Below are 62,953 nucleotides of genomic sequence, written 5' to 3'. Positions count from 1 at the left end.
TTTTAACAAGTGTGCACCACACCTAACTCACTAGACTCATCTAGGTCAAGCTACCCGTCCATACCCCCCTTAATAGTACGGCCAAAGGAAAAACAAAGTCCTAAGCTACTCTAAGTGTCTCTCCAACTCGAATCGACACTTAGAACTAGTCCATCCTTAACCTTGTCGTCCATCCTTTGAAAACCGAAACGATTTCCATCGTAGGAGCATGACCACCTCGATTGCCCAATCGATCTCCATTACCATGACCTAACTTAATTGCCTCTGCAAAACACACGTTAGTCATAGCAATCTTGTATTGTCATTAATCACCAAAACCCAACTAGGGGCCTAGATGCTTTCAATCTCCCCCTTTTTAGTGATTGATGACAATACCACCTCGAGTATGTGAAAGAGTTGAGGTTTTTAACATGCTTGGATCATATAAGCTTTTGTCAATAAGAACAAAAGAATTTGGCAAGCTTATATGAACCAAGCCAACATGATGTACTCAAAAGATATGAATTAAACATGAGTAAAAGTAATAAAGCTCATTTGTATCGGAGTAAAACGCGGAAGCAAAGGCAAATAAGCATTGCACAAGTGATATGACATATAAATAATTCAAAGTAGAGAGCGCACATGTCATATATCACGATCATGTAGATAACACTATCACATATATATAGTTCAATGCATAAAGGTAAACACACGATGAATGCATAATAGTGTATCACATATAAAAACTCCAAATGTAATATATAAGCTAATATAATAACTAAGCTCCCCCTAAATAGTCGCTCCCCCTAAGACTATCATACTCAAACCCTCTCCCCCTTTGGCGCCAAACACCAAAACCTAAGGGTCGGTCGGCGGGGCTACAGCGGATGAGCCGGGCGCTGAGGTACGAGGAGCTAGGTGGAACTGGGTGCCATCATCGTCTGATCCTGAACTCTGAGCTGTCTAACCCTCTATAGCTGGTAGTGATGCTGAAGCAGTCTGGCTCAGATCAGGAACTGGTGCTGCTGTCGGCTGAGCTGGTATAACTAAAGCAGTCGGCTCTGATGATGCCACTGAGGAGGGGAGCATCTCTGTCGTCGCTGTGATAGGTGCATCCATAGAAGGACCTGGAACATGCAGGTATGGAGGAGTGGGCTGCCCTGTCAACTCACTAAAGGAAGCACCAAGGCTCCTAGACACTATGGTCTCTGGCTCTAGCAGCGATGACGTCTCAGCCGGTGTGAAGCCCGTACGAAATGGTGTGAACTACGGGGCTAGCACTGACGTAGCAAACCACTGGGACACCTGCTCTGTAGGAGAAGCAAACTATGCTAGTGGCTGTCCTTGACTCTGAAGCCCACTAGGCTATAACGATGGAGTCGTGGAAGTGGTGGTAGGCTGGCCAAGCTAGGGCGTAGGCTATGGCAGTGGAGCCCCAATAGCTATCACTACATGCTGCATAAATCCAAGAAGCTGCTGCTATATGAGGAGCTGCTGCTGATGCATGGCCTGCTGGTGCTGCTGTAGAGCCTGTGTCTGCTGCTGAATGACTAGCTGCTGGCGTTGGAACTCGTCCTGCCGAGTCTAGAACTGAGCAAAGGTAGCAGCTGTCTCCTGAGCCTATCGTGCCTGGTCCTGCCTCATCCACTCAAGTATAGCCAGAAGAGCGGGGTCTATCTATAGGGCAGGTGGTGCTGAACTGGAGCTACCGGCCTCAGCATCGGGTCATCGTGGAGGCATCTGAGGAACGAGCTGGTAGTCATCATCAGAACTGTCACTGGGCTCGCTAGTGACCAACCCCTCCTGCTGAGCAAGCTACTCCTCCTCTGTAGCTACAATGCCACTGATAATATCATTCTGCTGGGCTACAGTCTCTGGCACCTCAGGACATCAACGAGGCTGACTGGGTACTGTAGGTGTATTATGCCTGATCATCTGTGTCATGTTATAAGCAGGGAACTCTATGGTGGCACCACTATACTCAGCAAGCATCTCTGGCAGCCTCACTATGACTGCTCTATGGATATGGAATGTGATCCAATGAGCATAAGGTAGCTGCCTATGACCTCTGAAGCCCTCAGCTATAGTGTCCTCCATCTCTGACAGAAGAAGATCCCAAATATCAAAAATTGTCTGCTGCATCAGAGAGTTGATTAGCCATAGCTGAATCCGAGTCAATCCCTCTCTGTATCCTATCCTTGGGAGTAAAGTCCTCATAATAGCCTCAAGCACGCGAGTAGTGGGCGTGAGATCACTGGGGTTCCTCCTTTAACCCTTGCCAAAGGGCTCTGTAAAGCAGTGACGTACCAAGTCTGTAGGGGGTACCATGCCACCATGAGGGCATCTGGGGGGTGTAGTCTGTCCATAGCACACCTCATGGAGCCTAACTGGCTGCTCCTGAAGCCTGAGAATCTCCCTGACCCTGGTGCTCGTCAGCCGGTAATCTCTACCTCTGAATGCAAAGTGAATAAAGTTATGGTGTGGGTCAATAAAGAGAGAAGCATAGAACTGCCGAACCCAAGATGGAACATATAATCTGGTCCGTCCAATCAAATCTGATAGCCCCGACAGATATGTAAGGTAGGGGCGAATGTGCTCTCCAGCTACTGCAACTATAGAGTCAATGTGGCACACCCTCTGAGATCTAAAAACTGCCCCACTGTTGAGATAGGCATTGTAGAAGTCCTCCTGCAGGGGTGTATAGAATCCCTCAGATGCTCTCTCATCTCTCCTAGGTGGAAACCACACCTCAAAGTCCACGAACCTCAGCTGCTGCACCTGTTTGGCCGTGGCGGCCCTTAGGTCAAGATGGGTCACTGGAGGAGGACCCTGTGGTCTGGGTGGTGGATGAGAACCCCTCTGCTGTGTATCTGCTCTCGGCGTGACTAGACCATGGGTACGACCAGAGCGGCGTAACTGTGGGTGAGGTGCCGGCTTTGTCTCCTCTGCCTGTTGTCCCTCCTAACCCTCCTGAGTTTGCTCTGCTGGTGGTGCCTGCTGCTGTGACTCCCCCTGAGGCTGAACCTCATCAATAGTATGATGCCATCCTACAACCATGACAGTCCCAGGTGGACCACCATGAAGGCGCTCAACACGCTCGATTCCCTCCATCGCTCCTGGTGGAAGCGGATCTGCAATAACAACTCCACTACGTGCACCTCCTCTCTTGGCACACTCTGTGGCCTCTACAACTGCTGCTGCTCTAGCTGTCTCTGTATCTGGGTACTTGCGCTTCTTTGTTGTAGTCTTCTTTGTTGTCTTGCCTTTTGGATCTACAGGCAAGCAAGGCGGATGCCTTGGATCCTCATCCCTTGGACCACCTCCGACATTCTTCACACGAGCCATCTGAAAATCTGAAGAAAAACTACCACTGACAAAGATCAACTACCACTGACACTTCTGAGGCTTGGCCTCGATCCGTACTCGCGAGCTTGGCCCCGAGTTAACTGACAACTGCCACACGATCTCAATGGCACTGACTCGCTATATGATGGAATAGATAGGATATACAAATAAATACAATATACCTAATAGGTGTGAAACCCTAGGAAGCAAGCAATTTAGATACGAAATTGAAACGACTGGCTTGCTACCTGACGAACCGACGATCCGATGAAAAGATAAGCGACACGCGGGGAACCACCGAATCTAGGGTTAGGGTTTGCGGTGAGCAGTGAATCGATGGCCCTGAATGTAATTGAAATCAGTGCTGTGATGAATAGCAAGGCCATGGCGAAGTTGCGATATGGATGCTAGGGCACGACTGCAGGGTCTTATCGACGCTGTGCAGAAGCTGGGGCTAGATCAAGGCAGAGCTAGGGCACGGCGTAAATGTTGGCGCTGGAGTGGGGCTCGATGGCGTGCTAGGTGGCTCTAGTGTAGCGCGGACGAGGCGTGGTGGCTCAGGCTGTGGAGACATGGGGCGAGCAGCGGTGATGCTCAGGAGCAGTACTGGCGCGGGCGGAGCTTGCACGGGGGGGGGGGTGCAGTGCGGGCGCGGTGAGCTCTGGAGTGTGGCTTGGTAGGGAGGCACGCGGGAGAGGCGGCGGTGGAGCTGGGCAGCACGACGTGGGACTGCGGCGGTGGAGGCAAAATCGGCGGCGCTCAGGTTAGGGCACAGGCATACGGCGATGTCGGTGGTGGATTAGGTCAAAACACCAGCACTTAGATTAAATAAGGTGCCCCCCGAGTCAGAATAGGAAACAAGAAAAGAGCCCTGAAATCGCACGCTGTCTACTGACCGAACGCTCCGGTGGTAGCGACTAGACGCTGCCACTCAGCGTCCGATCGATTCCAGTAAGGTTCAAAACCCCTGGAATCGCGACTGGACACGTCCGGTGGACACCGACTGGACGTAGCCAGAGTCTGGTCACCTAGCCTTGATGTCTTCATGAACGACTGGACGATGAAGCTCCTTCTGACCGGACGCTGGGAAAACGTTGTTTCAGCGTCCGATCACTCTTGCTCAGTAGCTGTTCACCTCATGTGAACTGACCGGACGCTGGACATCAGAGTCTGGTGCAGCGTCCGGTCACTCCTTCTTCAGCGAATCTTCAAATTCCTCTGTGCTGCCTGTTCCCAATCAAGTCCCAACTCTAATAAGATCCAAATAAACACCAATTGGGACTGATGTGAGTGACCTCTCTCAAACCCTCATATTTTTCAAAAATATTTTGCCTTAGGCTATAAATCTTTTTAAGAAAATAGGCAATAAGAGGGCGATTTAAGATAAACGACAAAACAACATTCATGCATATGCAATACTTGAATGTAAATCTAGTTGCTTGTCATGTTTGATCCAAGGTTAAGCTTCTTCACACGCTTTTTGGCGGTTATCTTAACCATGTTAGACAAGCCCTATATGCATTACAAAACATTAAACATGTTGTATATTACAATGCAATGCAAAGGACAACACAAGCTCAATTTTTAGTGAAGTTGCTAAAATCAAGCACATTTAGTTCATTCCGCAATCTACAAAAAGTTGCCTCATCTAGCGGTTTAGTGAAGATATCCGCCAATTGATCCTCGGTCTTTACACCTTCTAGTGAAATATCATTCTTTGCAACATGATCTCTAAGAAAATGATGGCGGATATCTATGTGCTTGGTGCGGGAGTGTTGAACTGGATTATTTGCAAGTTTTACTGCACTTTCATTGTCGCACAAAAGAGGTACTTTATCTAGAACTACACCATAGTCTAGCAAAGTTTGTTTCATGTAAAGTATTTGTGCACAACAAGCACCCGTGGCAATGTATTCCGCTTTGGCGGTGGACAAAGCCACACTATTTTGTTTCTTGGAGGACCAAGACACAAGTGATCTACCAAGCAAATGGCACCCTCTGGATGTGCTCTTTCTATCAACTTTGCAACCGGCATAATCCGAATCGAAATAGGTAACTAACTCAAATATAGCTCCTTTGGGATACCAAAGGCCAATGCTTGGTGTGTGCTTAAGATACCTAAGGATTCTTTTTACGGCAATTAAATGAGTTTCCTTAGGATTAGCTTGAAACCTAGCACATATACACACACTAAACATGATGTCGGGCCTAGATGCGGTCAAATACAACAAGCTACCAATCATAGAGCGGTAGAGAGTTTGATCAACCGGGTTACCTTCCTCATCTAGGTCAAGATGTCCATTGGTTGGCATTGGAGTCTTGATTGGCTTACATTCATCCATCTTGAATCTCTTGAGAAGATCATTAGTATATTTCTCTTGAGAGATGAAAATCCCTTCTCTCATTTGCTTGACTTGAAAACCAAGAAAGAATGTAAGCTCTCCAATCATTGACATCTCCAACTCCTTCGACATCAATTCACCAAATTCTTTGCATGAATCTTCATTTGATGATCCAAAGATGATATCATCAACATACACTTGACAAATGAAGATATGCCCATCAAGCTTCTTGGTGAATAGTGTGGTGTCGACCTTCCCAATGGTGAAGCCCTTCTCAATAAGGAAGTCCCGAAGGCGCTCATACCAAGCTCTTGGGGCTTGCTTAAGCCCATATAATGCCTTGGACAACCTATAAACATGATTAGGATATCTAGGGTCTTCAAACCTAGGAGGTTGATCAACATAGACTAGTTCATTAATAAAGCCATTTAAAAATGCACTTTTCACATCCATTTGATAAAGTTTTATTTCATGATGTGATGCATATGCAAGGAGGATACGGATGGCTTCTAATCTTGCAACCGGGGCAAAGGTCTCTCCAAAATCCAAACCTTCAACTTGAGAGAACCCTTTTGCAACTAGTCTTGCCTTGTTCCTCACAACAACACCTTGATCATCTTGCTTGTTTCGGAACACCCACTTTGTTCCAATGACTCTTGCACCTTTTGGCCGCTCTTCAAGAGTCCAAACTTCATTGCGAGTGAAGTTGTTCAACTCTTCATGCATGGCATTTGTCCAATCCAGATGTTGAAGAGCTTCTTCTACCTTAGTAGGCTCAAAGCAAGAGACAAAAGAGTGATGAGCAATAAATGAAGCAAGTTTTTGAGAGCGAGTCATTACACCCTTTGATGGACTCCCTATGATAAGATCTTGTGGATGATCTTGTAGTAGTGGTGTATTTCTTCTATTGACCACTTGAGGAGGAGGTTGTGGAGCATCAACATCTTGTGCTTGTACCACCATTTGCTCATGGGAGATATGAGTGTCTTCATTTTCTACTCTCCCATCTTTTTCATCATCTTGTGGCACACTTGATGAAGAAGGTGGATCAATCACTTGTACATCATCTTCATCATCTTTAGGCTTGATGTCTCCAACCAGAATGTTCTTCATAGCCTCCCTCAATGGTTCATCACCTACATCATCAAGATTCTCATGTGCTCCTTGGGAGCCGTTAGATTCATCAAATTCCACATCATATGTTTCTTCAACCAAGCCGGTGGCATGATTAAATACTCTATATGCTTTGGACTTTGATGAGTAACCAACAAGAAAACTAATATCACAACGTCTTTGAAACTTCCCTAGGTGTTGCCGCTTCTTGTAGATGTAGTATTTGCAACCAAACACCCTAAAGAAGGAGACGTCCGGCTTCTTCCCATTGAGCAACTCATAAGGTGTCTTGCCAAGGAACTTTTGAAGGAATAGGCGGTTGGATGCATAGCATGCGATGTTGATTGCTTCCACCCATAAAGCTTCGGGGGTGTTGTACTCATCAAGCATTGTTCTTGCAAGAGTGATCAATGTCTGGTTCTTTCTCTCAACTACACCATTTTATTGAGGAGTATACGTTGCAGAGACTTCATGTTTGATTCTAACTTCATCACAATAAGCTTCTATGTTTGTGTTGTCAAATTCTTTCCCATTGTCACTTCTTATCTTCTTGAGGTTCACTTCAAATTCATTTTGTGCTCTCTTGGCAAACTTCTTGAAGCAAGATGCAACTTCAGATTTGTCATGAAGGAAGAATACCCATGTATACCTTGAATAATCATCAACAATCACAAGACAATAAAGATTTCCTCCCAAACTCTTGTATGTTGTTGGTCCAAATAAATCCATGTGAAGGAGTTCTAGCACTCTTGCGGGTTGACATGAAAGCTTTTGTTGGATGGATATTTGCAACTTGCTTGCCGGCTTGACATGCACTACAAAGCTTGTCCTTCTCAAACTTCACATCCTTCAACCCTCTCACCAAGTCATTCTTCATAAGCTTCTTGAGTGAGCTCATCCCAACATGAGCAAGTCTTCTATGCCATAGCCACCCAAGTGTTGTTTTGGTGAATAGGCATGTCTTTAAGTTTGCATCTTCGGAGGTGAAGTCCACTAGATATAGGTTGTTGTATCTAAATCCTTTGAATATCACATGATCATCATCCTTCTTTGATACAACAACCTCCTTCTTGGTAAACAAGCATTGGAAGCCAAGATCACACAATTGTCCAACGGATAGCAAGTTAAAACTCAATGAAGCAACATAAAGCACATTGGAGATGGAATGATCATTTGATATTACCACTTTGCCCAATCCTTTGACCTTGCCCTTTGAGTTATCTCCAAATGTGATTCTTTCTTGCCCATCTACTTCTTCATCTAGTGAGGTGAACATACGAGGATCACTGGTCATATGTTGTGTGCAACCACTATCAATAACCCAATGACTTCCACCGGTCTTGTAGTTCACCTACACACAAGAGATCAAGCTTTAGGAACCCAAACTTGTTGAGGGCCCTTCACCTTCTCAACAAGTGACTTTGCAACCCAAATTTTCTTAGGCCTATTCTTATTTGGAGGTCCTAAGAACATCACTTTCATCTTTCCACTAGAATCCTTTCTAAGCATGTAGTGAGCATTGAAGGCAAAGGGTCTAGCATGCTTGGGCAAGGGTTGTGGTGGTAGAGTTTGGCACTCATGAGCAAAGTGGCCTTCTTGTCCACACTCAAAGCATCTCTTTGGCTTTGATTGTTGTTGTTGAGCTTGAGCCTTCTTCTCTTTGTTTGCCATGTACCCAATGCCACTTCTATCCATCTTCATGACGGTGTTCATTAGAAGCTCACTTTGAAGATACTTGCCTCTAGTGAACTTGCTCAATCCAATCTTGAGATGCTCTTTTTCCAACTTGAGCTTCTTGTTCTCTTCCTTGAGTGCATCACTACTTTTATCTTCCTTGAGTGCAACATTGTTTCTCTCTTCCTTGAGCTTCTTGTTTTCTTCTTTTAGCTTCTCATTCTCAAGAGTCAAGTCACCATCATGATCAAGAGTTTCTAGCACAATGGTGTTGTGGATTTTGAGCTCTTCAAACTCTTTCTTTAGCCTTTTATTGTCATGCTTGAGCTTGACATACTCATCATAGTCATTGCACTCAACCACTTGCTTGCCTTTGCCACTAGATCCTTGCTCAATGCTCTCATCAATTAAATCATCACATGATGTAGCTATATCAATCTTAACAACATCGTTAGTAGCATTATGTGGCTCATTAGGTAAAAATTCTTGAGCAATAACAAGATTGTCATGATTAATCTTGAGAGTAGTATATTCATCTTTTAGCTTGTTATGGCTAGTGATGAGCTCTTTGTGCACCCACTCAAGTTTATCATGTTTATCTTTAAGCTCTTTCTTAGAAGATTTGAGCTCCTTGAGTTTGGATGACATAGCATCATTAGCTTCTCTAAGCTTAACACTAGCCTTTTCGGCTATCTCATATTTTGCTAAAAGAGATTCATTCTTAATCTCAAGCTTTTCATTTTTAGCTCTAGTTTTTATAATGATCTTAGTGTATTGTTTTAGCAATCTAGCAAGATCATCATAAGTAGGTGATTCATATTCATCATCATCACTATCGCTATCATTATCACTAGCATGCTCATCATCACTACTATCATCATTGTTCGATACCTTGTGGTCACCCTTGGCCATAAGGCATAGGTGTGTAGAGGATGATGGCGGTGGTGGCGGTGAAGATGATGAGTCAATAGCAATGGTGGCCACCTTCTCATTGTTACTATCATCATCGGATGATTCACTAGATGAATCAATGTCCGTGAGCCAATCACCGATGATGTAAGCCTTTCCACTCTTCTTCTTGTGGAAATCCTTCCTCTTGCCATCTCTCTTCTTGTATGGCTTGTTCTTTTTCTTCTCATCTTCATCTTCATTGCTTGAGTCATCTTTCTTGCCCTTATTCTTGTTCTTGAACTTGTCTTTCTTGGGCTTTGTGCATTGGTGAGCTAGATGACCAAGCTCTCCACAATTGTAGCAATCCATCTTGGAGATTGGCTTCCTTCTAGAGCTAGTGAAGAAATTCTTCTTCTTGCCATCAAACTTGATGCCACTCTTGTTGAGCTTCTTTAGCATCTTGGCGGTCTTCTTCACCATGAGAGCAAGACTTTCATCATCAACATCATCATCACTTGAGCTTTCATACTCAAGTCTTGCTTTGCCCTTCTCTTGACTAGCTTTGAATGCTAAGTCCTTATCTTTCTTCTTGGTAGAGGATGAGCCATCTTGTGGCGTGATGTGCATGTACATCTCATGAGCATTGATCTTCCCCAAGATTTGTGTCGGTGTAGCGGTGGAAAGATTACCTTAATGTAGCACGGTCACAATATGCCCATATTTGTCAATGGGATGGTCACTCAAGATCTTTCTTATAACATCGGATGGTTGCATTTGAGTGAGTCCAAGCCCATTGACTTCCTCTACAAGAACATTCAAACATGAATACATTTCATTAGCACATTCCTTAGGAAGCATTTCAAAAGAGTTGAGCTTTTTCATGACAAGATGATAGCGTTCCTCATGCTCACTCTTAGTTCCCTCATGGAGCGCACAAATGTTCGACCATAGTGCATGGGCGTCTTTGTGGTTCCTCACCCAATTGAACACATCTTTGCAAAGGCCTCTAAAGATGGTGTTTCGAGCCTTTGCATTCTACTTCTCGTAATTCACCTCATCGCCTTGTAGGTTAGTAGAATCCCAAGGTTTTGGGAAGCCTTGTGAGGCGGCTCTAAGTATACCAACATCTAGAGCCTCTAGATACGCCTCCATGCGAATTTTCCAATAAGGAAAGTCATCTCCCTCAAAGATAGGAGGAGGTCTATCCCCGTGAGACATCTTGCTCTAGGCGGTTAAGCCTAAATACGTGAGCATGAGGCTCTGATACCAATTGAAAGGATCAAGATGCCCAAGAGGGGGGGTGAATTAGGCTAATTCTAAATTTCTTTGCAATAATTAAATCCTATGGTTAGCCCAATTAACCCTTTGTGCATAGAAAGTGTTCCTAATTGTTCTACCGTACAAAAGACTTACAACCTAAGTTCCAATCCTACTCTAGCATGGCAGTTTTAAGAATGTAAAGACATGAAATGAATTGCTCAAAGTAAATGCTCAAAGTAAATGCTTAAAGTAAATAGAGAGGAAGGAACGCGACGTTGTTTGGCCAAGGTACCAGAGAGTCGCCACTCCCCACTAGTCCTCATTGGAGCACCCGCGTAAGGGTGTAGCTCCCCCTTGATCCGTGCAAGGATCAAGTGCTCTCTACGGGTTGATTCTTCGACACTCCGTCGTGGTGAATCACCCACAACCGCTCACAACTTGAGTTGGGTCACCCACAAGCTCCGCCGGGTGATCACCGAACTCCCAATCACCACCAAGCCATCTAGGTGATGGCGATCACCAAGAGTAACAAGCACCAACTCTCACTTGACCACGACAAGCCTAATAAGAAGGTGGATGCACACTTTGCTACTCTTGATCTTCACTAATGAGGGCTCTCTTTGGGATTCTCGAATCTCAATCACCTCACTAGGACCTTGCTCTTCTTGGCACTCTCTAAGGTGTTTCTCAGCTGTTGGAATAAGCAAAAGTACCCCCACACACGAGTGGAGGCTCTATTTATAATATGGGCTGAAAAACGAACCGTTATGTGCTTCTACGGGGTGATCGAACGCTCCGGTCATGTTGACCGGACGCTCCGGTCAGTATACCCTGAACTCCAGTGTTTACAGTGTGACCGGACGCTGGCAGCGTCCGGTCAGCACTGACCGGACATGTCCGATCGTGATTTTCCCTCTCTGGAACCTTACTGGAGTCGACCGGATGCTGGCTCTCAGCGTCCGGTCACTTGACCTCTCAGTGTCCGGTCAAACCAGACGCAATCAGCTTGGTCAAATGAACTGACCGGACCCTGAGCCAGCGTCCGGTCGCACCGGAGCCAGCGTCCGGTCAGTATTTGACCCTTCATTCACTTCCAACTCTCGATCATATGTGAATGAAGTTTGCTCCATTGGATCTAAGGGCTATTTTGGAGCTACCTAGTGCTAGTTTTAACAAGTGCGCACCACACCTAACTCACTAGACTCATCTAGGTCAAGCTACCCGTCCATACCCCCCTTAATAGTACGGCCAAAGGAAAAACAAAGTCCTAAGCTACTCTAAGTGTCTCTTCAACTCCAATCAACACTTAGAACTAGTCCATCCTTAACCTTGTCGTCCATCCTTTGAAAACCAAAATGATTTCCATCGTAGGGGCATGACCACCTCGATTGCCCAATCGATCTCCATTACCATGACCTAACTTAATTGCCTCTGTAAAATACACGTTAGTCATAGTAATCTTGTATTGTCATTAATCACCGAAACCCAACTAGGGGCCTAGATGCTTTCAGCGTGCTCGCCGGAGGTGCCGCCACTGCGCGTGCTCGCTCTGCTGGCCGCGCCGCATGCTCGCTGGCCGCCACCATGCGCTCGCTCGCGGCGCTAGCCCCGCGCTCTTCGGCCGCCACCGCTGCACTCGCTTGCGCCGCTGTCCCCGTGTGCGCTCGCTCCGCTGGCCCTACGCACGCTCACCGGCCGCCATCGCTGCACTCGCTTGCACCACTGGCCCCACGCTCGCTGGCCGCCGCCGCCACGTGCGCTCGCTCGGCTGGCCGCGCCGGTACTACGCGCGCTGCCCGTGTTCTGCATCTTTGTGGTTGGGAGAGAAGTACAGAACGAGTTGCTGTGGCCATCCATGGCTCGCTGTGCCCTGCCAAGGCTAGTTGTCGCCGGCTACTGATGATGTGCTTGTCCATCAGACGATGGTACAGACCGGCACGATTGCCTGTTGGTGGCTGTTGTGCTTGTCTGTTGCTACTGGTCGGCTGTTGTGCTTGTTTGCTGCTACTGACGGGGCAGCGGCGGATGGGAGTTGGCGGCGACGGCAGGGAGGTTGCGACGTGAGGGGTTCGACGTGCCCTGTGACGTCTGGCGACAGAAAAAAAGCCGCAAAAAATAGATATGAGACCCAAATTTGATTTTTTAAAGCAATTTATTAGAAACTCTTGATATGACTTTCTTTCTTTCCTCTCCCAATATATTTTTAGGAGTTGTAAAACTACAAGTTTTAGGAGAAAAAATTAGGAAACTGAGCATCTCCAAGAGTTCCCTACTTACCTTCCTAATACTTGGTTTTTAGGAAAATCAGAAAAAATCTCTCTCCAACCGTTTCTAATCCATCCTCCTAATATTTAGGCACTTAGAAAATCTGAGCCAGTTCCGCGTAACTTTACGCGGCTCTTGAGTCGCGCCAATGCGGGTGCGTTGCCCGTGCGCCTCGGTGCTAGCCCGCACCGCCGTGGGAGCCCTGCTCGTGCGCATCCGCGCTGGCCCGCGCCGTCGCAGGAGCTCGCCCGACCCGTCGCGCTGGCCTGTGCCACCGCGCCTCCACTAGGGCCACGCTCGCCTTCCACGTGCCGCAGTGCAGGCCGCGTGTCCGCCAAAGCCGCGCTCGCCCACCGCGTCGTGCTCGCCGTTCGCAGGATGCGCAGGACGCGTTGCCATCCGCCCAGGACGTGTCGGTCGCGCCGCGCGTGCTCGCCGGAGGCGCCGCCACTGTGCGTGCTCGCTCTACTGGCCGCGCCGTGCGCTCGCTGGCCGCGACCGTGCACTCGCTCGCGGCGCTAGCCCCACGCTCGCCGGCCGCCACCGCTGCACTCGCTTGCGCCGCTGTCCTCGCGTGCGCTCGCTCCGCTGGCCCTCCGCGCGCTCGCCGACCGCCACCGCTGCGCTCGCTTGCGCCGCTGGCCCCGCGCTCGCTGGCCGCCACCGCCACGTGCGCCCGCTCGGCTGGCCGCGCCGGTACTATGCGCGTTGCCCGCGTTCTGCATCTTTGTGGTTGGGAGAGAAGTATAGAACGAGTTGCTGTGGCCCTCCATGGCTCGCTGTGCCCTGCCAAGGCTGGTTGTGGCTGGCTAGTGATGATGTGCTTGTCCATCAGATGATGGTATAGACCAGCACGATTGCCTGTTGGTGGCTGTTGTGCTTGTCTGCTGGTACTGGCCAGCTGCTGTGCTTGTCTACTGCTATTGACGGTGATGGCGGCGGATGGGAGTTGGCGGCGGCGACAGGGAGATCACGACGTGAGGGGTTCGACGCGCCCCGTGACGTTTGGTGACAGAAAAAAAAGCCACAAAAAATAGATGGAAGACCCAAATTTGATTTTTTAAAAGTAAATTATTAGAAACTCTTAGGGACGACTTTCTTTTTTCTCTTTCAATATCTTTTTAAGAGTAGTAAAACTACACGTTTTTTAAAGAAAAAAATAGAAAAGTCTCGGAGATGCTCTAAAGCCACCGAGCCTATGTATACTCGTGTCCTTTCTTCTGGTTTCTCCTTTCAAGCGCCGCTGGATCCGCGCCACGCACTCCGCCGCGCCGCCACCCCCACCGTGCGCCCGACTGGCCCAGTCCCTGCCCCTCTCGGTCTAATCCCGCGCGCAACCCCTCGCCGCCAGCTCCCCTGCTCCCCACGCGGCGGCGCGCGCAAGGCCACCAACCGGCCGGGACGTGGCGGCGCGGCTCCCCTGCTCGGCTGCTCCCCACGCGGTGGTGCGGCGAGGCCACCAACCACCTCCACGCGGCGGCCGGCAAGGCCACCGACCGGCCGGGACGCGGCGGCGTGGTTCCCCTGCTCGGCTGCTCCCCATGCGGCGGCGCGGCGAGGCCACCAACCCCCTCCACGCAGCAGAGAGGCAAGGCCACCGACCGGCCGGCGGGTGCTGCCTCTTCTTCTCCTCCGCTGAGCGCGCTCCCCCGCCCACTGGATCCCAGCGCGGCGCCCAGTCCCAGCGCCAGCGCCAGCGCCTCCTCGCGTCGATCCGCTGGTGCTGGGTCGGTGTTGAGCGGAGCGGGAATTGGACTGGACTCAGATCGAATTCGTGCTCATCTTCTCGTTTTTGCTGGTAAGGATCTCCAAAACGTTGCAAGTAGAACCATATGAATTTAGCTGTGTCGCAGCATTGACTTTAGGCTGCATCAGTTATCTAAATTCGTGAACTGGTATTGGAAATCTGAGTTTTTGCATACCTGAGTTAGCTGCCCTAGATGTTAGTTGTGCATCTGAACTTTATAAGTCCCATGGTTAACTCCTAGATGAAAAACACTGCAACTGAAACCGCGTCCTATGTTGTTATAAGGTGAGATTATAGTGCAGGATGGATTCTTGATTTTCAATACATGAACTTCTGACGCTTACTATCAGACTGCTTGCGTTTTTCTTATCGCACTCATTGCCTTATCCTCTATTTCCATTTGTGCGGGGTTTAAAGATGTGGACTACCACTTACACTTCCTCACATCTCATTATGTGGGGAAAAATCACACTTGCAAACACACACACACACACTTGCAAACCTGTGCTAACACACATATAAATACTGCAAGTCAAGCAAAAAGATAGATGCGTGTGATTTGTAAAGCCCACATGGTTTGGTAGTTGTTACTTTCACTCCATTAAATTATATTAAAAATGTGTAATCAGCTGTCTTTCCTTGGTGAATTTTGTAAGTCTGACTGTATCATCCCATGGCACTATCATTTTTGCATTCACTAAAAATACATATATGAATTTTAATATATTGACATGTTTTGTGTTTTGATATATTGACTTTAGTTATATGAATTTTGATATATAAGGTTTATTGATGCGAATTTTGATATATATTGACTTTAGTGTTATGCATTTTGAGATATTGACTTTAGTGATATGCATTTTCGTGTATAAAAAATATTGTCTCTAGTGATATGATTTTTGATATATTGACTTTAGTGAGAAGAGATGGCTGGATGTAGTCGTCTCCCTCCGCCGGAAGTCATAGGTTTCAGCGGCTATGTAACGTGGATGGGATTCGATCCAGTGTTGCCGTATGTACCGTTTAATCATCCAAGCATAGTAAGCAACTCTATATGTTTCTAATAAATTAATGTGTCAAATACACTTGTATAAATATATTTTCTAATATGTATATATATATGTGATTCTTAAATGTACCGTAGGTAATTGACCCAATCATTTGGCTTAAAGAGACATTCTCAAATTTCGAGGCTCATGAAGTGGTTGTTTAGACCTTTCATGTAGATAATGGTCCATTAATCCAATGTCGAATTGGCTTTTTCAGCGCCGCTAGGATGGGTAGAGGTGTTGTACAAATCTCAGAGATGAGAATAAAAGCACCCCAATAGACTGTTGCACAAAAATATGTTGTCATTGCATGTGTAACTAAGCTTGCGAATATTGGGTACACCTTGCCTACACTATCCTCCGTGCTGATACAAGCTATAAATGCGGACATGCGTCATGATGTTGAGGGCTTTTGTGCAAGCATTGCTCGGAACAACCGAAATGATGTGGTAAAGTCGAAGTCGAACTCATAGCTTATATCTGGATTTGTTTTTATATGTTGCAAAGTTTGGTTCTCATAACCTTTTTTCTGTCAACACTTACAGGTTAAGGACTATGACTTAACCTACAAAGGGTGCAGTTTTGAAGCCATTCTAGACCATACAATGTATTAATTGGGTTATGATTGAAAATATGCTCATGAGTGGCCAACACTCACTACGGAAGGATTTTAGGCAAAGCTGCTTGCAACTAAGAGGGGAGATCCACCGACTTCTCGAGCATCGTTAAACGTCGTTAGTAGACCATGTGCTCGTAGTTGTGAAGCTACATCGAGAGTGCACTAGTTAATGTGTTAGTCTTCATCAATGATATTTTTGGCCACATCGGTGACCTACACTTCACCGAATTAAAAATACGAGAAAGTCAACTTCATTAGGTAGTAGTGGTGACATACTCTGTTTGCATGAACTTTGAGGAGTACTTAGACATGTAGTGTGTAATGACTTGGTTTAAATTTATTATGGTTTGTATGAAATTTGATTGTGAGATGGATGATCATTGTAATATACAACATCTTACTTAATTAGTTTCACTCTTAATATGTGTGTACAATATTCAATGCAAAGAAACTGTAAAAGAAAAGAAAAGAAAAGAAAAAGACATTCAGTCCCGGTTGGTTGGGACTGGAGGTATAATACGTGGTAGCGCTTGGGGCCCAGGGTGGAGCCTCCTTTACTCTCGATTAGTATTACCAACCGGGATTAGAAGTCCCAAATCAATCCTGGCTAAAGGGACTTTACCAACCCAAACTGAAACTCACTCCTGCACTGGTGGAGGCTGCACCAGGCCGATTACTTCAACTCAATAGTCCAAATGTTCGGTACATGCAAGTTCTGCTGTTTGCAATTGTATTCAGCAGTTTAACAGCAATAAGTATTTACCTTGTGTGTTGTACCATGTCTTTTTCAAGCAACAGTGAACTATTCCAGCAATCATTAGCACATCATTGAGTACTTAATTTATTCTTGATCAATGTGGGTAGTATTGCAACTGCTTCCTCGTACTCGCTCATTTGCTTGTTATAAGCGTAGCACGTGTGAAAAGTTCTAATATGACTAGAGGGGGGTGAATAGCCTATTTAAAAATCTACAAACCTAGATGTCGGGTACCTTAGAACGGGGTACCCCGAGCGAACATCAAAGGGGTCGCTTAAGTCCCATCAAAAAACAAAGCTAGAAGGTAAGCCGTGGGCCCCTCACCCGCCACGACCGGGCCCACCAAGCCCAACGCCTCGCGCGAGGCTCTCCACGGGAGGCCTCGGCAGGGAACACGATCTCCACCTCGCGCGAGGCTCCCCACAGAAGGCCTCGGCAGGGGGTGCATTCTCCGTGTCGCGCGAGGCCTCTCGCGGAAGGCCTCGGCAAGGAGTCCGATCTCCGTCTCGCGCGAGGCCTCATTCTCCGTGTCGCTCGAGGCCGGTTCGTCCGCGGCCCGTCGCCCCCCGCCTCGGCCGACCCTCCCGACAGCGCGTCGTGTCTCATTAATACTTCAACCACTCCCGCAATCTCCGTCGGACGAGGGCTCGACGCCATAGAATGGCCGACGGGACCTGAGGTCGCATCAGCGCCATACCGGCTGGGACAGGGCACGGCAGGGATTACCGGCCACTGTGTTCTGACGCTGTGCCCACGATCAGCGCCCACACTACACTGTGTCCCGCGATCCCCGCCTCAAAAAAAACATCGCACGGACAACTTGTCCCGGGTCATCACCGCCTCCAAGCCGACGCACCAGATCAGCCGCCCACTCGGGGCCTCGGCACTGTGCACCAAGGTCTCGGCTATCTTGGGGTTCGTGCCCGCCGAGACCCCCCATCGCGGTGCAGCCTCGGCACCGACCAAGCCTCGGCCTCGCGCACAGTCCGTCCACAGCGGTTTGCACGTCCACCGCCGCACCCACTCCGAGGCAGTCCCAGGGCTCTCACGACACACAGGATCAGATGGGACTAGCACGCCGCCCCAGTGCTCAAAGGACGGACCACTCCGACGACCACGCCGCCACAGGAATAGGCCACAGGGCTCGGACATGCCGCCCCTATTGGCACGACGCCGCATAGTTAACACATGTACTGTCCTTATCCTCCCTTCAACTATAAAAGGAGAGGACTTGGGCCACTTAGAGGAAGGAGAGAAAAAGAGGAACACCTTGTAACACACACACACGCACACATCCCAGCCGCCTGAGAGCAACGTCTCAAACGGCCCACACGACACCTTGCCGAGACCTGGGACTAGCTCTCTCTCTCCCCTAGCTTGTAACCCCCTACTACAAGCACTTCGGTGCAAGGAATACAAGATCGATCTCTCAAACTGGACGTATGGCATCGATTGCCTGAACTAGTATAAACCTTGTCTCTTTGCATCACCATCCGGGATTAGGGGCACGCAGTTCAAATTCACTGGTTGGTTGAGGACCCCCCGGTCCGAAACACCGACAGTTGGCGCGCCAGGTAGGGGCCTCTGCGTGTCAGTTTCGTCACCCCAGCAGGTTCCGGATGGCAGACCCCGTACAACCATTGCGTCTCGGCACGGTGGTTTGGTTCGGGAGCCTAGAGTTCATGTCTCTAGGGCATGAGTACGACATGGTACTCCTCACTCCTCGAGCCCCACCAACCGACGATGAAGCCACGCACCGGCAGCCCAGGCGCAGGCGGCGCCCGGGCGGCCGCTCCCGCCGCGCTCGCCAGGCACGACGCGAGCAAGACCACCCCGACGCTACGCGAATCCAGGACGGCACGCCGCTCCCTGCCGATATCCTACGACCAGCTGTTGGCACAGGGACCCTGGCTGGGGACCTGTCTAGCCTGAGCTTGGACAAAGGAAAATCGCCGGTGGCACACGGCGATGCCCAATCATCAAGCTCCGCTCCGCCACTCCCTGAGGAGCCGATCTCGGCGGAGCAGAGTCTGGCGATGGCACCATCCCCATACCCCTTTGGGTTGAGAAATGCCGCCACCTCTTACACCTACGCTTACACTGCCGCTCACGAGGATCCCTCAGAATGCCGCCAGCGCTTCGCTCTCGACCTGAGCACCCACACCGACTCCTCGGAGGAGGACGAGGTATGGCCCGAAGTGGATTTCTCCGGACTCCATGACCCTGGGGCTATGCGCCAGTTCTTGGCCGCAAGCGACTACTGCTTTGGCTACTCTGACTCCGACGATGAGGGTACCTATGACCCCACTCGCGAGTGTTTTCACGTCGGGCTCGGGATGCCAAGGGCGGGCGAAGAGGACGAGGGGGCAGGTAGCTGTTCCCCGCTTCGCCCGGGTACAGGCGTCGCCACACCTCCGCGCATTGTCCTGCTGGCAGCACGGAACGAGAACCTCGTTCCTACGCGACCCCAACACCCGGACCTGGAACAACTCTGTGAGCTCCAGGCCAAGGTCGAACAAGACCAACTTCTCCTGCAGTAGCTTCGAGACACTCTCGAATAGGAATAGCGAGGTCGCGGCGAAGGCGGGGGAGCCCGACAGAGGGCCCGCGATGTGCATCACCGCATCCATGACGACGAAGGGAGTGAGCAACCCCCAGTCTTCAATCGCGCTAGCCAGAACGTCGCGGCTGCGGCAATGCTAGTCCGCGTAATGCCTGAGCCTTCTACCACGGAGGGGCGGTGGGTCCATGGTGAGCTCCGGGATCTCCTAGAGACCGCCGCGGTTCAGCAGGCCGAGAGTTCCGCCTCCCGACGACACGGGGGCGCCTCGAACCTATCCGCGGCACCACCTCGGCAGGACAGGGAAGCCCCGGCTCGTCCTGAGCCCGCTCGAGCGCTGATAGCCCACAGGGTCTTCAGCAGGGCCATCTGCGCCGCCCTTTTCCCAGCCCGGTTTCGGCAACCAGCCAATCTCGCGAAATATAGCGGTGAGACCAACCCTGAACTCTGGCTTGCCGATTACCGCCTGGCCTGCCAGCTAGGTGGCGCGGACGATGACCTGCTCATCATCCGCAACCTCCCCTTGCTCTTGTCAGACTCAGCGCGAGCCTGGCTCGAGCACCTTCCTCCCTCACAAATCTATGACTAGCGCGACTTGGTTAGGATCTTCATCGGGAACTTCCAAGGCACGTACGTGTGCCCTGGGAACTCTTGGGACCTTAAAAGCTATCACCAGAAGCCAGACGAGTCTCTCCGAGACTTCATCCGGCGCTTCTCCAAACAATGCACCGAGTTGCCCAGCGTCGGCGACTCAGAGATCATCCAGGCTTTCCTCTCCGGCACCACCTACCGAGACCTGGTTCAAGAGTTAGGTCAGAACGTACCACGCTCCGCTGCTGCACTCCTCGACATCGCCACCAACTTCACCTCGGGTGAGGAGGCTGTCAGAGCCATCTTCCCTGACAGCGACACCAAGGGAAAGCGGAGGGATGAGGCCCCCGAGGCCTCGGCCTCCCACCTCCCCAAGAGAAAGAAAAAGGGGCACCTGGGGAAGTAGGAGGTCCTGGAGGCTGATCTGGTCACGGCCGCAGAGCGCAAGAATCCCCGAGGCCCCAGAGGCCCTAGGCCTTTTGACGACATGCTCAAGAAACCATGCCCTTATCACCAAGGCCTGGTCAAGCACGCCCTCGAGGATTGCTCCATGCTGCGACGTTACTACACCAGGCTTGGGCTCCCCGACGACGACGCCAAGCAGAAGGGCGCCGGTGACCAGGACGAAGACAAGGACGATGGGTTCCCCGAGGTACGCAACGCCTTCATGATCTTCGGTGGGCCCTCGGCGTGCCTTATGGCACGGCAGCGCAAGAGGGAACGCCGAGAAGTCTTCTCGATCAAGGTGGCCACCCCCCAGTACCTCGACTGGTCTCGAGAGGTGATCACCTTCGATCGAGATGACCACCCTGACCATGTTCCGAATCCCGGGCAGTACCCACTGGTTGTTGACCCGATCATCGGCAACACCCGACTCTCCAAGGTGCTGATGGACGGAGGCAGCGGCCTCAACATCCTCTACATCAATACCCTGGAGCTCTTGGAGATCGACCGGTCGAGGCTCCAAGGCGACGTCGCCCCCTTCCATGGCATCGTGCCAGGGAAGCGCACGCGACCCATCGGGCGCATCGACCTTCCCGTCTGTTTCAGCACTCCCTCCAACTACTGCAAGGAAGTCCTTACCTTCGAGGTAGTCAGGTTCGGGGGAGCCTACCACGCCATCCTAGGGCGGCTGTGCTACGCCAAGTTCATGGCAGTCCCCAACTATACCTACCTCAAGCTCAAGATGCCAGGCCCCAGCGGTATCATCACGATTGAGTCCATGTACGAACATGCATACGACTGCGACGTTGAGTGCATCGAGTACGCCAAGGCCCTTGCGGAGGCCGAGACCCTCATCGCCCACCTCGACCAACTTAGTGGCGAGGCGCCTGACTCCAAGCATCGCGCGGGGGCGTTCGAGCCCGTGGAAGCCATCAAACTCGTCCCGGTCGACCCCGCCTGCCCCGATGACCGAGCGCTGAGGATCAGCGCCACCCTCGACATCAAATAGGAAGCCGTGCTCATCGACTTTCTCCATGCAAACGCCGACATATTTGCATGGAGTCCCTCGGACATGCCGGGCATACCAAGGGAGGTCGCCGAGCACGCCCTGGACATCCGGGCCAGATCTAGGCCGGCGAGGCAACGCCTGCGCCGCTTCGACGAGGAAAAGCGTAGGGCCATCGGTGAGGAGATACAGAAACTCTTGCCGGCCGGATTCATCAAAGAAGTGTCCCACCCAGAGTGGTTGGCTAACCCCGTGTTAGTCAAGAAGAAAAATGGGAAATGGAGGATGTGCGTGGACTACACCGGTTTGAACAAAGCCTGTCCAAAAGTCCCCTTTCCATTACCCCGAATCGATCAAATCAAGATTCCATTGTAGGGTGTGAGACCCTGTCTTTCCTTGATGCGTATTCTGGTTACCATCAAATCAAGATGAAAGAGTCAGACCAGCTTGCGACTTCTTTCATCACACCATTCGGCATGTACTGCTACGTGACTATGCCTTTCGGCCTCAGAAACGCAGGTGCCACGTACCAGCAGTGCATGACCTAGGTCTTTGGTGACAACATTGGGCGGACCGTCGAGGCCTACATAGATGACATCGTGGTCAAGACCAGAAAGGCTGAGGATCTCGTCGACGACTTGAGGATAACCTTCAAATGCCTTAGAGAGAAGGGCATCAAGCTCAATCCCGAGAAGTGTGTGTTCGGGGTCCCCTGAGGCATGCTCTTGGGATTCATAGTCTCGGAACGCGGCATTGAAGCCAACCCAGAGAAGGTCTCGGCCATAACCAGCATGGGACCAATCGGAGACCTCAAGGGAGTACAGAGGGTCATGGGATGCCTTGCGGCCCTGAGCCGCTTCATCTCGCGCCTCGGTGAAAAAGGTTTGCCTCTATACCGACTCTTGAGAAAATCCGAGCATTTTTCCTGGACCCCCGAGGCCGAAGAAGCCCTCGATAGACTCAAGAGGCTGCTCACAAATCCTCCCGTCCTGGTACCCCCGGCCAGGGACAAGGCCCTCTTACTCTACGTCGCCGCAACGACCCAAGTGGTCAGCGCTGCCGTAGTGGTAGAGAGGCAGGAAGAGGGGCATACTCTGCCCACCCAATGACCTGTTTATTTCATCAGTGAGGTGCTCTCCGAGACCAAAGCACGCTGCCCCCACATCCAGAAGCTGGTCTACACCGTGGTCCTGGCCCAGCGCAAACTACGTCACTACTTCGAGTCTCACCCAATGACTGTGGTATCATCTTTTCCCCTGGGGGAGATAGTTCATAACCGGGAGGCCTCGGGCAGGATAGCCAAGTGGGCCGTCGAGCTTATGGGGGAAACCTTGACTTTTGCACCTCAGAAAGCGATCAAGTCTCAGGTCTTGGCCGATTTCGTGGCTGAGTGGACAGACACCCAACTGCCACCGGCTCAAACTCAGACGGAGTGCTGGACCCTGTACTTCGATGGATCCTTGATGAAAACCGGGGTAGGCACGGGCCTGCTGTTCATCTCGCCCCTTGGAGTACACATGCGCTACATGGTGCAGCTCCACTTCGCCGCCTCCAACAACGTGGCAGAGTACGAGGCCCTCATCAACGGCTTACAAGTCGCCATCGAACTTGGGGCACGGCGCCTCGACGTCCGAGGCGACTCGCGGCTCATCATAGATCAAGTGATGAAGGAGTCAAATTGCCTCGACCCCAAAATGGAGGCTTACTGCAAGTTGGTACGACACCTAGAAGACAAGTTCGACGGTCTCGAACTAAATCACGTCGCGCGGAAGTACAACGAGGCCACCGATGAGCTGGCAAAGATAGCCTCGGCACGGGCCCCAGTCCCCCCAAACGTCTTCGCCAGAGACCTCCACAAACCTTCCATTGGCTACACCTCGAAAAAACAGGGGAGGGCCCACCTGTGGAACCCACGGCAAATCTCGACGCCCCCTCTGCTGCCGAGACCCCCTCAACCGAGCCCGAGGTCATGGAACTCAACACCGAGCCTCGATAGACTGATCAGGACGCGGATTGGCGAGTCCCGTTCCTCGATTGGCTTGATCGAGGGGAGCTTCCTGGCGATAGAACCGAAGCACGACGGCTTGCGCACCGAGCCAAGACCTACGCCCTCTACAATGACGAATTATACAGGCGGAGTCCCTTAGGTGTCCTCCAACGATATATCACTGCGGGGACGGGCCAAGCCCTGCTTTGGGACTTGCACGCAGGCGCCTGCGGGCACCATGCGGCGTCTCGGACGCTCGTAGGGAACGTTTTCCGCCAAGGGTTCTACTGGCCGATGACGGTCGCCGACGCTACCAAGCTAGTACGCTCCTGCGAAGGATGCCAGTACTATGCTCGACAGACACATCTCCTGGCCCTAGCCCTGCAAACCATCCCCATCACATGGCCGTTCGCCGTGTGGGGGCTCGACATGGTCGGGCCTCTGCAAAAGGCCCCCGGGGGCTACACCCATCTACTGGTATCAATCGACAAGTTCTCCAAATGGATCGAGGCTCATCCGATCAATCGAATCAAATCCGAGCAGGCGGTGCTGTTCTTCACTGACATTATCCACAGGTTTGGGGTCCCCAACACCATCATCACCGACAACGAGACGTAGTTCACCGGCAAAAAGTTCCTGACGTTTTGCGACGACCACCACATCCCTGTGGCCTGGTCGGCCGTAGGACACCCAAGGACCAACGGCCAAGTAGAGCGTGCCAACGGCATGATCCTACAAGGCCTCAAGCCAAGGATTCACAACCGGTTGAAAAAGTTTGGCAAGAAATGGCTCGCCGAACTCCCGTCGGTCATCTGGAGCCTGAGGAACACTCCAAGCCGAGCCACGGGGTTCATGCCTTTCTTCCTGGTCTATGGGGCCGAGGCCATCCTCCCCACCGACTTGGAATATGGTTCCCCGAGGCTACAAGCCTATAACGAACAAAGTAACCGCACCACCCGAGAGGACGCCCTCGATCAACTAGAGGAAGCCCGAGACGTCGCGCTACTACACTCGACCAAATACCAACAGAGCCTATGGCGCTATCAGGCCCGACGCGTCCGAGGCCGAGACTTGAAGGTAGGTGACCTGGTGTTGAGGCTAGCACAGAGCAACAAGGGCCGCCACAAGCTGACCCCGCCATGGGAAGGACCGTACATCATCGCCCAAGTACTGAAGCCCAGGACCTACAAGCTGGCCAACGAGAAGGGCGAAGTCTTCACCAACGCTTGGAACATAGAACAACTACGTCGCTTTTATCCCTAAATTTCCAAGCATTGTATATGTCGTTTCTCGAAATACAATTAAAAAGCGTTCTTTAGTTGGTCTAATTTTTTGAGAAACCCCCCGAGCCCATCGTAGGTCTCGGCAATTTGGTAACACGGCAAGGGAGACTCGGCTCTACCTCGGCAGAACCAAGCCTCCCTCGGGGGCTAGATGGGGGACTCCCCCCTAGGTCCCACGCATCATTCTTCAGTTGTTTTTCACAAAAATTCCTATGCCAAGACTCTAGCAGGCTCTGATGAATCAGTTGCAAAAACTCCTCGGACCAAGGTCTGTTTCCTAAGCAAGAGGCCGGTAGAGCCACGAGACGGCCTACGCCTCCGGGCTACGGCACTCCCTCACTACCTCTCGCCCAAGGGACGGCTTAGGCCCCAAAGGGGTGTTTTGCAAACGAAATCTGATCAGGAGCAACAGAGGGCAGAGGCTCGAAAACATAAGAAAAACAACTAAGAAACACAAATACTTCAGAAATAAAGGCCTCGACGGCCGCAAGCGTTACGATACAAAAATAACTCCTACTCTATTTTTACATAAGCCCCTGGGGCCCAGATCAAGGCTCAGGGCCTTCAACACCGGTGGGTGGTAGGGGAGGAACCACCTCCTCTTCAAAGAGCGTTGCCAGCGCCGTGCCAGGGCCTTCCACCGCCTCCATCAGCTTCGTGACCACCGCGTCAGCCTCCTCGTCATCATCAGGCAGGACATACCCATCACTGATGGCTGGGAGGTCGACGCCGACGTAGTGAGAAGAGATGACGGCCAACACGCGCTTGACACCCGTGTGCAGCGCTCCTCGGAGTCGCTCACGCATCTGGTTGCTCAGCGCGATCAAACGGCTCCCTAGGGAGCTGCCTGACTGAACCCCTTCAACCTCCAGGGCCTCGCAGGTGGAAAGGGCAGCACGCTTTAGCGCCTCGTGCTCCCCGATCTCGGTCTCGAGCACCGTCTGCACCACGCTGGAAGCCTCGGCGGCCCGAGTAACCTCTGCCTCTGACTCTGCACCGCAGAAAATGGAATGAGGTCGAGCGAGGGAAAAAAACAACCTAAGTTAGGGGTGGAAGCCCATGGAACTCACCCTTGGCCTTCTGCTCCCAGCGTCGGGTCTCGACCTGACAGGCCTCGGCTTTCTCCTTCTAGCGCAGGGCCTCGGCCCGGGAAGCCTCGGCCTCCTCCTTCAAGCGCTGGGCCTCGACCCGAGAAGCCTCGGTCGCCCTAGAAGCTTCACTCCCTAGCTCTGTGTCGCATAAGGGAGTTAGGGAGCGAACATAAGGAAAAGAAAACAAAAGGAGGGGAGAAAAACTCACCCTCAACCGTCCCCCTCCAAACCACAGCCTCGGTTCGCGAGGCCTCAGCTGCAGCAAGGGCCTCATCCAAGGCACCTTTCGTCAACTGGTGCGACCCCTGTTCCGCCCCTAGCTGCCCCGCGAGAGCCGCGGCCGAGGCCGTAGCTTCAACGGCTCGGCCCCTGAAGGCATCCCGATCGCGGGCTACGCGGGTGAGCTCCTCCTCCAACTCCTTCACCCGCGCCGCCAGAGGGGTGAGCTACGTTCGGGCTGTGGCCGCCTCGACCTTTGCGTTGGCACAACGAAGGCGGAGGTCCTCTACCTCCGCGCTCTGCGCCGACAGGAGCTCGTTGGCGCCGGCAAGAAGGCCCTTCTGCCGCTAAAGCTGGTCCCAGATGCCCCTCTCCCACTGGAGAAAGACCGACTTCCCAAGGGACCAGGTCTCGAGCTCCTGGGGAAGCAGAACAGGGGTCATTAATTGCAACAAAACTAGAAAAGGACAACGTCGCGCGAGAAAGGAAAACGCGAACCTGGGCGACTCTGGGCAGTTCATCGGCCACCACGGACAGGGCCGTCCGTAGCGACCGCTCCGCCAGCTGGTGGTATTGCTCGAAGGTGCCCCAGCGCCTGCCCTTGGCTGCGTCCTCAAGGGCGAACAGAGGCTCCCCCTCAGGGTTGTCCTGGCTCCGCCACAGTACCTGCGGGTGATCCCACCCGCGAGGCTCGGGTCGCGCCCGCATGAGGGCCGAGTTTCCCTCGTCCAAGACCGGCGCCGGCTGTTCCACGACACCGGCATCCTCGGCGTCGACCACCTCCCACGCCCGGGAAGTATCGTCGGAGGAGATCGGATAGACCTTCGCCTCCCGGGTGCTCTCTCGCAACAACGGTGACCCCTGAACCAAGGGCGCCTTCGAGGCCTCCGCCGCCTTCATCTACGCCTCCTGGGCAGATGGCCTCGCTGCCATTACGGTGGCATTGGTGGCCTCAGAGGCTCCAGCCTCCGCCATCGTGGCCTCGGAGGACGCAAAAACACCAACCGCGGCCACTGCGGTCTCAGCGGTCTTGGGCGCCCTGTCCTCCGTCGCCTCAGCCTCGAAGACCCCAGGGGCCTCGGCAACCAAGGGCACGCCGGCCCCATCCGACTCATGAGCCTCGCCCCCGCAGGGCGGAAGCTCTCCCTCCCTTGTCTGTGTAGGGGCCGCCTCGGCAGCCCCTCCCTGGGCGGCCGGCTCCTTTGGGTCGACCCTCACCGACGCTGCGCCGCGTTGGATAGCGGCTTGTGCCTCCGCCACCCAGTGGGCGGAGGAGCCGGGGCTCGCCTTAAGTGCCTTAAGGGACGCCAAGGGGAGCTCGTCCGAAGGCCGCTTCCGACTAAGGAAAAATAACCTACAGGGTCAGCGCGAGACCAAAAAAGCGAACGGAAGGCACTATGACCCTGCCAAAAATACACTTACCTTGAACGGGGCGGCAGCCGCTTCGCCACGGCAAACCTCATCCGCAACGGCGGAGGCGGCGGCAGAGGCGTCGCCTCCATATCCATCAGCGCCGGTCGGTCCTCAATGGACCCCGGCGCCCCTTCGGTCCTCTGCGGGGGTGGTGGCGTCGCCTCCATCGCCACCTGCTCCATCACGGCTGCCGAGCCTACCGGGCTGATGGCGCATTTGCCTAATGCCCGCGCCTCGGGCATGTCGGCCTCGGCCCCGGAGCGGGCAACCGCCGGCCCCGGGTCCGCTTCTCCTCCCCCTCCCGGGGGTGCCGGGCTGCTTGCCGACGCCCCGAGCGCCACCTCCACGACGTCAGGAAGGTGGTCCAGGGGACCTCGCCCCCCGTCATCCCCGTCTGAGGCCTCCGTTGACACGTCGACGGGGATTCCTCCAATGGGAGACCAACCTTCCGTTGTTGGCGGTGGCGCTTATCTAGCTCCTCGCGCGCAAGGATTTGCTTCGTGCAATTCGCCGCCTTGGCGTCTTTCCGCTTTTTCTGCGCATCGGCATGCGCGCGGTTGATCGCCCGCCGCCTCACGTCCTCGGGGACCGGCGGCGGAGAGGAACGCACGTCCCTCATCCCCTACAGGAACGATGGACGCGCATAAGGAAACAAGGGGTAAGGGGAGATTGAGGAGGCTCGGAGGCTACAGCGGCACACGGCTTACCAGCGAGAGGAACCCCCGCGACGGCCGCATCGCGATAGGGGTCAAGTTGCCGCCCCTCAGCTTCGCCTCTACCGTCTCCCCCACCCGACGAAGAATTTCCTCGTCGGAAAGGGCAGAGGAGGACATCCGGGAGCCCTCAATGGGCTCACCCGGCTTCATCTCGAACAGCCGCCGGCGCCGAGCCATCAGCGGCAGCACCCTCCGGCGGTGGAAGGCGGCCATGACCACAGCCACGGTGAGACCGTGGCCCCGCAGCCTCGCCAGCCCCTCTAGAAGCGGCTGCAGCTTGGGCTGGTCGTCCTTCGGGACGCCATACTTCCATCTCTCCGGGCAACTCCCCACAATCCGTCCAGTGTAGGGGGGAAGTCCTCCATCGTCGTTGTGGAGGTAGAACCAACTCATGTACCACCGGCGATTGGAGGACGCGAGTTGGGCCGGGATGTAGAGGTGCATGCGGTCCTGACGCACTTGGAGAGTGCACCGCTGGCCCTCGTCGCCTTCCTCTTACCCGACGTGCCCGTCGGCTTGGTAGTATGCCCCGCCCGGAATAGGTGGAGCCACAACTCCCAATTGGGGAGCAATCCCCAAATACCCCTCGCAGACGGCAACAAAGATAGCCGCCTGAGCGATGGAGTTGGGATTGAAGTTGTGGAGCACCACGCCGTAGTAGTGCGGGAGCGCCCGCATGAACCGGTCCACCGGGACGCCAATGCCGCGCTCGTGAAAGGAGACGAAGCTCACGACGTAGCCGTCGTGAGGCCTCGGCTCTGGCTCGCCGTACGGAGCAATCCACTCTGGCCTGGTGGGGTCTGTCACCGGGTGAAGGAGTCCACTGTCGACAAGCGACTGAAGCATCTCCTCGGTGACGTCCGATGGATCCTAGGGGTCTGCCTCGACAACGACGATGTCGCCAGCCATGAGTGCGATGGAGGAATCGGGTGTGGCGGTGAGTTTTTTCTCTCTCTCCCACGCTCTCGCTTTCTCCCTAGGCTCGCTCTTCTCTCCTCTTCTTCCCGGCACCCGCTGCTCTAGCGACGGCTCGACGGAGGCGGTGCTAATGCAGGCAAGGTAAGACGAGGAGGGGCGAGACTCTTCGGGTATTTATGCAGGGAGGAGGCGAAACGAACGGGCGACAAAATCGGGGAGGTTTTCCCCCCGATCCGGCGCAGTTAACCATGAGCCAATTTCGCCGGCCCACGCGCCCACGTCTCCCGCATTAAATGCGAGGATAGTTATGTCCCATCCACCACGTCACGCTCGGCCACTACGGCAGCAGGCATCGTTTCGCCTCCCCATGAAACCGCCTCAAAAGGTGTGCCACCCGTTGCCGAGCCAATAGGGAAGATATTCCCCGTGGCCTATTCCTTTCGTATGAAGGAACCAGGCTCTAAGCCTATTACGATCTAGGGGTTCGGAAGGCTGGGCCCCAAAGGGTTTCGACAGCCGCCCTAGGATAACAGAGTCAGGGACGACCGCGGGCGAGCCTATATGGGGCCGAGGCCCAAGCAAGCGAAACGCTTGGGACGCCCAAAGTCGTGTCCGAGACCGGCAGGAAAGTCTCCGAATGGGATCCCTCCGTAGGGAGGCACCAAGCCACCGAGGCCCAGTGAATGGCCTCGGCACCCACTAGAGAAATCCTCTGGTACTCTTGGAGTCTGTCTCTGGACCGCTAGCCATCCCCTAGTGAACGGGGTTCGGGCCTCCACTCGGACTACCCGATAACAGCTCATCGGAAGTGCCACCGCTCGTGCCCATCGAGGGTAGCGAGGCACATTCCACCCCTCCTTTCGAGCGAAAAGGAAGCGTGAGGGTCACACAAAAAGTCAGGGGAACCCCCGACGGCCTTCTCGCTCTATGCAGAGGCTAAGGGGCTCTTCCTGCAACCTTGCCGAGACCCAGCGACCCCGGCTCGCACTCAAAGGGGCTCGGCAAAACAAACCCTCCTTCTTAGCGAAAAGGAAGCGTGAGGGTCATACAAAAAGATAGGGGAGCTCCTGACGGCCCTCTCACCCTGTGCAGAGGCTAGGGGGCTCTTCCTGCAAATACGCCGAGACCCCACAACCCGGGCTCACGCCCAAAAGGGGCCTCGGCAAACAAACCCTCACGCGCGAGGGGCGTATAAAAAGCCAGGGGAACTCCCGACGGCCCTCTCGCTCCACGCAGAGGCTAGGGGCTCTTCCTGCAACCTTGCCGAGACCAGAATGGGCTCGGCAAACAAACCCTCCGTCCGAACGAAAAGGATATGTGAGGGTCGGATGAAAAAGTCAGGGGACCCCCGACCACCCTCTTGCTCCAGGTGGAGGCTCGGGGGCTCCACTTGCACCCAAGACCAAGACAAACGGTCCAAGCCCACGCTAGAGGTTTCATTACAAAACACGATAAAGGGCACCAAGCCCGTTACGGTCTAGGGGTTCGAAGGCTGGGCCTCCAAGAGGTTTCGACAGCCGCCTCAGGGCAACAGAGTTAGGGACGACTTCGGGGCAAGCCTACGAATGGCTGACGCCCGAGCGAGCAATCACTTGGGGCGTCCTAAGTCATGTCCGAGACCAGCAGGGAAGTCTCAGAATGGGATCCCACCGTAGGGAGGCACCGAACCACCGAGGCCCAGCGAACGGCCTCGGCACCCACTAGAGAAACCCTCTGGTACTCTTGGAGTGCGTCTCTGGACCACTAGCCGTCCCCTAGCGAACGGGGTACGGGCCTCCACTCGGACTCACCCGTTAACAGCTCACCGGAAGTGCCCACGCTCGTACCCATCGAGGGTAGCCTAGCACATTCCACCCCTCCTTCCAAGCGAAAAGGAAGTGTGAGGGTCATACCCAAAGTCAGGGGACCCCTGATGGACCTCTCGCTCCGTGCGAAGGCTAGAGGCCTTTTTCCTGCAGCCTCGCCAAGACCCCCGCAACCCAAACTTGCGCTTATGGGCTAGGCAAATGCGATAAGAACTACTCGCTCAAACGCAAAAATAAAAAAAGCCCTTGGAGGAGTAACTCCACTCCTCCAGGGCCTCGGGGGCTACACCCGGCGGGTGCGCTCGCGCGCACCCACCGGAACCTCAAGAAACAAAACCCAATTCCTACGGGAGCGGGTATGAACCAAGCCTCGGCAAACCCTCAGGGAGAGTGCACGCACTCCCCCAGAGGCTCAGGGGCTACTGTCGGGTACCTTAGAACGGGGTACCCCAAGCGAACATCAAAGGGGTCGCTTAAGTCCCATCAAAAAACAAAGCTAGAAGGTAAGCCGTGGGCCCCTCACCTGCCACGACCGGGCCCACCAAGGCCTCCACCTCGCGCGAGGCTCTCCACGGGAGGCCTTGGCAGGGAACACGATCTCCTCCTCGCGCGAGGCTCCCCACGGAAGGCCTCGGCAGGGGGTGCATTCTTCGTGTCGCGCGAGGCCTCTCGCGGAAGGCCTCGGCAAGGAGTCCGATCTCCATCTCGCGCGAGGCCTCATTCTCCGTGTCGCTCGAGGCCGGTTCATCCACGGCCCATCGCCCCCCCCCCCCACCTTGGCCGACCCTCTCAACAGCGCGTCGTGTCTCATTAATACTTCAACCACTCCTGCAATCTCCGCCGGACGAGGGCTCGACGCCACAGAATGGCCGACGGGACCTGAGGTCGCATCAGCGCCATACTGGCTAGGACAGGGCACGGCGGGGATTATCAGCCACTATGTTCTGACGCTGTGCCCACGATCAGCGCCCACGCTACACTATGTCCCACGATCCCCACCTCGAAAACAACATCGCACGGACAACTTGTCCCGGGTCATCACCGCCTCCAAGCCGACGCACCAGATCAGCCGCCCACTCGGGGCCTCGGCACTATGCACCAAGGTCTTGGCTATCTTGGGGTTCGTGCCCGCCAAGACCCCCCATTACGGTGCAGCCTCGGCACCGACCAAGCCTCAGCCTTGCGCATAGTCCGTCCACAGCAGTTTGCACGTCCACCGCCGCACCCACTCCGAGGTAGTCCCAGGGCTCTCACAACGCATAGGATCGGATGGGACTAGCACACCGCCCTAGTGCTCAAAGGATGGACCACTCCGACGACCACGCCGCCACAAGAACATGCCACAGGGCTCGGACATGCCGCCCCTGTTGGCACGACGCCGCATAGTTAACACATGTACTGTCCTTGTCCTCCCTTCAACTATAAAAGGAGAGGACTTGGGCCACTTAGAGGAAGGAGAGAAAAAGAGGAACACCTTGTAACACACACACACACGCACACATCCCAGCCGCCTGAGAGCAACGTCTCAAACGGCCCACACGACACCTTGCCGAGACCTGGGACTAGCTCCCTCTCTCCCCTAGCTTGTAACCCCCTACTACAAGCACTTCGGTGCAAGGAATACAAGATCGATCTCTCAAACTGGACGTAGGGCATCGATTGCCTGAACCTGTATAAACCTTGTGTCTCTTTGCATCACTATCCGGGATTAGGGGCATGCAGTTCAAATTCACTGGTTGGTTGAGGACCCCCCGGTCCGAAACATCGACACTAGAGTAATTTGATTAGTATGATAAATAGCGAAATGAAAATTTGCTCCAACTCTACAAGGGTTGCAAGTCACCTATCCAATAATTCTAGTTACTATGATCACTAGACACACAATTTGTTAAGTCACTACTCACTAAGAGCTCTCACACTTCCTACATTAAAGAGCTCCACTAGATGAACTTAAGCTACAAAGCAAGCTCTAAATTCTAGCTATACTAAATATCTTATTACAACTAGTTTGCGGGTATGTAAATGAGTAAGTAAGGTGATTATACCGCCGCAAAAAGGAGTGAACCAATCACAAGATGAGTACTAACTCAATCACCGGGAGAATACCAAAGGACAAGAGACAACCAATTTTCTCCTGAGGTTCACATGCTTGCCAACACGCTACGTCCCTATTGTGTCGACCAATACTTGGTGGTTCGGTGGCTAAGAGGTGTTGCACGAACCTCGTCCACACAATTGGACACCGCAAAAACCTACCCACAAGTGAGGTAACTCAATGACACGAGCAATCCACTAGGGTTACCTTTCGGCGCTCCACCGGGGAAGGTACAAGTCCCCTCACAATCACCGGGAGATGGCCACGAACAATCACCAACTCGTGCCAATCCTCTGCCACTGCTCCAAGCCATCTAGGTGGTGCCAACCACCAAGAGCAACAAGTGAATCCCATAACGAAACACGAATACCAAGTGTCTCTAGATGCAATAACTCAAGCAATGTACTTGGATTCTCTCTCAATCTCACAAAGATGATGAATCAATGATGAAGATGAGTGGGAGGGCTTTGACTAAGCTTATAAGGTTGCTATGTCAATACAAATGGCCAAGAGAGTGAGCTTGAGCCGGCCATAGGGCTTAAATAGAAGCCCCCACGAAATAGAGTCGTTGGCTCCCTATTCACTGAAAAATCAGGGCGACCGGACGCGTCGGTCAGATCGATCGGACGCAGGACCCCAGCGTCCGGCCATGCAATGCACGGCACGTGTCTCCTGCTTCAAATGCTGATCGTCCGATCTCAACGGTCATCAATACATTTAAGTTATAACCGGACACACTACAGTGTAGGACCGGACGCACAGTGCCCAGCGTCCGGTCACTTCCAGTAAGGTACCAGTCGCGACCGGACATGTCCGGTCACGCCCGACCGGACGCGCCCAGTGTTCGATCACTCTCCCTCTTCTCTATTGCACCACCACATCAGCATGACCGGACACTGAACAGTGTTCAGTCAGAGTCCGGTCGCCTACTTTCGGTCATAGGCCGAGAGTGTCATCTTCTTTTATAATTGATCGGACGCTGCTCCCTAGAGTCCGGTCACCACATGACCAGCGTTCGGTGCACTCTGTGAAACCCTATCTTTTTTGTACGGGCGGACACTCCGCCGGTGAAGTTTCGAACCCTTACTCCCAAGTGCTAAACACAATGTGTATCACCTTTGTGCATGTGTGTTACCATATTTTCACAAATATTTTCAAGGGTGTTAGCACTCCACTAGATTCTAAATGCATATGCAATGAGTTAGAGCATCTAGTGTCACTTTGATAACCGTATTTTGATACGAGTTTCACCCCTCTTAATAGTACGGCTATCGATTCTAAATGTGATCACACTCTCTAAGTGTCTTGATCACTAAACCAAAAAACTCTTTTCAATTTCACATTTGCCTTGAGCTTTTTGATTTTCTTTCTCTTCTTTTCCAAGTCCAAGCACTTGATCATCACCATGTCATCACAATTATCATGTCATGATCTTCATTTGCTTCACTACTTAGAGTAGTGCTACCTATCTCATAATCACTTTGATAAACTAGGTTAGCACTTAGGGTTTCATCAATTCATCAAAACCAAACTAGAGCTTTCAACGTGGCCAAACTATTGTGTCCACTAAGGCACTGAGTTATTTTTCTTGCCAATTTTTTTTCACATCACGTCGTAAAAATTCCTCGCAAAGTTTCTAGATCCAGTAGCTATACAATGGCTACGTGGACTTGGTCTGGCTAGAAGACAAGTGATAATCAGACCTAGGTCAATGTTAAGAGGGTCTCATGAGAGTTTTATGGACATTAAATATGTTGACATAACACTATATTGATAAAAGTTTTATGAGAGTATAGAGAGTTTTATAGGGATAAAATTCTTCTGCACTATTTTCCCAAATATGGTTGTATTGAAAACTGGGACATGTAACCCTCACTGACCCTCTATGTGACCTTTCATCTGTCGGTGAGAAAAATTTAAGACTCCACTCACCTTGTTGCCTATTCAGTCCTTCAGATAGTATAAACAAAGAATAGCTTATGATATTATTTGACTAGTGGTGAATAAAATGAGGAACAAAAAAACAAGTAAAACTAGCACATGTTAAATTGTAAGGAATTCATGTGTGCTTTCTTCTTCCAAATTAAGGTTGTTTTGGCATTTTCAGATGTGTTGTCTGTTCCAAATAAGGTTGTTTTGGCTTTTTCCTCTGTTCCAAGGTAAATCAATTTCTAGAGTATTTTAAGTTTAACTAATTTTACAGAAAAAACAAAATATTTACGACACTAAATTAGTGTTACTAGATACTCCATTTGTCCTAAAAAATATCGTTCTTACTTCTCGAAAATTAAAGCGCTTTTAAATTTGACCGAATGTATATAACAAAATATTAATATTTATATTACATAATTAGTATCATTAGATAGATCATCGAATCTATTTTTATAATAAACTTATTTGGAGATACCAATGTTGCTAATATTTTCTACAAATCTAGTCAAACTTAAGAAAGTTTGACGGGCACGCATAACATAACGACACTTATTTAGGGATGGATGGAGTACATCATAAAATATATTTTCGTAATGTACTTATTTGTTGATCAAACTTAAGATAATTTAACTTTGGGTGATTCTACTTGATTTATTTTGGGATAGAGATAGTAGGTGTACCAAAAATTATGTAGAGCCAAAACATTTTACAATTTAGGTTAGAAAAGGTATTAAAAAAACTCGCTTGCAGTGCACGTGGGTTTTTGTATTTTCCACTGTATCCTAGTACACTTTTTATTTTACTGTTTCCCTAAGCAGCTGCATTACGGTTTAACGGCGCATCAATCATTCAGAGGCGTGGTTTGGTCGGGCAAATTTTTTACTATTTGGCCCTTTTTTCGAAAGTTTCTCTCAAATAGACCCCTGGCGAAAACAATTCCAGAAATGGACCCTTGGCTCGGCGCCAGAGTGACTGGCGCTGAGCTCAGCCCCACGATCACTGGCGCCGAGGTCCTGGGCACGGGAAAATGGCCTGCCAGGGGCTCGACGCCAGAGGGACTGGCGCTGAGCTCGGCGCCGTAGATCTTGGCATCGAGCTCGGCGTCAGTCACTCTGGCGCCGAGTCCCCTGCATTTAACCCATCCTGCACTTCTTCCCCGAGCGTTCTTCCTCTTATTTCTCCTTGGGTTTTTTCTCGCCACTTCACCCTACCTCACGAATCGACATATTGGACCTTGAAAACCTTGATTTGATCCGTAGATCTTCGAGAGCAAGGTATACTCGCTCACCTCCTTGTTTTTCTCGCATCGATTCAGTACATATTAGTCGGATTTTTGAACCTAAGAATCGTCATCACTTAGGGTTTCATCGTATTCCTCAATATATGTATTATACAACCGTAGGTTCATTTCAAGGCGTGGAAAAAGCTAGCAAACCAAGCCGCATGTAGTTATGTTATAGGTTTATTGTTGTGGATGAAATGAGAAACCCTAGGTTTAGGGTATAATTTTAAAAGCTTTTGGTTCTTAGAACGAAATTGATTGTATTGTAGTTATGGTTCTCATTGATATTTTGTTGTGATGTTTTTATTTATGTTTGTTAAATTACATCCTATTTGTTAGATGAAAGAAATGTTTCGGAAGGAGTTTTGGCGAAAACGGGGTCGTCCTCGAGAATTATATCCCGACGCGTCTAGCAAAGATGCCCCCGTTCCTCCTGACCTTCCTGTCCCTAACTGTGACTGTGGTTTCCCAGCCCATGTTTTCAATCGAAACATCCGGACACAGCCGCGCGTTGCTTCTACACATGTAGTCGGTTTAATGTAAGAAATTGTTTGTACTATCCTTTTTCTTTATTTGTTTAAGTATGGTACTAATATTTTATTGGAATCTCGTTGTGTAGGACCATGAGAGGTGCTTTTTCTTTCAGTGGATCGATGGTGCAGACAAGTTTGATCCTAGGTACCTCTTTTTCGACGATTGGTTTAGAGGGAGACATCCACGTGAGCACTTCAAGCGGTGGGTTCCACCCCCCTAACCCTCCGGCAATGACGGCTATGGAGAAGCACCTAGCCACAGTTAGACGACTCGAGGAACCTCCTCTGTGCGATTGCGGAGATCGAGCTGTGATAAACCCTGAGAATACGTTGGAGTTTGTGTGTCCAAACAAGCATGAAGTAAGTGCAAAGTGTATGTGTTAAAATTTTGAGCTATATGTGTTTATGTACTAATGTCTTATTATTTAGGTGTATTCAATGGCGAAGTGTCGTTTCAAGGAGTGGTTGTATGGTCCTAAGAACCAATGGCCGGAAGAACCACGGAGGGTTAAGGAAAAGAAGAAAGAACGGGTAATCTACAAAGCATCTCCTGTCATGTGCGAATGTGGTGTAAAATCCAACTATGGCCTAGTCCATTCGGAGCTTGGAATAGGTCATTATTGCGGCCATATGATTGAGTATGATGAGGTTCGTTATTTTTCTGGTAAATATGAAATCGTATTTTGTTTGTTTTCCTAATACATATATGATATAATATTTGTTTTGAACAGAGCACTAGGAAATGCAGTTGGGAATGTTATGATGGCCAAGCTAAGTTCTTGGATGAACTGAAGAAGAGGCAAGTAATTGCACGGAAGAGGGGATATGGACCTGACTACGTCAACCTATTCATTAAACATCACAAAGAAAAGATGCGTAAGTTTGCTAGACAGCGCGGTATTTGTAACCCGATCGATGTTGGGCTTAACAAATGGGGATTGGAGAGGCGAACGACGTTAGAGGAGGAGAGGGCAAGGAATGAGGCAAGGGAGGAGACAAGAGTACAGATGCAGGTCTTGAACGAGCATGTTGCTACATTATGTGCCAGTGAGTGCTTGAAAACCTTTTTTCGTTGCCTGGTTTTAAATGTAATATTATCGAGTTGCTAACTGATTGCATTTTATACATCAAGGGATTGGTTGCAGCGAGAAACATGCTGCAGAGGTGGCTCGTGCAAGGTATGAGGAGAAGAAGTTAGATGGCCATAGATCATGAGCTAGTCGCACCGTTCAATCACCGATTGTGTTGTGTGATGATGGAGACGAGGATGAGGACGACACTGACAGACTGAGTGAGCTCATTGCTCTAGCAGAGGCGGGCATACAGACGTAGGAGGCTGAGAACGATACTGGCAGACTGAGCGAGCTTATCTCTCTAGCAGAGGCAGGCATTCAGGCGCAGGAGGCTGACGACGACACTGGCAGACTGAGCGAGCTCATCGCTCTAGCAGAGGCGGGCTTACAGGCAGAGGAGGATGACGACGCGTTCTTCACTCAGGCCGCAGCGGCCGCAGATGAAGCGGAGGCCGCTTACTACAAGCAACAGGCAGGTCAGAGCAACGCAGTTGAGCCTAGCCACAGCAACAGGGTTGTAGTAGAGGACTGGTACTCGGATGATGAGTTGCTTACTTAGTACGTTTTAGATTGAGGATTTGGAAGTGCATTTGCCCCTTTGTCTACTGTCGTCACTTAGTTGTATTATTAATATGTTTTGTAATGTGACATAGTATCGAACTTTTCATTATGTGGTTGTTTTCATTATCAATGGTTTTAATATTCCGCTTAATGATACGGACTTATTTCTATTTGAACACGTGCTGCAAAAAACAGTTAACGACATACGACAGTCACTCTGGCGCCGAGCCCCTGGCAGGCCATTTTTCCCGTGCCCAGGACCTCGGCGCTAGTGACCGTGGCGCCGAGCACTCTGGCGCCGAGCCAAAGGTCCATTTCTAGAATTGTTTTCGCCAGGAGTCTATTTGAGATAAACTTTCGAAAAAAGGACCGAATAGTAAAAAAATTCGGTTTGGTCGGCACGCTGCGTCACATTCTCACGGTCTCGCCTGAATACCTGATCCCTAGAAACAGCCACAGACGCCCTGCTCCTCGCAAAAGCCGCAAGTCACGCGCTCGCCACATAAGGCCCCGTTTAGTTCCCAAAAAATTTTGCATAGTAACCGTCACATTAAATCTTGCGGCACATGCATGGAGTACTAAATGTAGACGAAAAAAAAACTAATTACATAGTTGATCAAGAAATCGCGAGACAAAACTTTTAAACCTAATTAGTCCATAATTAAACACTAATTACCAAATATAAACGAAATGCTACAGTGAGCCAAAATCCAAAAAATTTTGGATCTAAACGCACCCTAAGCCGCGGTCCTGGTGACGCCGCAGCATCCAAGTGGCCTGGACTGCCGCCTGCCGCCTGCCTGGTTGCGGGCTGATTGACCTCGTCAAACACAACTGGGGCCTTGTTTAGATTGCATCAAAGTTCTAAGTTTTTTCACTCTCTCTTTATCACATCAATTTTTAGACACATGTATGGAGCATTAAATGTAGGTAAAAAAAGTAACTAATTGCACCGTTTGATTGTAAATCACGAGACGAATCTTTTGAGTCTAGTTAGTCTAGGATCAGACAAAATTTGTCAAATACAAACGAAACGTGCTACAGTGTCTAAATTACAAAAATTTGCAATCTAATCGAGGCTCGGGATTTTGGGTTGACGTCGCTCGTACAGCGGCGGATCTTCGGCAGCCGGCGGCCGTAGCACAGGCTGCATGCACAGCAGCAAAGCCGTCCCATCCACTAGCTCTAGCTTTACCCATGCGGCGGGGCCCGCCTGGCTCGCCGTCGCCAGTCGCCAGTCGCCAGCTCCGCTCCATTCCTCCCCCCGCTGTCCTGCGCCACGCGTGTCCCCGTTCCCCGTCCCGTGGCCGTGGGACGGCGGCGGGCGCCTCTAGGCAAAACCGCAAAAGGGCTCCTGGTGTGTTTTCTCTCGGACGTGAGGGGTTCAAATGGAAGATGTAGCCACGCGCGAGCTGGATGGAGCGATCCGGGCCGTCCAACGTCTCGACACGACGACGCCTGTCTTCCTCGCATCGCACGGTCCTCGCACAGTCGGTGCTGTTCGTTTTGCTTCCTCTTTGTGTGCTTTTTTTTATGCTCGTTCTGATGTTTTGCAAATGCGACCTCCGGTCTCCTATTTCTTTTTCTGTAGTATAATACGGATTTTGTAGGTGATCTAGGCCGAGCAGTTGCAATGCTAAGCCCCGGATACCCTACGATTACAGTAGTAATCAGATTATATAATCATATTTTACTACAAACATAATTGATTATATGATAGATTATTATAACCAAAAGTTTTACTTGTCATAATCTTATAATCCAGATGAGATCAGGCTAGGGCATGTTTGGAACGCTAGGAATTCAAAAATAAATAAATGAAAAAAAGCGCAGGAATAATAGAACAATGTGAAACGTATAAAACTATAGGATTTGCAAAACATATGAATATAAACTTTAGGGGGTGTTTGAATTGCAGGAAAACAGAAATGTCACATGTGCCCAAGAAGCAAGTTCTAGGCTTCAAAACTTGAGAAAACATTGCAGGAACAGTTCCTTTAAGTTTCCTTGGATGCTTTTTTCCCCTTTGTTTTATGAAGCAAAGGCGCCTTTCCTTTGAAAAGGAATGCAGATTTCCTTTCATCCAAACAGCAAGTTCAGAAAACTTTTCTAAGGAATCTATTCCTTTGCTTTTCCTTTAAAATCCTCCGTTCCAAATAGGCCTTTATAGGGGATCATGGCTACTAAAAGTCCAACTTGTCCTCCCTCAACTTTCCAAACTATAAAGAATCGGATAAGATATGAATTTCTCATTCTAATCAGCCATAATCAATCACCATAATCCTAGGGACCCAAACAATATAATTACTATAATCTACAATTCTGATTATAATAACATTATGCATAATAATCCAGACTATAATAATCTAGTTGTAATTCAAACATGCCCTAAATCTAGTGTGTGTGAATTTTGATCAGGACAAGGTGGGTGTTTTTACACGAGAGTAGACTAGAAATCTGAAATATTTATTCTTGTTTCTATTTATCTTTTCATTTGCTCACTAGCAGAGACAAAAAAAATGGAAAAGCATAATGTGTGTGGAATAAAAGCGGTCCCAACCTAGAAAATATGATATTGTTTCCACACTACCAAGTCAAATAGATACTACGCAAAGAAGCCACATTTTAATGGATCTTTGTTCAAATTAAACTTTGTCTCAATGAATATCTTCTCTCTCGTATCATCTGCCAATCATCGCTTCGTATCTTGGTTTGTGTAGACATTGTTTCCTACTCCCTCGGTCCAAGAGAAAATGCAATTCTAGTACAGTGTGACGTATCTTAAGTTTGAACAGTTCACTACTATAGAAATCTTATTGGAGGAGGACAAAAACGATTAATGGAGACGGGCAATCCAATCAAAGGTCACGGTTAATCCGTGACCTACGGAGGTGGTTGCATTGCCCGCCTCCGTAAATAAAATTAAAATAATAAAAAAGCAGCTGAGCCCAACGCCAGCCCATACTGGGCCCGACGTCGAGCCCAGCCACGCCGTCGCTGTCCTGAATCCGCCACCATTACCGCCCAGGGACGCGCCGCCACTGTCGGATCCGCACATGGACGCGCCCGTCGGTGGAGCCCCTACAACAGGATTTGGTGGAGGCGGTGGAGGTCGAACAACGCCGCCATCGCTCGCTGTATCAGAGCCGGATCTGGTGCGGCCCCGTTGGATCCGCCTCCTCGTCGTAGATCCGCCGCAGATCCGACTCCTCACCGCAGATCCACCGCCTCCATTGCCGGCGCACCCTCCGCAGCTGCTGTTCGCTGAATCCACCTGAGAAGATGAGGGAGGGAGGGCTCGGGAGAGCCGATCCGCCTCGGAGGAGGAGATCCGCGTGGCCTCACGCTAGATCCGCACCGCCCATGCACGGAGACGGCCGCCCTGCTTTGCGTCGCCCCTGCTCGGTGAGGGCCGCGCCGGAGGAGGTGCCAGGAGCCGCCGCCGGGCGCGCGAGGGCCCTCGCCGCCTCCCGTCGGGGCCAGTCCCACGCCGTTGCCCGCCAGGGCCGGCCAACCCCCCCCCCCCCCCCCCCCCCCCCCGCAGCCCGTGGGGTCTGGCCCCACGCCACTGCCCGCTGAGAGAGAGAGAGCCTAGAAAGAGAGCGCTGGGAGAGAGAGAGCACCGAGAGAGAGAGGGAGTTGCTCGTGGTGTTTGCCTGGCGATAGAGAGAGGGGTGAGGAATGGGAAACCCTAAACCTAAGTGTTTGTATATATATGGAATATTGGTAACGGGCCATCTGGGCCTTTCTATGGGCCTCAGGCCGTTTTTCTAAGGTGGGCCTCCTAAGAGGTCCACCTCCGAAAATGGCTTCCATTGAAGGCCCGCCTCCGTAAATCGATTTTAGAAGGCGGTTATTTTTTGACCGTCTCTGTAAATCAATTTTACGAGGCGGACAAATGTGACCGCCTCCGTAAATAAAAATGACCGCCTCCGTTAATCGCCCGACATTTTTGGAGGCGGTTGGATTTTATGCCCGCCTCCGTTAATATTTGGGCACTGCCTCCTAAAATCATTTGTGTAGTAGTGGTTATAGATAAAAAAGTATCAATACTTATGATATCAAATAAAAACCGTTAGATTAATTACAAATATATTTTCATAATAAATTGATTTGGAGTCGATAAATATAAATATTATTCACTAGAAACTTGATCAAACGTAAACTACTTTTAGTGGCACGCAACCCATAGTTGCATTCTTTTCGGGATGGAGGGAGTATATAAGAAATCATTTCCTTCTCTCTCTTCATTAACTACAATGCCACATTACTATTTTGCTTAGCTAGCACATCAATTAATGGTTGTAGAAACCATCTAATTTTTGGGTTCAAAATGCGCTTATAAACAAATTAAAGTGTAGTCCATACAGTGGAAATCCTTTTTGTAAACACGATGCATGGCTAGGTCGGCAGTCTAGGCTATTCTTAATGGGTTGATATCATACTCCCTCATTCTTAGAACCTAATAGATTTTCACTTGTCTTATATTAAATCATTCCAAGTTTAATCAAGTCTATAAATAAAAATAGTAATTATGATATCAAATTAGCCTCATCGGATACATTATGAAATGTAATTTTTATAATTTATCTATTTGATATGGTATATGTGTAACATTTACTTTTATAAACTCTGGCAAACTTAGAATAGGTTGAGTTATAACAACTCAAAATCTCTTATGTTTTAGGAGCGAGAGAATACCCAAAAAATAGGTGTCACATAGAAATTTTGCTGATATGGCAAAGCATCTAGTGAGATGAACCTATATCTTGAGTATAATATAAGTTTAGCAATATATCTTATGTTGTGGACATAAAAAAAACTAGTGTCTTGTGTCCACTCTTAGGTCGCCTCCAAGGCTGAAACCGTTAGAGTTGTCTACTATCTCTATTCTCTAAAACCCACGTGTCTCCACCTCAACAAAAGCTAGTGATAAAAGACCACTTCTCCAAAAAAACCTAGCTTCAACACGTTTTCAAAGTTAATTAATGGAGTCCTAAAACACAAAGGAAGATGATTGGAGGATATGTAAGTGATTGGAGGATATGTTAGTATCAACAAATGAAAGGTTTTTACTTTTTTCTCTCTTTCTTTGCAAAGAGAAGAGATTACACATTAGATATGAATCATCATGGCACATTCCTACATTTAAAATCTTAGTCACTCACCATTGTGCTCGTATATCGGGTGACCCCTCTATGCCCCTTCCGTGTTGGCTTAGGTTGACGGGACAACGCTCAGAACATCATAGAATCTTAACTTATGTGACATGGATAATGTATAGGATATTTCACATATGAGTTTAGTATCAGTTGGCAACTCATCTTTATAAACAAATACCTACTAAATTTCATAGGTCATCTGTAAAATCGTTTAAGTTCATGACCTCATTTACATTATATCAAATGGGAGCTGATAGTTGCATTATTTGTAAAGTCGTTTAAGTTCAGGAGTCCATTGCTGTTGCCGCCTACTAGGCCCTCTCCTTCCTCTCTCGCTGGACCATCGGTAGTAAGAATAAGAAGGTCCCCGTCTCTTGTTTTAAGCTATTATTTAGATCAAGTTTGCTTAAATTTAGACCAAGATAAATTTATTGGCGAAGTCAAATGCCGTGATGACTTCGGTGATGATCATGATGAGGTCACCATTGTGGACACACATTCCATCGTTATGAGATCAATTTATAAACATCTTCTGTAATAAGAAGGATGCTACTGGGCACTCCTAGCGGGATAGTAACTCTAGGTCATTGACCTGGGGAAATTGAACGTCCAACACGACATATCAATGGTTGGAGATGCTGAATCTACACCATATGCTATGTTTGGCGATTAAACCACTAATGTTCTTTCATCGCTTCGGTTGCATTTTGGACTGATTTTCGTAATGTGGGTGACATGTTTAATGTTTGAGGATTATTTGGTGTGTTCTGACATGAGAACTAGAATCTGGCTTTCGGTGTTTAATGGCAGCGTGTTCATCTAGAGTATTTGTTTTATCGAGGAAAGCCACTAGGAAAAATGATCTAGATAAAATGTATTTTTTTGTTTCATATTTTTTCACTACTATATGCTAATATAATCATCAGCCTGTTCGGTTGGCTGGTTCGTATCGTTGCTGGTTCGTTTACGTGAGAGAAAAGTACTGCTGACTGATTCGCGTGAACAGTATTTTGCTGAGAGGGCTGGCCAGCCAGCCCAGCCAGCGGCTCCCAGCCGATCAGGCTGCATTATCTTGGAATCATTCCACACCACGTAACTGACCTCACTTTGAATAAATTCTCGATCATCGTATATCAACCGTTCCCCAGATCCGCGCAACACCTCATCAAGGCATCAAGCAAGCGCTACTTGCGTGACCACGTACTCGCACTGACATTCACCGCGTCATCCGACAAGCAACGGCATGCACCCCAGCTGCCCAGCAAGACGCCCACGCCGGGCTCCATTTCAAAATACGAGCGAAGCGCGGGGGGAGGAACGGTAAAACCGCCCCAAGCAAAACCAAAAAAGACGTTGCTAAAATTTCCTTTCCCATTTCCCACTCCTCTCCTTCTCTCTCTCTCTCTCTCTCTCTCTCTGTCTCTTCCACCTCGTCCTCCCGTCCCCTTCCTCCCGTCGCGGCCCCCGCCTCCTCCACTCCAACCAAGACAGGCCAACGCGGAGGCCCGTCCTCCCCACCCCCTCCCAGATTTGCAGCTCGCACCCCGCGAATCCCCCGAATTCCCCCCCGCTTCCCTCGCCACGCCGCGCGCTGCCCGCGGCACCCGGAGCGGAGCGCACCCTCGTCCTCTCCACCGCAATTCCCGAGGCGGGGGGACGCTTCCTGCCTTGGCGCTCGCTCCTCCCTCGTGATCGGCGCCGCGGGCGAGGCGGAACGAGGGCGAATCGCGCTGCCCGGTGCGGGGGAATCTAGGGTTCCGGCCATGCCGGCCGCGTCGTAGTACGGGGGTCCCTGCCTTCGCCGCCGGCGCGTGTGGAGATCTCGGGGCCTCCGAACCCTAGGGAGCGCCGGAGAGGCCGGCAGCTGCTGAGGCATGGACGTGGACTCGCGCATGACGACGGAGTCCGACTCCGACTCCGACGCGGCGGCCGCGGCCGCCCACGGGGGTAGCGCTGGAGGCTCGGGGTCCGGGAGCGAGACCTCCTCGTCGTCCGCGCCCTCGACGCCTGGGACACCAGGGACGCCCGCGGCGGCCCCGAATTCGGCGGCCGGCGCTGCGGGGCCGAGACCAGCGCCCGGGTACACGGTGGTGAACGCAGTGATCGAGAAGAAGGAGGACGGGCCAGGGTGCCGATGCGGGCACACGCTCACGGCAATGCCGGCTGTCGGGGAGGAGGGCACGCCCGGGTACATCGGACCGCGGCTGATCCTGTTTGGTGGGGCCACCGCGCTCGAAGGGAACTCTGCCACACCGCCCTCTTCGGCCGGGAGCGCGGGGATCCGTATGCTTTCTATCTATCTTATATATGGCTTGTGTTTTCTGATTTTGGGATTTTGGAATGTTGGTAGGCCTTGTCTCTCCCTAGGGCTGTTCTGGGTATGCTTGTCATTCATGAGGGTCTGGGCTGGGCTGGGCTGAATTTTGGATATGGTGTAACTTGGAGCAGTTTGGCATTCAGATGAATTTATGGGATTAATATAAGGTTATCAACAGAAAATCCTTGTTATAATGTGGGTGCAATAATTCTGAATGCTAATTTCTAATGTGGCAGTTAGAAAACTGATGATGGTCTGATTTTTACTCACTACGGAAGTATAAGCTGTCATGTCATTTTAGATTATAATTCGACTAGCTGCGCATGAATTAAAGCCTTCACAAGGAATTTAATTGGATTTTATTTGTGAAAACAGAGGCTTCAGGTGTTATTGGGTGATTTGCTGGTTTATTTAGAGATTAAGTACAGTAGTGCTCCACCTGATAGTTTGGTTTCATCACACTGCTAGGTGCTAGCTACAGTTGTTGGGTGTCAAGAAGCTATGATGATTGGTTCTCTTGACTGAAAGTTTAATTAATTGGAGCTGAATTGTCTCAACATAGCAGGTCCCAAGTCCTGATAAAGGAGGAGGGTTGTGATAGGCGTGGTGAGCCAACGTTAAATCTAGCAATTCTAATAGAGATGAAACCCGAAAGAAAACCGTTAGGGCGTAACCCTCTTAGCGACGCGCCATATCGGAACCCGGGTATGGTGTTAAATGAGCAAGGGCCGGGTCGTCACCCCCGTGACGCGCGGTGTCGCAATCTGGGCATGGTGTCAAGTGAGCAAGGATCGGGTCGTCGCATCCTTAGTGGCGCGCTACATCGGCGTCCGGGTGTAGTGAAAAATGAGCAAGGGTCTTCACATCTGAGTCGACGGATGCGAAGGGTAAGGAAGCTAGTCGAACCAACTAGGATCCGTTTAGGTAGTTGGAATGTAGGGTCGCTTACAGGTAAGTTAAGAGAATTAGTTGATACCGCGACTAGGAGACGTGTAAATATATTATGCGTTCAAGAGACTAAATGGAAGGGTCAGAAGGCGAAGGAGGTGGACAATACAGGTTTCAAGCTTTGGTACACAGGCACAGTCGCAAATAGAAATGGAGTAGGAGTTTTGATTGATAAGAGCCTCAAGAATAGTGTGGTGGGAGTGAGAAGGCAAGGAGATAGGATTATCTTAGTCAAACTTGTCATTGGTGATATGGTCTTGAACGTAATTAGTGCGTATGCCCCTCAAGTAGGCCTCAACGAGAGTGCTAAGAGACAGTTCTGGAAAGACTTAGATGGCCTGATTAGAGCTGTACCTAGTAGTGAGAAGCTTTTTATAGGAGAAGATCTTAATGGGCATGTAAGTACTACAGGCGTAGGTTTTGAGGCAGTTCATGGAGGTTTTGGGCTTGGTAGTAGGAATCAGGAGGGGGAGGAAGTTCCGGACTTCGCGGTAGCTTTTGACCTGATGATAGCCAACACTTTCTTTAGAAAGAGAGAATGTCATCTAGTGACCTTTAGTAGCGGACAACACTCTAGCCAGATTGACTTTATCCTCGCAACAAGAAAGGACAAACGAGCATGTTTGGGTTGCAAGGTGATACCAGGGGAGTGTGTTGTTTCTCAACATAAGCTTTTGGTGGCAGACTTTCGTTTTCAGGTGCGTGCCCGTAGGAATAAACAAGCTAAGATTGAAAGAACAAAGTGGTGGAAACTGAAAGGGGAGAAGTCAGAGATATTCAGGGTAAGGGTTATCAAAGAGGACTCTTAGAAGGAAGAAGATGGCAACCAACATTCGGAAGGTGGCCTTAGAGGTGTGTGGAGTAACCAAAGAAAGTGGAGGCGAGGCTAAAGATACTTGTTGGTGGAACGAAGAAGTCCAAATGGCTATTAAAGAGAAGAAAGAATGCTATAGACACTTGTACCATGACAGGAGTGTGGACAACATAGAGAAGTACAAGGTGGCAAAGAAGACTGTAAAGCGAGCTGTAAGTGTGGCAAAGGGTAGATCGTACAAGGATCTTTACCAACATTTGAGTATGAAGGAAGGAGAGAAGGACATTTATAGGATGACTAGGGTTCGTGAGAGAAAGACAAGGGACTTCAACCAAGTTAAGTGTATTAAGGATGAAAGAGAGCATCTCTTGGTGAAGGAGGATGAGATTCGACATCGATGGCCAGACTATTTTGATAAATTGTTCAATGGTGAGAATACGAACACAACCTTTCAGTTGGATGACTCTTTTGATGACAGCAATAGGCGCTTTGTGCGGAGAATCCAAGAATCTGAGGTCAAGAGAGCATTGAAAATGATGAAAGGAGGTAAGGCGATAGGACCGGATGGTATCCCAATCGAGGTGTGGAGATGCCTTGGGGACATAGCTATAGTATGGCTAACCAAGCTGTTTAACCATATTTTTCGATCGAACAAGATGTCTGACGAGTGGAGGAGAAGTATATTGGTACCAATCTACAGGAATAAAGAGGATATTCAAAGTTGTACTAATTACCGGGGAATTAAGTTGATGTATCATACAATGAAGCTATGTGAGAGAGTTATCGAGCATCGCTTGAGAGCAATAACGCGGGTCTCTATGAACCAATTTGGTTTCATGCCCGGAAGGTCAACCATGGAAGCCATTTTCTTAATAAGACAAGTTATGGAGCGGTATAGGGAGAAGAAGAAGGACCTACACATGGTTTTTATTGACTTGGAGAAAGCTTATGATAAAATACCAAGGAATGTTATGTGGTGGGCTTTGGACAAACATAAAGTCCCAACGAAGTACGTCGGGCTCATTAAGGACATGTACAACAATGTTGTGACTAGTGTTCGAACAAGTGATGGAGACACGGATGACTTCCCGATTAGGATTGGACTACATCAAAGGTCAGCTTTGAGCCCTTATCTGTTTGCCTTAGTGATGGATGAGGTCACAAGGGACATACAAGGGGACATCTCTTGGTGTATGCTTTTCGCGGACGATGTAGTGCTAGTTGATGAAAGTCGGACAGGAGTGAATCAGAAATTGGAGTTATGGCGGGAGACTTTGGAGTTCAAAGATTTTAGACTTAGTAGAACTAAAACTGAGTATATGAGATGTGACTTCGGCACTACTACTCGGGAGGAGGAAGATATTAGTTTGGAAGGTCAGGTAGTGCCTAGGAAGGATACCTTTCAATATTTAGGATCAATGCTACAGAGAGACGGGGAGATTGATGAAGATGTTAGCCATAGAATCAAAGCAGGGTGGATGAAGTGGCGCAAAGTATCTGGTGTCCTATGTGACAAAAGGGTACCACAGAAGCTAAAAGGCAAGTTTTATAGGACGACGATTAGACCTGCTATGTTGTATGGTGCAGAATGTTGGCCTACGAAAAGACGACATGTTCAACAGATAAGTGTCGCGGAAATGCGTATGTTGCGTTGGATTTACGGTCATACAAGAAGGGATCGAGTTCGGAACGATGATATACGTGATAGATTAGGGGTAGCACCAATTGAAGAAAAGCTTGTCCAACACCGGTTAAGATAGTTTGGACATGTCCAACGGAGACCTCCAGAGGCACCGGTGCGTAGTGGAATCCTAAGTCAGGATAGTAACGTGAAGAGAGGCAGAGGAAGACCGAAGTTGACTTGGGTAGAGGCAATAAAAGGAGACTTGAAAGGATGGAATATACCCAAAGACTTAGTCTTAGATAGGATTGCTTGGAGAACAGCTATTCACGTGCCTGAACCCTTGATTGCTTCTGCTGGGTTTCAACTCTAGCCTACCCCAACTTGTTTAGGACTTATAGGCTTTGTTGTTGTTGTTGTTGTTGAATTGGGTGTTATACTGGGTGCATTTTATCATTTTTATACCTGTTTTAGGCTTCTATCATAATAGCAGGAGGATTCTTTTTCGGCAAGTTAGAAAGTGTATGGAACTATTTCACGACCGGCATAAGTCGGTAATTTAAAGGCTTTTCTTTGGGTTACCAATTTGAAACATTTTGCAATGTACAAAAGGAATTTAGTTGCTCAGACCTTTAAATTGTACTTCATAATGAAAAAGAAAATGGGTTCTGCTGTGGGTATGGAATGCCATTTTTGTTTCCCAGTCAAACATAAAGGTGGGTTTCTCACTGATCTCTTCCATTTTAGGTCTTGCTGGTGCCACAGCAGATGTCCATTGTTATGACGTGTCATCGAACAAGTGGAGCAGGTAGAGTATTCCATAAATGATTTTGACATTTTTCAGCATTTAGTACTTGGTGCCTTGATTTAGTTAAGTTTGTTGGTAGCATGGTGATTATATTGGCAATATGCAGAAATCTTCAAATATATCTAACTACAACTGTACTTTGTTAGGCTTACTCCACTTGGCGAGCCTCCTTCACCCAGAGCTGCACATGTGGCAACTGCGGTTGGAACCATGGTGGTCATTCAGGTATTTATTTTTACTACTGGTTACATTATTTGCTGACTAGGCTGGTTTCAACTTATCATTTGTTATAAATCTGTTCTATTACCAACTATCTGACTAAACATTTGCCCCTTTATGGTATAAGTGATTGTCCTTCATTGCAGTATGAATATTTGTCATACTTCCAAACTTAGTACCAATTTACCACACCAAAAATCATATGTCAAAGCAAATCCAGGGAAAGTAGCCACTAGGCAGTAGTTGATACACCTAGTAAACCTCAGTACTAGATTGTCTTAGAGCCTCTTTGAGTGGATTCAAAAGTTTCATCTCAGCATTATTTTTATAATTTAGGGTGGAATTGGTCCTGCTGGTTTATCTGCAGAGGATCTTCATGTTCTAGACCTTACACAGCAACGACCACGATGGCACAGGTAATTAGTATTCTCAACCTGAGTTTAGAATTGCATATAATTATTTTTCATATTGCTGCTAAAGTTTCTGCACATATGCAGAGTGGTGGTTCAAGGACCTGGTCCAGGTCCACGATACGGTCATGTGATGGCCTTGGTTGGACAGAGATTTTTGTTGACTATTGGTGGAAATGACGGTAATGCAAACCTCTCTTCGACATCTGTAATTTTTTAAATAATGTTTCCCTTCACTATGGCACAGCCTGAATGGTTCCAAACTTCTGATACTGGAACCGTTTTCATGTCTTTAGGGAAGCGGCCTCTGGCGGATGTATGGGCCCTCGATACTGCAGCTAAGCCATATGAATGGAGGAAACTTGAACCAGAAGGTGAAGGACCACCTCCATGCATGTAAGTATGCCAATAGGGATATGAACTACTTTTTTCTTGTGATTTGTGACAACAGCGACAACACCAACAAAGCCTTTAAGTCCCAAACAAGTTAGGGTAGGCTAGAGTTGAAACCCAGCAGAAGCCATCAAGGTTAAGGCACATGAATAGCTGTTTATTCTTGTGATTTGTGAAGTATATTAAATTGAGCTAAGCCTAAGATTAATTTATTAGTCACTGATTTGAAACTTCAAAATATTTCCATGACAATAAATTAAACTGCATTGACCATCTCATGCCATATTGCTGTATAAGTTTTCTATCAGACTATGCAAGTTGATCTACTACTTATTTTGTATGGCATAGAAGTAGCTCGCTGTGGCAGTGTAGTCCCACCATGCCACTAATCAGTTTCTTGCGATCTTATCTCATGAGTTTACATTCTTTCTTTAAAAAAAAAACTGAAAATGTTTTGTTCGGTATTGTTCTGTAATTCTCCTGTGGGGTGCTGTTGTTCAGGTATGCCACTGCAAGTGCACGTTCTGATGGACTTCTCTTACTTTGTGGTGGGAGGGATGCAAATAGCGTGGTAAGTAATTGATACCACTGAACCTCTTCGAGAGAGAAAAATGTTAATAGCTAATTAATTAGTGTCACTGCTCTGAAAGTAATACCTGCCAAGCCTTTGTTCTTTTAGCATTTATATAGTCGTGCCATCCAAGAAAGGTTCCATGCATCCTTTTGTGAGAAAAATGGAAGCAATTCCGATGGAAATCTCATATTAATGTATAGTACATCTAAAATCTGAAGCTGGAACTTTTTATGAAACAGTAGCTACAGAAGAATTTAGATACATCACAATGAAACTGAACAAAGTTGTGCTTTGTCCATCTGAATCAGGAGGAGATTAACTCAACCACGTTTGGCACATAGTTATTCACTAGTAATCCAGCTGACAAATAGCAACCTTTCCAGTCAGTGAAGCAAATTTTTATGTTGTGGAGATGTCTATTTACTTGCATTGACAAAAGTAGCAGAAGAGATCTATTGTGTGCTATGCATCACGGACGGTGATACGGCATTTGTCCAAAAATAAGGATACGCCGAATCGCCGATACAGTGAGGATATATAAATGTATACCTTTTTCACTTAAATATCACTAATAAAATGTATAAATAAACTAAAATTAAGATCCCCTAGTAGCTAGCTCTTTTGGTCCTCCACACATGCAGCTGCCGCCGGCCGCCGCCACTTGTTCTTCCTCCTGACTATACTCTCTCCTCTCTCAATTAGCTTCACCATAGCACCAATTGCTTGCAGCCTGCAACTATCTAACACCACCCATTAGCAAAATGCTCTCCTCATCTCTCATCACCCTTGGTATGCGCTCTTCTCGGACCCCGGCCACCTTCCAGGCTCTCCCTAGTTCTCCATCTCCCTGCTACTATCGCATGAATGGAAACGTATCGGATGGAAGTATTGGCCAGTATTGGTAGTTAAATCTTTTGTTTTGAAATCACAAGTTGTTGATACTTTCCAGTACGCATATCGCTGTATCCTGTTGTATTGGATACGGACATACACGCATGGCAGCCTACCTGATGTATCGGTGATACATAGTTGTGTTTATGCACAGTGATTATGTTCTTTATGGTCTATGCTATAATCATTATTCATTACATCTAGTCCTACAACCTAGAACTAGAAGTAACACCCCACTTTTTTTTTGTTGATTTGGTATCAGTACTAGTTTTGTTCTTATGTGTGTATACTTTTGCAAAAACCTCCAGCCCTTATCAAGTGCATATGGTCTTGCTAAACATAGAGATGGGCGCTGGGAGTGGGCAATTGCCCCCGGTGTCTCTCCATCGCCCAGATACCAACATGCAGCTGTAAGCTATTGCTCATTCTGCTTAAACTTTTTTTAGTTCCCTGTAAGGTCCTGTTGTGATGCTTGCTATTTGTTATTTAGGTTTTTGTGAATGCACGTCTTCATGTGTCAGGAGGTGCTCTTGGAGGTGGGCGGATGGTGGAAGACTCCTCGAGTGTTGCAGGTTCTGGTTTTTAAGATATTGAAGCAACTCAAGTTTTATATATCAAGTTGTTTAATACCTTTGAAAAGTGTCCTGTGGTGCCACTAATTCACAGAGATAGTCATTGAATGATTCCATGGGTTCCAAGCTCAATTAAGTTTTAGTGCCACATCAGTTCATTTTTTTTTTCCAAAAACACAATAAGTGTTCTGTTATGTGTTTATATCTGAAGGGCGGGCCTGGTGCAAGAGGTAGAGTCTTACCGCCTGTGACCGGAAGGTCCCGGGTTCGAGTCGCGGTCTCCTCGCATTGCACAGGCGAGGGTAAGGCTTGCCACTGACACCCTTCCCCAGACCCCGCACAGAGCGGGAGCTCTCTGCACTGGGTACGCCCTTTTATGTGTTTATATCTATTTCTGTCAATATATATGCATTGCAGATGTACTTGAATACTCTAAATGCTCTAGTTACTTTAAACAATTTTCTTCCATAAGACACTTGCTAATGATATCAACATGATGTACTGTACTCTTTCCTGTTACCTATGATGCTGTGCTGATAGAAACTGGTTTCCCCCTTTTTTTTCCTAGCATTTGAATTGTCTTGCACTCATGCCTTGTTTGGTATCTGTATCTGCATTGCAATTACCGCAGGTTAACACTTGTGTGGCAACCTATGGTTGATATTAGTCTTTTCTTTCTAGTAAGCTTGTGTTGTTCAACTTGTTTCAGTACTGGACACTGCTGCTGGAGTCTGGTGCGACACAAAATCTGTTGTTACAACTCCTAGGACAGGAAGATTTAGTGCAGATGCAGCAGGAGGTGATGCTGCTGTTGAGCTTACACGACGGTGCAGGCATGCAGCAGCTGCTGTTAATGATCTAATATTCATTTATGGAGGTTTACGGGGCGGTAAGATTTCCCCACTTTTTGCTTGGTGACCAGTGTTGTGTCATTTGTCACATTTATAGTTTTTTTTAAAAAAAACACAGATTATCGTGAATTGCCCTTGGCTTATTCATTTCACATTATACTGTTTAGTGTGTACTGCATGATGTGGTTTGACTTTGCAGGGAAATGGGCCATCATGGAATTGTTTGTGCTTTGTGCTTTTGTTTAAAATCGATACATACCGTCTTTTATTGCAGCTACATTCTGTGAGACCATTTATCACTTCTGATTCACTACATAAAGATGAGTAAATGAAGTGTATGATCTTGAGGGCCAAAATGACCATGTTAATAATTTATTTATCTGGGTGGTTGCTCACTATTGAGTGGGTACTGTGTCATTGAGTGGCTAGTAAACCATGATAAATTTTGTTAATGCAAATAATTATTTATTTCTTCTTTTTTGCTGGTTTGGCTTGATTCATTTTGAGTTTGCCTTTGCATTCTCATAATATTATATTTATTAATACTTAAAACGATTATGGTGGAATTACTATGTTTTGCCCCCGACTTTAAATTGGATAAAGCTACTGTTCAGTTTCTCATTTTGAGTAGTAATGATCATGTTTATAATGTTTCTAGTATTGCTTGATATGGTTCGACCCACTATTGCTTATTGGTTCCTAACTTACTGGAGTTGATATTGTAGGGGTACTTCTGGATGATCTTCTTGTGGCTGAGGATCTTGCTGCTGCTGAAACAACAAATGCTGCTAATCATGCAGCAGCAAGTGCAGCTGCCACAAACTTGCAAGCAGGACGAGCACCTGGGAAGTATGTGTACAATGATGAACGAACAAGACAAACAGCTACAGAATCAGGTCCTGATGGGGCTGTAGTTCTTGGGACTCCAGTTGCACCTCCTGTAAATGGAGACATGTATACTGATATCAGTCCTGAGAATGCTGTACTGCAAGGACAGAGGTACATGTATTACTTTTTATGAATGTATTCCTGTGCTGTTCTATGAGCAAGTTAATAATATTTTCGCAATAGCTATTTCATTCTGATGAGTTCAGAATCCTTCACAGGAGATTAAGCAAAGGCGTGGATTACTTGGTTGAAGCATCAGCAGCAGAGGCGGAGGCAATCAGTGCTACATTAGCTGCTGTGAAGGCCAGGCAGGTTAATGGTGAGATGGAGCAGTTGTCGGACAAGGAGCAGTCTCCAGACTCCACATCAACCAGCAAACATTCAAGCCTCATCAAACCGGACAGTGCTCTTTCTAACAACATGGCAGCTCCACCTGGGGTTCGGTTGCACCATAGAGCCGTGAGTAGAATACATGTTTGATTTTTTCATTTCACCTTTATAGCTATTTTTCACTTGACATTTTACTGCTGTGTGTCTACTTCGGAACTTGTTACTGGCGTCCTAGTAGAAGTTATTTGCACAATTACATCACACTTTGTTTTTACCTTATCCCCTTGCAGGTTGTGGTGGCTGCTGAAACTGGAGGTGCCCTAGGTGGCATGGTGAGGCAGCTATCAATTGACCAATTTGAAAATGAAGGCAGAAGAGTCAGCTATGGCACCCCAGAGAACGCAACTGCAGCAAGGAAGTTACTAGATAGACAAATGTCTATTAATAGCGTGCCTAAAAAGGTACTTCCCATCGGTCTAATATATACTCACACAATAAAATACTAGTGCTCGTTTAGGTAAATAAGAAATGATTTTAGCTTTCAGCACGATAAATGAAAGCTACCAGTTACTTAACCATTTGCACCTGTTTTGTGTGTCTGCTGCTATATTTATCTAGGTAATTGCAGTCTCTGTTGAAACCTCGTGGCTGGAAGCCCCCTGTCCGGAGGCAGTTCTTCTTGGACTGCAATGAAATTGCAGATCTGTGTGACAGTGCTGAGAGAATATTTTCAAGCGAACCAAGTGTTTTGCAGCTTAAAGCTCCTGTTAAGATATTTGGAGATTTACACGGACAATTTGGGGACTTGATGAGGTTATTCGATGAATATGGTGCACCTTCGACTGCAGGTGACATTGCGTAAGTATATCTTTCCTTGATACATAATTAACTCATGTTTTATTTATACATGACACAGTAATCTTGTATCACTGAGCCTACCAAAATGACCCATGTTAACCCTATAGTCTTGACTCTAGATGGAGATTTTTCTTCTTGGGTTTTCAGCTCATATTTTTATTTTTTTCTTACCATGCAGTTACATTGATTATCTATTTTTGGGGGATTATGTAGATCGTGGCCAGCATAGTTTAGAAACTATCACTCTTCTTCTTGCATTGAAGGTATCGTACTGTGCACTTACCTTCAAACTATGTAGACTACTCTAGTTAATGTATAATCTTCACATATTCAAATACTGTGTATTTCAGGTTGAATATCCTCAAAATGTACACTTGATTCGAGGAAATCATGAAGCTGCAGACATCAATGCTTTGTTTGGTTTCCGAATAGAGTGTATAGAACGAATGGTAATTACCTTTTCGTGTACTGAATTCTTTACAAAATCACCTAGAATCTTTTGCTTATGTTGGTACTCTTTGTGAAAAAATAGGGCGAGAGAGATGGTATCTGGACATGGCATCGAATGAATAGGCTATTTAATTGGCTTCCTTTGGCTGCGCTTATAGAAAAGAAAATCATCTGTATGCATGGTGGCATCGGTCGGTCAATCAACCATGTTGAGCAAATTGAGAATCTTCAAAGGCCAATTACAATGGAAGCTGGCTCGGTTGTCCTCATGGATCTTCTGTGGTTAGCATTTTTAGCGACTCCTACAGCTCACCCTTTCATAATTGGCATTCATTTCATTTCATATCCTGTTCTGACTTTTACAGGTCTGATCCAACAGAGAACGACAGTGTTGAAGGACTGAGGCCCAATGCCCGGGGTCCTGGTCTTGTTACATTTGGGGTTGGTGCTTTTTAGTCCATGTGTCGTATATGTCTTCTCTCCTTTCAGACCCTTCAGTTTCTTGTGTTCACATTTTGTTGTTACCAGCCTGATCGGGTTATGGAGTTCTGCAACAACAATGATCTTCAGTTAATTGTACGAGCACATGAGTGTGTGATGGATGGCTTTGAGCGCTTTGCTCAAGGTCACCTGATCACTCTTTTCTCTGCAACAAATTATTGCGGTGAGATGTCTTGTGAAGATCTGCTTCATTCTCTTTACTCAACACAAATTTGTTGACATGGATGCATACACAGGTACTGCAAATAATGCCGGTGCGATCTTGGTTTTGGGTAGAGATCTTGTGGTTGTGCCAAAACTAATTCATCCTTTGCCCCCTGCAATTACGTCACCTGAGGCGTCGCCGGATCATATTGAGGGCACATGGATGCAGGTAACGGTTTTTCCCTTCCCCAGACCCCACTCATGTGGGAGCCTCCGGCACTGGGTCTGCCTTTTTTTTAGTCATGCTCTAAACTATTTGGTGTTTCAGTCCACCTCTTAATACCGTGACCTTTTGGAATGAAATGCAGGAGCTGAATGCTAACAGACCACCAACTCCGACTAGGGGGCGTCCCCAAACAGTAGCTAATGACCGCGGCTCTCTTGCCTGGATATAGTAGATTCACCACACATTGGTTGGTATGATCCATATGAAGCCCGAGTGATTAGGATCTTGTTATTTTCATTTGTGTTCGGGAGAGGGGCTAGTCCACAGCCATACCGAAACGAAAGATTGGTGTACAGGGAGCAGAGGGGACTATAAAGTCGGTAGAAGGGAGCTTGATCTAGGACAGTGCTCTCCAATTCGTTTCATTGAACACAAGTAGCAGTGCAAATAGAACTCATCCAAAGATCCTTGGAGGCTTCACTTGTATATACTCAGCTGGGTGGATAGGGGGCGGGTGTATGGTGTGTGTTTTTGGCATCCAATTGGAATGGCAAAGGTAATAGTGTTATTGTACTAGGTATTCTTTCCTTTTTCTCTTTCTCGGGTCCTAGAATTTTCTCATGTTGCAAAGTGTTTTTGAGTTGCCACAGGGATTTGTCAGGAGGGCTCGTGGTCCAGTTGTTTTGTATAATAGCGCTCTCACTCAATGTAATTTCAGACAGATGCTGGTGTGTACAATTTTGTGTTCTTATAGTTTGAGATTTTTTGGGGTGGAGGACGGACAGTTTGATTTATATCAGAGGTAAAGAGCTGTTATTTACACCTTTTCTGCTTTCGAATGTGTGTATAACACACAGGTGGGTGCATTTAATAGTGGTATAAATGTGGTCTGGTAGTTTGTGGCTTTCATGCGGTGATTGTGGATTTCGAGCCGCAAAGGAATCTGAGTAGTTTTGGCAGGGCCTTTTCCTGCCAAAATGGCTCTGGCAACAGCTCTTGTAGCAGCTTTTTAGTGGAGTTGCTCTTTTTGAAAACGTTTCATCCATGGTGATCGTGTAATTACATACAATCTGATGCTCATATGTGTATAATGTACACGTGGACCAAAGGGGAGTGCGCCGAAAGAAGCTAGGAACACCTCAATAGCAAGCTATTACAGTACTTGGTGTGCCTTCAGCTAGAATCGGAGTCGGTGGCCTTCCAAAGGCACCACATGTAATAACTCTATAGTCCATCAACAAAGCTAGAGTGAACATGTCTCATTGATTGTTTTGGTCCATGATACACACCTTTTTTTCTTTTCTTGTTTTGACACGTATTTCATTAAAAGGGGAAACCAGTTCTGAAACCACAAATTTGGTGCCGATAGAAGCACCAGAAGTTGGGTAACCAGAACTGTCAAAGATAATTACAAATTTTACGATTTGCTACCAAAGCCACAAGGCAGGACGGACCTATGATCATAGGTGTGCCAACAGCAACACCAGAGCAACCAGAACTATATCGAAGATAATTACAAACTTCACAATTTGCTACCAAAGCCACAAGGCAGGGCAGACCTACGATCATAGGTGTGCCAACAGCGACGCGAGAGCAGCAAAACCACAACAGCTTTGGACTACCTGCAAGGCCATTGCATATATTACTGATGGAACACCCTCTGGTTGCGTTCCTTCGATATCCCCTAATGAGAGACTAGAAGTACAAGCAAGTCAAAGCCTTTCTTCTTCTTGTAATCCAGCAATCAACCAAACTGCCAACAGCAGGCCAGGCGGTTCCAAAGGCTACATAGAGCACATGCGTCCTCGTCCTGGAGCCCATGCCGTCGCCTTCGTTCTGCGGTCCAGGTGCGCTTATGCAACAATAGCCAGAAGAAAAGTTTCACCAACGGCGGCGCTCTCATCTTTCAAAGCTCGCGTGCTTCTGCCAGTGCCACAGAGCCCGCGAAGGAGGCCTTTATCGGCAGAGGCAGCCGAGTAGACAGAATCACACGACCACCGCAAGAGGAATTGATCTTAGACACCCTCCTACAGGTGTGACGACCTCAACCAGTTCGAGCATGACTTCAACAATTAACAGTCAGAACTCCTTGGAAGCATCTAACCTACCGACGGTTAAGCAAAGCCGATTTCATAGATCGTCTTCGCCGACATACCAGAACCGCGCGGGGGCAAGGAGCTGAATTGAGGTGCTGTTGAGCTAACGGCCCGATCAGAACTGAACCCGTTCCCCATCTCCAAACACAAAACTGCCAGAATCTTGGAACATTTCTTCGATCAATTTGTCCACCTTATATGGCAGACCCGACCAAGTCCTATTGTCATCAGTCCCCCTGAGCCACTCCCACCGAAGCCTTCAGATTTCGTGATCCCTAGGCCGCCCCACTCTGGCGGTTTACAAACAATTTGCCACGCAACCTTGCACACTACAGTCTCTCTCATGAACCTCAGAGGTCATGAACCTCAGAAGCAAGAACCAATCATGATGTGAACCAACATCGTGGACAGAGTTACCTTTGTTAGCTGCGTGCGATTTGTCGTTAAAAAAAAGGGAAGAAAGAAGATCCTAGGGTTAATCTATTTCTGCTAGGTCAACAGGGAAAATACGAATTAAGGGCCTTACGCCGATTTAGTTTGTGGAAAGGGGAAGGGGGAAAATGTCTATACGACATTCGAGTGTTTTGGGAGCCCAAAACACTCGGCTTCTTCCTCCCGACGCTCGCGCCTCTCTCCTCATCGCTCCCTCCCTCGTCCGCGCCTCTCCTCCACTGCTCCCTCCCTCGTCGTCGAGCACCGGCCATTGAGCACCCCGCCCTTCTCCTCCTCATCGCCCCCGCCCCCGCCACCGACCACCGCCCCGCCGCGGGAGCTAGGGTTCGCTGGAGCTCCGGCGATCCCTAGCGTCCACGGCGGCCACCTTCTTTCCCTCCCCCTTCTCGCCGGAGCTCCGCCATGGCCATGCTCGTCGGCGACACCGAGCTACGGCCTTAGCACCCCCGCCCTGACCTAGCCAGGCCGCCTCCACCGCATCTAGGGCCCCTAAACCACCCGACCATCATCCCCACCGCCTGGCCTGCCTACCTCCCCTCGGCCAGCCCCTTCTATACCCGCCGGAGTTGGAGAAGAAAGAGGGGGAGACCTCGCCGGAACCCTTGCCGCCGCGCCAGAATTGAGGAATGTTGTGAAACGACACCTATACGTGAACGTCTACAGACGAACATACATCTCTTCACGACTGATCTCATCTATCAAGCACATGATTAGTGGATATGATTAGACAGTTAGTTTTAGTCCCAAAGAGCATGTCTTTTGAGAACAGTCGTATCCCTTCGTGACATCCCCTTCACTAAGCAATAGTTCTTCTTAATCTTTGTTCATTTACATTCACTGCTTAAAACGTTATCAGGCACTTTGCTCTCAAGAACAAGAGGAAGGAGAACAACGGAGGCATGTCGTATGCCTCTGTACCATCACTGTTCGAGAAAAGCAACACAGGAATCGGAGTCCCTAGCATGGATCCGACGCAAGTGGACATGTACTCATTCTTTTTCTGCAACACAAATGCTGCAAAAAAAAATTATGTACGTTCTTCCCAATTGAAGGCAAAGAACATCTTCAGAGAAAGAATTCAACAATCCGGTCAGAACCATCTAGAACGAGTTTCGTCGTTGATGTTTACCTTCCTGTTGGTTGCGTGTCTGTGCCCTTCGCAAGCGGTATTTTTGCGGTCGATCTGCTCTGCACATATGTTGTTGTGGTTGATCCTGACCGACGGCGTGCCTGCCCATCGACGACGGTGCCCGCGCTCCTGTGCGCCCGGGTGGCAACGCCCGTGCCTGGCGACTCTGCGGCCGGCTGCTCCCCGTCAGGCAGCCCACGCGGCCTCCGCTCCTTGCGGCCCCAAGCGCCGGTGCCCGGCGCCCTGCACGGCCTCCTCGCTTGCGGCCCCCGACGGAAGGCGGCCGGGTCTTCCCGGCGGAGGCGCCCGCGCGGCCTACTGCTCCTGCACGGCTTCGTGCACGCGGCAATGCTCCGTTCGCCTGGTGGCCGGGTGCCCGCGACGCCTCGCCCAATTCGGCTACGGCGGCTCCGCCATGCTCGAGCACGCGACGACGGCCAGCCCAATCCGGGCCCCTTCGTGGCGGTGGCTGGCGCCTTGCAGCCGGCGGTGGCAGTATACAAGCCTGCGGTAGCATTTCGCCTGGCTGGCTGCAGCGCCTAGCGGCTCGATTGGCTGCGGCGGCTGCTCCCAAGGGCAGCACCCCTTGCGAATCGGCGACGGTGGCGGCGCAGTGGAGAAATCGGAAACGGCGGCGGTGGCTCACATCGGCTGCAACATTAGAGATACGTAACTCTAATTGCCAGCCAACCGACTGGATGCATGTCCAAGCCAATATGGACCAACAGCCCATATCAACACCTTGAACTTCTTATTTTCCCATTGTGCCTGTACGCATGATGGGCCATGCCGAATATGGAAAGAATTTTTGTTTTCATTTGACTCGGCTGGCATGTTATAATTTGTTTTTCAGCATGAATTCGCATATGACTATTTGATGTCTCTAGTAATTTCTTCTGCGCTGGAAAAAAATAGTACTGTTATGTTGAGGTCACCGACTTTGACAATAATTATACTTGTGATGTTTTACCATTATAAAATGTCCGCTTATGGTATTGTTCAAAATATTTGCCTCATTTATGGCAAATCCGATAAACAAATACCCTTAGTAATGACCATGATCTTGCAATTTATTTATTTATTTATTTTGTAATTGATCATTTTAATTTAAGCCCATTTATGCTTTTTACCAAAGCTCTAAGCGCTTAAAACTTGGATGCAAAATTTTATGTGTATTTTTCTCATTAAATTTATAACACATATGTTCTATATTTGTTTGTTGGTCATACATAAGGTAGCACCATAGTTGCTACTGTAGGATCTACACTAAGTTCTTAGTGACTATCCTCAACGCATCACAAATTAGAACATACGGTCTACATCTTTTCACAAGATGACTACCATTAATCAGCATTCCTATTGACCATACATAAGGTAGCACCATAGTTGCTATTGCGGGATCTACACTAAGTCCACAACTTAGTTACTATCCTCAACGTGCGTACCCAATTCATTTGCGGATTAACTAAGGTCTACGATCAATCTTTTGATGATTACCTTAAAACGTGTTAATACAAATTGCATACACCACTTGGCATCTACTGTTCAACAGACTATATACATATTATTAGAGGCCTACATCTCTATGATGACTATCTCTAATGTGTTAGCGTAAATGAGGTTTACACTATTAGTGAGATAGATCTTGTCTCTTATTTATTTTGCATTAACTAATACAACACCACCATAGCAACTTTAAATTTATCCTTGGCGTAAATTCAAAAAGTCTATGGTTTAAACCTTGATGG

General features: G+C 49.0%; 1 protein-coding gene and 1 long non-coding RNA gene across 2 annotated transcripts; both read left to right on the top strand.

Annotated features, from left to right (window-relative positions):
* The first annotated feature begins 15,446 nt into the window (after positions 1-15,446).
* Positions 15,447-16,646, top strand: LOC136472222 (uncharacterized). Its single transcript, XR_010762297.1, has 3 exons — positions 15,447-15,656; positions 15,761-16,114; positions 16,211-16,646. It is a non-coding gene; the product is annotated as an uncharacterized lncRNA (long non-coding RNA).
* A 28,538-nt stretch (positions 16,647-45,184) lies between these two features.
* Positions 45,185-58,321, top strand: LOC136538123 (serine/threonine-protein phosphatase BSL2 homolog). Its single transcript, XM_066530130.1, has 21 exons — positions 45,185-45,995; positions 50,160-50,220; positions 50,367-50,445; positions 50,776-50,855; positions 50,937-51,031; positions 51,146-51,245; positions 51,744-51,813; positions 53,016-53,117; positions 53,198-53,279; positions 53,989-54,168; positions 54,856-55,129; positions 55,237-55,477; positions 55,639-55,809; positions 55,977-56,206; positions 56,385-56,469; positions 56,557-56,655; positions 56,739-56,938; positions 57,022-57,097; positions 57,185-57,320; positions 57,394-57,530; positions 57,670-58,321. Exons 1-21 carry the CDS (start codon positions 45,587-45,589, stop codon positions 57,754-57,756), a joined length of 2,994 nt encoding a protein of 997 aa, XP_066386227.1. The 5' UTR covers positions 45,185-45,586; the 3' UTR covers positions 57,757-58,321.
* Positions 58,322-62,953: the final 4,632 nt, after the last annotated feature.

This window comes from Miscanthus floridulus, chromosome 1, assembly GCF_019320115.1.
Source record: "Miscanthus floridulus cultivar M001 chromosome 1, ASM1932011v1, whole genome shotgun sequence".
Lineage (NCBI taxonomy): Eukaryota > Viridiplantae > Streptophyta > Magnoliopsida > Poales > Poaceae > Miscanthus > Miscanthus floridulus.
This window is presented reverse-complemented; position numbering and strand designations above follow the sequence as displayed.

Excerpts from the sequence above, each read along its gene's own strand:
- LOC136538123 (XM_066530130.1), top strand. The coding sequence starts at position 45,587 with ATGGACGTGGACTCGCGCATGACGACGGAGTCCGACTCCGACTCCGAC. Across the intron at positions 50,221-50,366 it reads TCATCGAACAAGTGGAGCAG|GCTTACTCCACTTGGCGAGC; the intron begins GTAGAGTATTCC and ends GTACTTTGTTAG. Across the intron at positions 51,032-51,145 it reads GACTATTGGTGGAAATGACG|GGAAGCGGCCTCTGGCGGAT; the intron begins GTAATGCAAACC and ends TCATGTCTTTAG.